This window comes from Oncorhynchus keta, chromosome 13 (assembly GCF_023373465.1).
Source record: "Oncorhynchus keta strain PuntledgeMale-10-30-2019 chromosome 13, Oket_V2, whole genome shotgun sequence".
Taxonomy (NCBI): Eukaryota; Metazoa; Chordata; class Actinopteri; order Salmoniformes; family Salmonidae; genus Oncorhynchus; species Oncorhynchus keta.
Window position 1 is genome coordinate 15016722 of NC_068433.1, and position 72089 is coordinate 15088810.

The following is a 72089-nucleotide window of genomic DNA, read 5'->3' on the forward strand; positions in this document are numbered from 1 at the left end:
TTCAACAGGTAAGGATAATTAATAGACCAACTGTGGAAGAGCAAAAGGGGTTAGAAAGGAAAACAGAGGGTTGATGAGGAAAGAAGAGAAAGAAACAGGGTGATATATAGAAAACAAGGAGGGAGGGTCAGCTATTATGAAGACAGTCCCCAGGTACATATCCAACTGGTTATCTGTTAAAGGTGGTCGGTGGAAGGATGGACTTCCTATATTTCATTTGGATAAGAGATGGGGCCAATCTGTCATCCTCGTTCACACAGCAGGGCTATGGACTTCCTGGATTTAAATTTCAATACTGTATTGTTGGGGGTGCATCTCAATGCTCTGTCAAAGGCTTACCCTGTACTACAGATCAAGACAGTACACTGACAAGTTCAATCCATATTGCAGCTTTATTCATTTCAGAGCATGAGCAGTGTGATATCATTCAATAATTTGTAGTTGTAACCATCTTTTTCCAACAGAACACCCGTGTGTTTACATGGTGTGCTGATCCACAGCGTGGCTTATTAGGAAAAACCACCCCACCTCTTAATATGCACATTACATAATACAGTGTAGCTTCAAAACAAGCAACATTTATTATCTTGTGCGCTGTGACACACAGCCGAACAAAATGAATACAAAGTGCCCGGCGCTTCTCAAGCAAAGTGAAGAACAAATAACTGCCGTTGTGTCGGCCATTTTGTCACAATAATGAAGCATGTAATTGTTCTGAACACATTATGCAGAGGCCAATTGAAATATTTACCCTCACACACTCCTTCTCTGAAGTATTTTGTGTAAACACAACTATTTATTCAGCTTCTCTTATCAGCCGCCTCAAAATAGCAGCTTTTGTAGTTGTTTGTGTGCTGGCATGCACTTCACAGCCCCAAAACACGGCCATGGTATTTGTAGAATTCGTTTGGCTATCAACTAAAAAGATGTTACACATTTTAGGGATGCCAGTAACATAGAACAACTACAGTACTGAGTCATTTAGAATCTTGTACTAAGGAGAAAGTTAAGATATCGTGACAAATTGCAAAAGGAGGCTTGGCATACTTCTCAGTGGAGCTATAACTAGTGCAAAAACACAGTCTTGTGTTTAGAGAATAACTTAACTATAATTGAGTATTTGATCCAAAAATACATTCTGCCATAGATTTAATATGACATTTAAACAGGATCATTTTCTTTGCCATGTGCCATCTTTTTCAGATAATACATGTGGCAAAAGAGTCATTTCACAAGTACAGTAGAATTCTACAAGACAGGCTTTACAAAGCATTTTTCTTCTGTAATGTCTCTGTTCTCAATCTAACAATATGCAGTCTTGGCTTACCATAACTCACTATGATTGAACAATGCTTCTATCTTCTTTAAACATCAGTTGACTATTCCATAGTGAAAGCCATCTTTTGACCAATTTGAAGGAAGGGGTTGATCAGCAGGAAGATACAAGCTCAAGCAACGAGTCATGATGACGACTGCCTAAACATTGTGTATGTTTTATCATTTCGCCTTGATAGATCCATCGAAATGTGCAAGTGATTCTAGATCAAATAAAAATGTAAATGATAAATTCATTCAGAGAATCTTTGAATATGCATCATGCATCATGCAATTGGAGCAATTGGAGCACGCATGATGCACGTTGAAACACTGCCCTCTGCTGTCCATCTTCAGAAAACAGGCCATTTTGACCCTCATAGTATGCCCTCTTTTTGTGTTTCTTCACATGGGGACCGGAAGACACTTTATTTGACCTACGTGGTATTCAGTTTTTCTATGTCAAAGGATAGCCTGGAATGCACACTGAATATCACTCGATTTCACTATTGTTTTGCTTGAACGCAGCAATATTATGTATATACTCCAGGCCAGTGGAGGCTGCTGAGGGGAGAACGACTCATAATAATGTCCGGAACAGAGCAAATAGAATGGCAACAAACACCTGGAAACCGTGTGTTTGATGTGGTCCTTCTGTAGCTCAGTTGGTAGAGCATGGCGCTTGTAACGCCAGGGTAGTGGGTTCGATTCCTGGGACCACCCATACGTAGAATGTATGCACACATGACTGTAAGTCGCTTTGGATAAAAGCGTCTGCTAAATGGCATATATTATTATTATTATTATACCACTCCACTGATTCCGCTCCAGTCATTACCACGAGCCCGTTCTCCCCAATTAATATGGTGCCACCAATCTTCTGTTGTCCAGGCTATCCTTGATAAAGTTTTCACCCTGTACTTCAATGAAAGGGACATCCGGTCTCCATGTGCAGCAACACACCGAAGATTGTCAATTATATTAACAAGATAGTCAAGTGACCTCAAAGATGGAAGGTAGGCGGGAGGTGACGAGATCAGGTCGGATCTTTCTAGCCAGTGAGAGGGCAGATAAACGTATGTGAACAACAGGCCATAGATATAGATAGAAGACTCATCTTTGTATCTGTGCCATTATAGCGTCTGTGACAACATGGGCAGCTTTTTAAAGTAGTGAATTTTGTTCTTCACTGGCCGATTGCTCCTAACTCATAGGAATCCCAGCCCAGTTGACTACTTTAAAATGGTGGAAGCCCTCAATGGCCATGTCCATGCTAAAACAGGTTATAGCCACGATGACACCTCTATCTATCCCTATGACAACAGGCACATCTCCGATATAAAGTCGTCCACTTATATCAATGCATTCATAGCCTCTGTCAAGGCCCCAGCAACCAGATATTCCAGTTCTCAGGGGAAATGGAAAGAGAGCCTGCTTTTGGATGTTAACAAGGCGACAGCAGAGATAGAGAAAAGAGGAGATAGGAATCCCATTGTGAATATAAACGGAGGAAAGTATAACGCCCCACCCAGCAAACTGTCGATCAATCGTGTTCACATTGTCATGCGATTGCTAAAATAATTGTCAGGCAAACCCTTCTCAATGTCAGGGTATGAGTCGAGAAACTTGCCCATTTTCCTCGAATGTACATAATGTCACGATTCCAAAGCTATACGATATTACTAAAAACAAGTTAATTATCTCACATCTCGGAAAAGATTTGTAATGTACTTCTTGTTGACGTTATTCATGCCAATGTTGTTTTTTAGCAAGCACCCATTTGACTCCCATTCACACCTTGAAGAAGAGCCCTCTTTGTCCCAGAATTGCCCAGAATGTACGACATGGCCCATTGACGACACATGGGCAACGTACACAATGGGCACTCATACGATTCCAATGGAGTTTCCCATCTCCTAAAAATAATCTCTGGCGACATTCCATTTTAACTCCTCATTTACTGGATTGGTTGAACAGTGCAGAAGAAACATCCGGACAGCTTTTTTCTTCTCGTCAAGACCAGCATGTAGGGGATCTCGTTTCAGGCGTTTCTTTTACACCTGCTATGTTAGGTTAGTACATTCATAACAACCTAGCCATTCCGAAACTTATTTTCAAATAAAATACGCCTCACGTAGCAAATGAGCCATTTACATTTTTTTGGACCAAATTTGACACGCTCTCATCATTGACTCTCTCAACTATCCGACTTCGTAGGCTTGTTTTCATGGGCAGAGTAAAACCTCACTTCCCCTCTGAGCACACCAAACAACCAGCCCTCCCACCACCAGAGATAGAAGAGGAAGCAAAACACCCCAGTTGCTGTTTTTTGGGGGAGTCAAAGAAAGTTAATGAACTAAATAGACCAGACCCAACTGCTATTGCATTGGTGTCTATGGGAAACGCACCCACTTTTTTCCAACAGTAAAAGGCCTGCGTGAACTATCTTCATTTTATCCACCATCTTTGACCACCACATGGAATCTGAGCGAGGGCTAGGCTAGCCACACACCTTCTTTTGAGTAGCCTTTAGAGTATAGCTTCCTTCCGTCTGTGGCCTGTGGGCATGGAGTGTGATTAAGTGGTGATGCTGTCTAAACTAAACGCACTTTCCTAATATAGAACTACCCCTTTTATGATGATGATATAATTGTGTGTTCATAATTTTCTGATCTTGTAGGAAGTTAATCTAACAAATTGTGATAATCTAAAAAAAAAATGTAAAGAAAACAACAATTTAGCTCTATTTGCCTCAACTTAAAGGCCCTCAGAAAAATGTAGTTGGTCTTGTTTACTTTTTCAGTGGGACTACAAACGGCATAGGTATTAAATATTCACCCAATTATATTTTTGCATGGCATTGGAGTTCAGTTCAATGGTGGTTGTGTTAAAATCATCCCTGGATACAAAATGGAAGCCAGCCAACTATCAAATCAGAAGGAATAACAAAGTTTAGAAGCCTGTCTTTCCCTCAGAAAGCTTGCAAGCACCAGTCAAAGATAAAAAAAATCATAATTTTTACCAAGTTCTCCTAACCTTAATCATCTTCTTAACATTACGCTTTGATGAACAGGGAAATGCACTCTTTATGGATTTGGATTTAAACAAATGTAATCTCGCATAGGGCTCAAGGTTCTCCGCTCCTTCAGATTTCCCTCAAAGAAAAGGAATCAGTTCAAAGGAGAATCACCAGAACAGAGGCAGATCGGAATGCTAAGAGAAAGTCTGTGTCTATTCTTTATTAATGATGAGGATGGCGTCCTCCCTTGAGGAGTGGAGTGCTTTGGACGAGTGGGGATTCGGATTTAATTACATTTTTACTGCTTCGATGCATTAGGCCTACCCATGCTAAAATTATTTGTCAAATATAGTATAAGAAAAATGTACTTTGTTACTTGAAAGTAGGATTTGGGGGGAAATGTAAAACATTTATTTCTAGCATTGAATGATTGTGTATTAAAAGCAAAGTTAAAAGAAAACAGAACAAATACATAAATACTATAGACATATGCACAGATACCTATAGACGTTCACTTCACATGGTAACAGTGAGAGCCTCAAAGACCTCGGTCGGGTTGGAAGAGGGTCATACATCCAGAGGGTACTCCTTTTATGTATCTTCCAAATGGCACCCTATTCCCTATATAGTGCACTACTTTTGACCGAGGCTCGTAAAGGCGCTGGTTAAAAGTAGTGCACTATATAGGGGATATGGTGCCATTTGGGATGGAATAATTGCTTTCTCTGTGTGTTTTGGATGTGAATTGACATTCTATGAGGCGTAAGAGTTTAAGTGCAAAGTCTCAGAGTAGTACTTAGATGCAGAGCCTTCAGAAAGTATTCACACCCATTGACTTTTTCAACATTTGGTTGTGTTATAGCCTGCATTTAAAATGGATTCAATTGAGATGTATCCCTGGCCTACACACAATACTCCATAATGCCAAAGTGGAATGATGTTTTACCATTTTTTTAATACAAATGAATAAAAAACGAAAAGCTGAAAATGTCTCGAGTCGATAAGTATTCAACCACTTTGTTATGGCAAGCCTAAATAAGTTCAGGTGTAAAAATGTGCTTAACAATTCATCATAATTAGTTACATGGACTCACTGTGTGCAAGAATAATGGCTAACATGTTAACATGAAAGACCAGGGAGGTTTCCCAATGCCTTGCAAAGAAGGGCACCTATTGGTAGATGGGTGGGAAGAAGAAGAAAAGCAGACATTGAATATCCCTTTGAGCATAGTGAAGTTATTAATTACATTTCAGACGGTGTATCAATACACCAAATTAGTACAAAAGTACTGGCATCCTTCTGAACTCAAATTGAATTGAGGCTGTAACTCAATAAAATGTGGAGTAAATCAAGGGGTATGAATACTTTCTGAAGGCAAGAGTCATTTAATGATAACGTCTCTAGAAACGTAAAGCCATTGCATTTTGGAGTCAGATTTGCAAAAACTCATTTGCATGTTTAGACCTCACAACTAGAAATAGCCTCAATTCTGAAACAGTTTCCCACCTTTTACATATTGCGTGAGTTGGGGGAGCACTTTCCTCTGTCACGTTAGTATGGTTGTTCCTGACGATTGCTAGCAATAGTGGATCCAACTAGGCTAACATGTTGCAAGTTGTGCAATCATGTAGCCTATTTGAATCGGTATGGAATGCAGACCATACGTCGCAGTTTAAACCTGGAGCACGGTTCACGACGACTGGACCGTTGTCATCAAAGTTCTACGATTAGTGAGGATTATTAGGGTACATTTATAGGACAACTGTTAAACCCCTATTGTACACTTAAGCTTCCAATATTTCACGGTTTGAACAATTGAATATGGCAAATTTCAGGATTAATGAACATATTTAATGCGTAAAGGCTCTCCAAACGGATTTTCCTAATCCTAAATCATATACAAGATCAAAGTGTTTTTAAGAGTATTGGTGCTGACAATGAGAAAGTATTTATGTGAGTATTTATTTGGCTTTCTTTCATTGATACTTAATATTCTGAACTGTTCTCTCCATATATTCTAGTGTGACTGTCGAGAAAAGTAAAAAGGTTCACCAAATTTAAAGGGATGGCTTTGTATTGAATGTTTAATTTAATTTCAGTGTTTAAATTAAATGTATTTAGTGCGCGTAAAGCAACCACGCCTGCAAAGCCCGTTACGCAACTGCATACAAGTACGTTTGAATACCAACTACTGATAAGTGAGTAGGAAAGGTGTACATTTCCTAAATCTGAATCGAGCTCATACGGAGTTGGCTGCAGCATATTATTATATTACAGTCCGTCTAAATGTCTGGCTCAGATACTTAAAGGATTGCTGTAAAGAAAATACATTTTGGGACTATGTCAACAATGGACTAATGAAACAAATACCCCCAAACTATTTTTGGTGTGTAATTTTCCTTTAGGCAGTGTATATGCACTGCAGAACATGCCATTTAGTTACACTGCACTGAATATCTGAGCCAGCCATATACAGTCATCTCCAGAATTATTGGCACCCTTGATAAAGATGAGCGAAAAATACTATTTATTATATAATCACAATAAGTTATGCTAATACATTTGCTCAGAGAAACACATTTTGTTTAACAAGTAATACAAACTGGTACCCCTTATGAATAAAACAAAACGTGATCTGCATTAACATTTCACTGTATTGTGTCTTTCCATGGATTCCGGTTTCACTGGGGTTTAAACATCTGGTAAAACGCATGAAAAATCAGTGTCATTCATCACCAAGGTGAACTGCAAGGAAGTCACAAATGAAGAGACGAATGGTTGTTGACTTTCCCAAAATCAGGCATTGGGTGTAATTAAGCAGGAAGTGGTAAACTTACATTGCAGAGGAGACAATTGCATCTTGTCCCCACGCAGTGAGGAAGATGGTTCGGGAGGATAAGAAAAGTCCAAGGGTCACAGTTGGAGAATTACAGGACTTGGTCACATCTTAGGGTCTCCAAATCTACAATTAGACGCCACCTCCATGCCAATAGTCTATTTAGAAGGGTTGCCATAAACAGCCTTTATTGACAGCAACCAACACATGTAAAGGCCTGGAGTTTGCTAAATGGCATTGGCAATTCAATTGGAACCGGGTGCCATGGTCAGACGACATGAAAATAGTCCTCTTTGGCCTCGAAATAGGCAGATAATAACCCTCATACCTACTGTAAAATATGGTGGTGGATCTTTCATGTTATAGGGCTGTTTTGCTTGCACCGGTCCTGAGGCCCTTGTTACGGTCAACGGCATCATGAACTCTACCAAGTACCAGAACATATTAACCAAGAACCTGGTTGCCTCTGCCAGGAGGCTGAAACTTGGCTGCAAGTGGATCTTCCAGTAAGACAATAACTCCAAGCACAAAAAAATCTAAATCCAAAGAAATGTTGCAATGGCCATCTCAGTCTCCAGACTTGAATCCCAGTGAAAATCTGTGGTTTGAAGAGGGCAGTCCATAAGTGCAGACCGAAGGATTTGAAGGATCTAGAAAGAGTCTGTATGGAGGAATGGTCTAAAATCCCTCCCAATGTGCTAGCCAAGCTCATAAAACATTATAGAGAAAGCTGAAGTGCTGTTATCCTCGCAGAAATATTGAAAACAGCGATGTCAAAAAAAACATTTTTGTTAAAACACTTTTTTTTGTTAAAACACTTTTGTTAGACAAAATATTTTTCTCTGAGCAAAGTATTAGTATGACACAGTAATTTGTCCCATTTTTATCAGTGTACAATACAGCTCAGTATTTGTATTATTTATTATATACGGTATTTTTTGCTCGTCTTTATCAAGGGTGCCAATCATTATGGAGGTGACTGTGACTATCCATCTGAGTGTCTGGGGTTCGCTTTTGTTTCAGGGGAACATGTATTTCTATCTGGTCTGTCTTTACAAAATGGCACTGGGTTAGTCACAACGTAAGCGAGGCGATGTGAGACAAAGCACTGACCATGAAGAACAAAAACCCACCCTCACTCTGATGTGTGTGTGTGTGTAACATATGGGTCAGTGAACTGAGCACAGTGAACACACACACTGCTCCTCACCCCGTGTATCTGAAAAGCATTGGACTTCACAACCGCCACACCATATAAATGTGTACGGTTACACAGAGAACAGGGGAAAGATGAAGACTGCTGATCCTTTCACGTGTCTAACACACTGCACCGCGGAGGAAGCATATAGCCTACAGATAACCTATTTCCCATTTAAATGAATTGTGCAGCTTGATATTCTATAGATGTGTTGTGGAATTAACTAAATCTATTGTGTAGCTTTACTTCAAGAGATGTTCTATAGCTATTCACAGTTAGACAATTTTTGAAAAGTTCCCTGCAAGCCAAAATGTTGAATAAAATTCCATTTCAATTTCCCTAGCCGGTTGTCTGCGTGGTTAGTCCATACGCAGCTGGTAACAAAACATCCACAGTATTATCAAACAGACTTTCCAAACAGGGATCTTCTTTAGGTAACCTTCCTTACAGGTGACAGGTCACTTCTTCTCTGCTCAACACAAAATAAAAGTCCTGCATGTGCACCATATGTGGGCAGCAATCCATGCACACAAGGCTTTTAGGGGAATTTTATTTTTACATGAGGTGTAGAGAGGAAGTGTAGCTACACTTCCTAGGAAATAAATGAAAAAAAAAATATATATATATATATAAATAAATAAATGAATGACTTGGATTAATATATGGATTAATTATTGCTAGCTTTTCATTTGAAAAACCACAAAGGTAAATAACAAAACCACACATCTCAGGGTTGTGTTACATTTTATTTGGTCTCGTTTTCTTTGAGTGTTTCCTTTATGTTTTTCCACAGGTTAAACCCCATTAAAATAATCAAGAACAAAAAAAACAAGTACATACATTCTCACACATACACAAACACGCCTCTGATGCACAACAATAAAATAGTTTTTGATTAGGCCCAGCCCAGTGCGGATTTCACAAACAACTCAACAAATGACGACATCCTCTCAAAGCCCAACAACAAACTCATATGAGCAGAAACCAAGGGCTCTATTCAATTCCTATTGCCAAGCTGAAATTTAAAAGGCAATGTTCCCACGTTGGCAGAGACAGCATTCTAGGTAAATGCTGCATATGTCAGCTCACTCAGAAATTACCTTTAAATTTCTATTCGCAAAATCTGTAACGCTTCAGCGATACAGACTGAATAGAGCCCCAAATCTGGGAAAATGTACTGCTTTGAGGAAATGCAACATAATACTCATCACATAGCCTATGTTTTGAAGAAAGCAAATATATATTCTACAAAGACAGGGAGGAGGTCACAAAATGTCCACTGTTATCAAGACATATTTCAGTCAAACTGAAGACCTCATCCCTACTAGGTTGATAGCAGTCTATCAGTATGGGTGCCTCGAATGGATCTCTGGTTGGGGTCTTGTTCAATGTCAGAAGGATATCTCTCAAAAAATATTTATGCCTAGAGATATTCAATTTGGAAGCAGGAACGTCAGAGTTTTCCCCCACTGAAGCACCCATACTGTTCCATCTTAAATACTCCAGTGAAAACCTAATGTGAAATACAATTAAAAACTATGTCGTCCAAAAATATGAAGCAATCAAGCATCCTAATGTAGACAGTCTCTGGCCCTCTTCAAAATGTTTTAAGTCCAGTGTTTCAAAAAGAAGAAGGGCCATTATAAAAATAGAATATCCTATCACTTGTCACCCTATATAAAACTCCATAGCAAGCTGATGGGAGCTGGTCATGGTAAGGAATACTACAGTGTATTTGGAAAGTATTCAGACCCCTTCCCTTATTTCACATTTTGTTACATTACAGCCTTGTTCTAAAATGGATGAAATACATTTTCCCCCCTCAATCTACACACAATACCCCATAATGACAGAGCGAAAACAGGTTTTCCAAATTGTTGAAAAAAAAAAAGTACATAAAACTATTTACATAACTATTCAGACCCTTTGCTGTGAGACTCGATATTCTCAGATGCATCCTGTTTCCAATGATCATCCTTGAGATGTTCCTACAACTTAGAGTCCACGTGTAGTAAATTCAATTGATTGGACATGATTTGGAAAGGCACACGCCTGTCTATACAAGGTCCCACAGTTGACAGTGCATGTCAGAGCAACAAAAAAACGTGAGGTGAAAGGAATTGTCTGTAGAGCTCCGAGACATGATTGTGTCGAGGCACAGATTTGGGGAAGGGTACAAAACATTCCTGCAGCATTGAAGATCCTGAAAAGAACACAGTGGCCTCCATCATTCTTATATGGAAGTTTGGAACCACCAAGACTCTTCCTAGAGCTGGCCGCCCGGCCAAACTGAGCAATCGGGGGAGAAGGGTCTTGGTCAGGGATGTGACCAAGAACACGATGGTCACTCTGACAGAGCTCCAAAGTTCCTCAGTCTCATAGCAAAGGGTCTGAATTCTTATGTAAATAAGGTATTTGTTTTTTTATTTGTAATAAAGGAGCAAACATTTCTAAAAAAACTGTTTTTGCTTTGTCAATATGGGATATTGTGTGTAGATTGCGGGGGGCAATTTAATCAATTTTAGAATAAGGTTGTAACGTAACAAAATGTCGGAATACTTTCCAAATGCACTGTGTACAGTACTGTGATTATCTGAGTCCGAACATATCCCAGGGAATTGCACCATCCAAACCATCTTTTATAGGTTACTTATTGTTTGACGATTTTGATTAAATTAGTCCATTTAAGAAGGACTTTAGTGAGATGACCTATACCAACAAATACCCCCCACATATCTTGCATCTGAACTGTTTACTCAAATAAACTGAAAGGACGAGAGAGAAATCAGATACTTCATTTATCGGAATCAGTCTAATTCAGGTTGACAGGGTAACCCTCTCTGACAGCTCCATCAGAGATATTCTAATTTGGTTTATTCAATTTGTGTTCCATATGCTTTTGTGTAAGGACTTGCCTAGTTAAATAAAGGTTAAATAAAAAAAATAAAGCAGCTAACCAGAATTCAGTTCAGTTCATAAAATGTGGGAGAACGACGCATGAGCCAATCTGTGGTTATTTAGTTCCAAGGTCTAGATGAGTCTCCTCCGTAGCCAAACTGCTCTTATTATTGTCCTGTTTGACTATTGACCGAGTGTAAGAAAGAAAGCCGTTACCTGTATGAGCAATTAACAAAGATGTGTCAAAAGCACATGCGCGTGGAATTGTTTAGTCTACAGCCAATCGCTCCCTCTAAAGTGTACTATATTTTGAATCATCCCTGTGTCTGTGTGTGTGTGTGTGTGTGTGTGTGTGTGTGTATATATATATATATATGTCAACCTTTATTTATCTAGGCAAGCCAGTTAAGAACAAATTCTTATTTACAATGACAGCCTACCCTGGCCAAACCCGGATGACGTTGGGCCAATGTGTGCCCTGCCTTATGGGCCGGGTGTGATGCAGCCTGGATTCGATCCAGGGACTGTAGTGACGCCTCTTGCACTGAGATGCAGTGCCTTAGACCGCTGAGCCACTCGGGAGCACCAGTGTGGTTGTCTAGTGTGGTTGTCTTGGAAACAAATCTGCCTCATTTATTTGACTTAGGCATCTTAACTGTTATCATTTGAACGAGAGGACAACTGATTGTGACCTTGAAGAGCATTCAGACGAAAACGGATGAGAAATAGGCTGAAGAGCTGGCTTCAGAACTAGACGACACCTGGTATTGGCTTAGCCTCACACATTGTTGGCTCCCTAGAGACTATTTTCCCCCACAGTTGGTAAAGGTAATCTTTAATCATTTTGTTTGACAACATCATGCAGAACAAAAGTACATGACAGGTGTTCACAAAGATACATAATCCCCCTCTGGTAATAATAGCTGGGTACGAGAGGGTGGAAATGGAGTCCATAAATCGGGTTTATTTGAATGAATGTCTAATTCATTCAGTCCAGGTAAGTAGCGAGGATGCTGGGTAAATGAGCCGCGTCCGGCCCTAAATCTCCACTAACGATGAAGGAGAGGGCGAGCATGCCTTGACTGAGGCAGGAAGCAATTACCGTAATAGACCCGTTGCGATTTGTTAAGTGAAAATAAAAGAGCTTCAATAATATGGTTATGTTACTAACTGATACACCTCAAGGCTTGACACAAATGGACAAAGTATGCATGAATGAATCCAGTATTTGTCCTAGAGACCTAACATGGTCTATTGGCTTTACTTTCCTCTCCTCCTCTGCAAAGTTCTGTTTCATTCAGGCCTGTCAGCACGGATGGAGGGGGCACCGATTCGCCATGACAGATGAGGCAATGCCTGAAAGGGCGGTGCGTCACAAACAACTCGTCAGGAGATTCTTATTGGAGCGCCGCCTGTCATCCGCATCAATCAAGGGACCAGCGGCGCGACCCGACAGCGGTCTAGGAGCGCTCAAGGAATCTCGTTTCCTGTCCAAAAACCTGTCATCACCATGACCAGGTTAGAAGACCATGGAGATAATCAAAAGAGAGAAACAAGAGCGGAGGTTTTTTCTTTCAATTGGGTTAAGGCCAGGGAGATAAGGTAGACTTTTGATTCTATCCAGACATCATGAGTGAATTCGAATCGTGTACAACCGAAAGGTCATCCCAAAGTATCGTCTAATGACCTTTGCACCATATGAAACAGCAGGGACTGTGAAGAGACAAACACAGGCACACACACATGGATTTTGTATTGTAGATAAATGGCAGTGGAGAAGGTGCCTGAGGGCACACACTTAATGTGTTGTGAATGTATTGTATCGTTTTAACTGCCTTAATTTGGCTGGACCCTGGGAAGAGTCCATCTAAGGCAGCAGCTAATGGGGATCCATAATAAATACAAATACAGCTAGTTATTTCAAGAAAATAGTAAATGTTCAATCTCATTGCCAGTGTAGTATGACACCCAACATGAAGGGGAGATTCCACTGTATCTGATTGTCTGATGGCTTGCCAAGATCAAAACAGACTCCTCAAACTGATCACTGACTCTTGACCTAAAACGTAGTCAAACTGATCATCTACACAAGATCATCACATAGGTGGATAGTGACTGTGCCCTTAGTAAAGCAAACATACAACTTCACAAAAATGTAGAGAGGCACAAGTTGAGTAAACTCTCTTTGGGGTTATCTGTGCACTACACTACAGCTTCTAAAGGGTTGGACACATCCGACTGGCAGCGTGTGGTCTAAAGGATATCACAGATAAGACCTTGAAGAACTGAGACGGACATGAGGGCTTGGACCGAGACAGACGTACACATGACGAGACAGATGGACATGAGGGCTTGAACCGAGACAGACTGACACATGACGAGACAGACGGACATGAGGGCTTGGACCGAGACAGACACATGACGAGACAGACGGACATGAGGGCTTGGACCGAGACAGATACATGACGAGACAGACGGACATGAGGGCTTGGACCGAGACAGATACATGACGAGACAGACGGACATGAGGGCTTGGACCGAGACAGATACATGACGAGACATGAGGGCTTGGACCGAGACAGACTGACACATGACGAGACAGATGGACATGAGGGCTTGGACCGAGACAGACACATGACGAGACAGACGGACATGAGGGCTTGGACCGAGACAGATACATGACGAGACAGACGGACATGAGGGCTTGGACCGAGACAGAGTGACACATGATGAGACAGACGGACAGGCAGCAATACCGATGCCCTTGCGACAATTTCGACCATCAGTCTCAGTTTCATTCCTATGGGAATTACAGGGGTTGTCTGTTGACTTGTATGTTGAGGCTAAAGTGCAGGGGTCTTGTATGGTCTAGTATAGTAGGCAATAACACACCGGCCACAGCTTTAGATGACTCTGTGATGGGAGAGGGAAAAGCCAGGGGTGCAGAGCGGAGGAGCTGCTCTATATTCAATGGCACCTTATTCCATATATGTACACTAGTGTTTTAGCAGGCATTCACACACACTGTGGGGTGTTGGGTTGGAACACAAGTCAGTACAATAAGGGTTTATTTGAGCATTCAGTGTCACAGGGCACTGCATGGATGGTTTACCAATCTACAAACTAAACCTAGAAAGGACCCTTTTGAAATACCAATTTGTAATACTACGAATGGGAATAAAATTACTTTTTGCAATTGACTTTTATAATCCTAAACATCCTTGGCCATGTCCTTGTCCTTTGGTGATGACTAGACCACTCCTACTCAGAGTTGCACTGGACTGCCCTTATCGACTCAGACATTGACGCCACTAGCTGTTCATTTCCAATAATCACAATTGAAATTCCATAGTACATGTTTCTTCGCCTGGAATGAATGCTCACTTTCTGTTCTTTATCGGATATGAAATGATGACAGACCGATTTAGGGTTGACATATACTGTAGTCTCAGGCCACACCTGCCTCTCAAACTAATCTCAATAAGAACGATGACAAAGATCAAAGATGATATGTCTCTAAGTAGTTATGTGCACATCACATAGGGGGAGAGGTAGAGAGGGGAGGCACCTTATAGGTTGAGATGCAGTCCAGTCAGTAGTCAATGGCGTGAAGCGAAAACGGACCCAATCTCTTTGGATCAAGAGAGGAGCAGTTTGCCTGACCTGAGAAGAAGGGGGATATAAGTGGTGGGTAAGACTAGGAGTCTCTGCTGACCATCTGACCTGACCAGGAACGAAGAACTCTGTGCCCCTGGTCCCACGACCTGACCAGGAACAAAGAACTCTGTGACCCTGGTCCCCCGACCTGACCAGGAACAAAGAACTCTGTGACCCTGGTCCCCGACCTGACCAGGAACGAAGTACTCTGTGACCCTGGTCCCGCGACCTGACCAGGAACGAAGTACTCTGTGACCCTGGTCCCGCGACCTGACCAGGAACAAAGAACTCTGTGACCCTGGTCCCGCGACCTGACAAGGAACAAAGAACTCTGGGCCCCTGGTCATGTCCATTGGTCAGGAAAAACTCCAAGCCCTTATAATGAGGCATTGCTCTAAAGGGGGCAGGCTTCTGTATCATCTGGAATCGCATTAAAGGGGACTCCTGCCGTGGATGCGATATCGAACAGCACTGCTTAAATCCCTTTTAAGAACCCTACTCATTTAGTCTAAACTTTATGTTGGGGGAAATGTATCAATTAGGCAAATATCTCCATGTTAATAAATTAACCCTGTCCTTATCACAATCCTAATTAATATTATCACTCAGTTCGTCAGCACAGTCATTAAGACTAATTACAAAGCTTGCCACTTGGGTAAACTCTCTTCCCCTAGAACGAAACAGCCAGATATCAATTTGTTTGCAGGCTATTATACTGTAGCTTCCCTTCTAACGTGCCAATTTGTCACTAAGAAATGAGTGTAATAGTCAGATATCCTCCTTAAGTTGCTACTTCCAGGATTTCATCCAATCAAGATTTAACAGTATTCCCATGTTGGACTGGACAGAACCAATCCTGGTGGATAATACTGGACACTGGGGAGGGGCTATAGTTATGCGCCCTACCACTCAGCCACACTAAGGGCAAACATGTATAACGCTGTGGGCTGAAGCAGTCACATTCTTTGCCACATGAACGGAATGTGCTTTGTGGCGCCTCTAGTCTCCCCAGGCTTTGTCGCCTGCTGACCTGCCAAATAAATCAGTCGCATTTTGGGAATGTGGTCAGAATGTTGTTGGAATGTTGTCTTTTTCCTGTTTTGAATGCCTGGGTCCTGGGTTTGTTTGGCTTTAATATCCAGAGGATCTCTAAGGAATTATCGATTGGATGATATGGCACCTCTGTAGCCATACTTGGAGTACTCTCTCACATTGACCCATCACACATTATTTATTGCAGAGAGAGACAAACACGCGTGAGAATTTGTTTGTTTGTTTGTCGAGGGTAAGAGCAGAAACATTGTCATATCTTGCACCTAGCTTCACTTAGCTCCTAGTCCTTTGCACCTTTAAGCCAAATCATAGAAAATAGGTTCTGAAGTAGGTTCACCACTCAAGACCAGAAACCTTTTAAAATGCTTTATAAAGCAAATTGCACTCTAAATGTCCAAGGCCCTGAATGCTTTCAGAGCCACAGATAAAGCAAGCTGCTGTTTCCAGCTTCGTATTATCCACACACTTCAAAAAGTAGTGAGAGACACGAGTGGAAGCGATAGAGGGACGTCTGATTGAGTCTGGAGAAGCCCACCGATCGGACTCTCCAAAATAGATGTGAGAGAGAAATCCTCTGGAATGAAATGGGCATCAGACGTTGGTTTGTTGTGCACAGAAATCCACTCCCACAATCCATTGTCACGGAGCTAGATGGCAGGCAGGCTTAGCTTCCTTGTTGGTTTCTAAGGCAACACGAAACCACTCCACTGTTTGGGCACCCCATTTCCCACAATTCCCCTAAAGGGGGGCATGCATGAGTGTCATGTGCATTTTTGTTTTGAATAGGACTCCAAATCCTCCTCATTCCTAACACAGGATATACACAACCTGTACCTGTCCATTTAGGGGGCTGGGCCGCGCATTCCTTAAAAAAATAAAAAAAACGCTTCTATAAACTCTGTGCCATGAGAAAGGCAAGGTCAGGGTTGGAGGTTTAGTTTAGAAGCGATCGTCTCTGGGTTGCGTGGGGGACTTGAAAGGCTTGAGTCCCAGAGTCCTGCCGGGTCGCGTCTTCTCTTTGGTGACCTCCAGGGGCTTGACCCCGACCCCACACACCGCTGCCCAGCCCAGGTCGATAAGCGGCGAGTCGGCCGGGTTCAGAGGCGCCACCCGGAACGTGGGCAGGGTTGGGGACCCGTTGGTGGAGCAGGGCGCCGAGCGAGAGGTGGGGAACGGTGGCGAGAAGGGGTCAAAGGGCGAGGGCGTGTCGGGCGTAATGCCTGACAATGGGTCGGCTCTCAGGGAGAATGGGTCGCAGTCCGGGGAGGGGAAGGGGTCACAGTTCGTGAAGGGGTTGGTGGGCGAGGGCTGGTACCCCAATGGGTGGCTATCTGACCGTCGAGGGCTGCGGGCACCACCGAACACTCCGCCACCGCCCCCAGCAGAGACGAAGCTCCAGGGGTCGATGCGGGGTCGGATGGGGGAGGGGCGCGGGCGGGGGATGACGTTGACCTCCAGGCGACGTGTTTTGGGGCTCCAGAGGCGAGGGTCAGGGAAAAGGGAGAAGGGGACAGCCAAGGGATTGTCTTCTGACTCCAGACTGTCCTGGCACATGGGGAGGTCCAGGCCTGAGAGAGAGAGAGAGAGCAGATTAGATGAGTGGAACACAGAGATGATAATAAATATGTTACGTAACAATTCATTAAAACAGGTCTCGGAAGACTGAAGCATCCAAACCTACCACACGCCCCAAACAGGTTGCTAAGATACAGGAAGGTAAATAAGAACCATTTCACTAACAGCTTAGCTAATATAAACCACATATCACATAAATGGCAATTGACTAAGTGTGCAGACATTTTCTTAGTCATGTATTACAGACTGACAAAAACCTCGGGGGGGGGGGGTATACTCGGTGTATAGGAACTAGGGTGCCATTTGGGACGCATCCTAGAGAAACATAGAAATACAATTACACAGACATACTGAGTGTACTCATGAAAGTATAGTCAAATTGCTGAGCAGTGTTCTGAGATTTTGTATCTTCTTCCTTCTAGTAATTCCATTTCTGTCCAAACAAGTTGCTGGCAAAAACATTATAAGAACTTGTTATTTTCATGTCATTACATCTAATAAAACGTAACATATTAAGGTGTACGGTAATTGCGTTGTTATTTGTTTTATTAGCTTTTGACTCTAAGTGCTCCTTGTGATGAGTTGCTTGACTAGAAGATGCAAGTTATTAGCAGCATTACAAGCAGAGGCAGGCTTGATGAAGGGCTCGAGGCTGTTCCGCGATGGCATCCTTAGAGAGAACACTGTTGTCTGACAGACAAGACTTGATATGAAGTTAACATATAAAATGGCACCGGAGGGCAACTCTTTAAAACAGCCCTTAACTGACTGTGAGAATCTATTACCTTTACTCTTTAGCTTCTGCTCCACCATCATTATAACTGTCAGAGCTGCTATTAAGTAAGCCACACGCAACACATTTCGGGGAGATGTGTGTTTTTGCTTCGTAATGATGAAATAATAAAAATCCCCTGTCTGGAGTCTGAAGGGGGAAGTGGGGTGTGTGTGTTGCGTGCATGTGTCTGTATCTGTGCATATACACTCACCTAGTTGAGAGGCAGAGAGCAGGCCTTGGCTGGACCTCCTCCTCCTGTCTGACCCCTGGCCCCAGGCGTCACAGCCTGCCTCCCCATTGTTGTGGTGGTGGGACGGGGCCCAGTCTGCTGGGCTAGCCTGCCTCTGGACCTGGTAATGGGGGCTCCGGGGGCTCTGAGGGGTCTGGGCGTGCCTGTGGCAGTCCCTCTCCCGGCGGTGAGGCGGAGGTGGAGTAAGGGGCAGGGGATTCACCCCGGGGGCGTGCAGGGCGCAGGGGAAGTCAAAGAGGGGCCGGGGGAGGTGCTCCAAGTTGGAGAAGGAGATAAGGTCATCCACCGCTGGGGGGTCCGAGGAGGAGGGGATTTTGAGGGCCGTGATGGGGACCTCCTGCAGAAGGTGGTGGTGGTCCAGGGGCGGGGGATTAGTCCGGGGGGGAACCCTGGGAGGGATGTGAGGCACATCCAGGTGTCGTCCCAGGGCCACAGAGGCCAGGAGGGAGCCGCCGCCCAGTAGGGCCCGGTGGGTGCTCCTCAGCAAGCCTCCCAGGGAGCGGTGCTCAGGCCTGGGGGAGCCGGCCGGGGAGACCCCCTCCTCGATGCCAGAGTCCCCCTGAGGTAGAGTAGGCCTTGGGGGCTCTTTCACCAAGGAGCCTGGAGAGGGAGAGAGAGGGAGAGAGAGGGAGAGAGAGGGAGAGATTGGTTGGTTGGTTGGTCGGTCAACTCATGCATACAGAATACTAATTTAGCACAATTTATAATCAGCTATGACCCAATTAGTTAGGATAGAGGTGGATTTTGTGTGAATATGGTAAAGTAACTCTGATAGTGGTGAAGAGCATACCGTTTTGGACAGGGGTGGAGGGTCTGTACTCCTCAAAGTCATCCTTGGATTCTCCGTTCTCATTGCTGTCCATGTCCAGAAGCTTGGCTCTCATTGAAAGACTGGAACATACATAATTGCTTTAAAACAAAATATTTCTGATTCAGCCAATACAGTCCACATCGGATTCATATCTGGCCCTGTGTGTATGGAGGGGTGGATTTTATTTGATCAATTTAACCTTTATTTAACTAGGCAAGTCACTTAAGTACAAATTCTTATTTACAATGACTTCCTACCAAAAGGCCTCCTGCGGGGACAGGGATAAAAAAAAAAAATTATAACGAGACAACACAAGAGAGACCTAAGACAACATAGCAAGGCATCAACACATAACACAGTATGGTATTGACACAACATGACAACAACATGGTAGCAACACAACATGGTAGCAGCACAAAACATGGTACAAACATTATTGGGCACAGACAACAGCACAAAGAGCAAGAAGATCGAGACAGTCATAAATCACGCAAAGCAGCCACAACGGTCAGTAAGAGTTTCCATGATGGAGTCTTTGAATGAAGAGATTGAGGTCAAACTGTCCAATTTGAGTGTTTGTTGCCGCTCGTTCCAGTCTCTAGCTGCAGCAAACTGAAAAGAGGAGCGACCCAGGGATGTGTGTGCTTTGGGGACCTTTAACAGAATGTGACTGGCAGAACGGGTGTTGTATTTGGAGGATGAAGGCTGCAGTAGATATCTCAGATAGGGGGGAGGCGGGAGTGAGGTCTAAGAGTTTTATAAATAAGCATCAACCAGTGGGTCTTGCGACGGGTATACAGAGATTATCAGTTTACAGAGGAGTAGAGTTCATTGATGTGATATGTCCTATAAGGAGCATTGGTGGCAAATCTGATAGCCGAATGCTAAAGACAATCTAGCCGCTTGAGAGCACCCTTACCTGCTGATCTATAAATGACGTCTACGTAATCTAGCATGGGTAGGATGGTAATCTGAAATCAGGGTTAGTTTTAAAGCTGAGGTGAAAGAGGAGCGCTTACTATAGAGGAAACCAAGTCTAGATTTAACTTAAGCCTGCAGCTTTGATATGTGCTGAGAGAAGGACAGTGCAACGTCTAGCCATACTCCCAAGTACTTGTATGAGGTGACTACCTCAAGCTCTAAACCCTCAGAGGTAGTAATCACACCTGTGAGGAGAGGGGCATTCTTCTTACCAAACCACATTACCTTTGTTTTGGAGGTGTTTAGAAAAAGGTTACAGGTAGAGAGAGCTTGTTGGACACTAGGAAAGCTTGTCGGAGAGCATTTAACACAAAATCCGGGAAGGGACCAGCTGAGTATAAGACTATCATCTGAATTTAAATGGATGAGAGTTTCCTACTGCCTGAGCTATGTTGATGTAAATTGAGAAGAGTGTGGGGCCTAGGATTGAGCTTTGTGGTATTCCATTGGTGATAGTCGGTGGCTGAAGATTTTCTGACTTTATACACTACACTCTGGGGTAGTTAGCAAACCAGGCCAAAGACCCCATAGACACCAAAACTCCTTAGCCGGCCCACAAGAATAGAATGTCTACCGTATAAAAAGCTTTGGCCAAGTCAATAAAAATAGCAGCACAACATTGCTTAGAGTCACGGGCAATGGTGACATCATTGAGGACCTTTTTAAGGTTGAGTTGACACAACCATAATCTGAATGGAAACCAGATTGCATACCAGAGAGAATACTATAGACATCAAGAAAGCCAGTCAGTTGATTATTAACAAGTTTTTCCAACATTTTTGATAAACAGGAAATAGAAATAGGCCTTGAACAGTTAGGATCAGCTTGATCTCCCCCTTTAAATAAAGTATGAACCGTGGCTGCCTTCCAAGCAATGGGAACCTCCCCAGAAAGGAGAGACAGGTTAAAAAGGTTGGAGATTGGCGATGATAGGGACAGCAACCTTAAAGAAGAAAGGGTCTAAACCATCTGACCCAGATGTTTTTTTGGGGGTCAAGTTTCAGGTGATCCTTTAGCACCTCGGACTCAGTGACTTCCTGTAAGGAGAAACTTTGTAGCGGGGCAGGGGAAAAAGAGGGAGGAGCATCAGGGATAGTTGCATTAGAAAGGTTGGGAGATGAGGAAATATTGGACGGGCAAGGAGGCATGGCAGAGTCAAATAGGAATCCTGACTTAATGAAGTGGTGATTACAGAGCTCAGCCATGTGCTTGTTGTCAGTGTAAGGGAGGGGGTTACTACCTGCTCTCCTGTGGGCTGAGGCGCAGGACTTTGGGGCTCTTAGGGCTCTGGGGCCTCCAGTGGGGCCCCAGCCGGTCCCCGTTGGCCTGCTTGTTGTGTGGAGGGGCCTCTAGGGGCCACATGGAGCTCAGACCAAACGCCCTGCTGTTCTCACTAGGGCTGACTGGAAAGAGAGAGAAAGAGAGAGAAAGAGAAGTTTGGGAATAGAGGGGAGAGGCATGGAGTGACAGAGAATGGGGGAATCAAAGCGGGCAATAATAGAAGTGAGATTCCACCTGGTGCTGCACACTTAGACTTTCTCATCCCCTCAGGGCTAGCGATGCTAACTCAGCTACGCTAATGTTAAACAAACACTGACTGCATGACTCAGCAGCTCTCGCAGCGCTGTCACACAACAGGCATCCCGTCCTAAAGGGGGTTCTGACTCCGAGATGCAAACTGCTGTCACGTTAGTCATTCACGACGTCGCTGCAATCTCTATGGGCTGATACAGTGCAAAGATGCTAAGACGCTAAAGCGCTAACATAATGCTAACAAAATTCTAACCATATGGCCCCCGAGTTCAGTAAGTCATTGTCTGCCGTGACACAGCTAGCACAGATGTTTGCTAAATAAGGAAATACATTTTAATGACAACCGCACACTGAGCCCTAAAAAGTACCATTAAGCCTACAAATGATTACAGACGCACGAATCCAACCCACATTTTAAAACGCATAAATGAATCAAACAGATGTTTTCGAAAACCACTAATCCAATAAAATATTTAATATAAATTAAATTGCAATCTTTATTGTGCTGTTAAACTCAACCATTGTGGATAGACCTATTTCATGGGCATTTTAGGAAAACCCCTTCCAGTCTGTTGGGACACAGAAAATTCCTGTAGGTGTGGTGTAGGACATTATCTATGGGGAGAATTCTCCCACTAAGGGGAAACTATAATGGAATTAGTCTTTAGCACTGAACTCCAGAAGAGTGCTGTTAATCAAATGCCCCTCCACTCCTACTTAGCACTGTAACACACAGACCAATGAATTTAGCTGGTTTCTTATTCAGTAAAAAGAGACATTGTGTAACAGCACACGCATGTAAAAATACAGAGATGATTTCTGTCATTGTAGCACATGGAGCAAAGACTCCCCTAGCTGGTAGAAAGAGGACATTGCAGATATAGAGAACTAAAGGCTAAAGCAAATACACTGTTGATCCATTGTTAAAAGGAAGGAAGAGAGGATATTTGGATTGGAACAGCTATTGTTGCGAAAGGATGTGTAAGAGGGAGAGAGGAAGTCTGTAGGGAAAGAGGCAGAGAATGTAAGGGCATGGTGAGGTGAGCATGTAGAGGTGAAAAAAAGGATGATGTGTGTTTGGTGGAGGGGTGTGTGTCTGTATGAACTGAGTGTGTGCTGGATGAAGACCACACTCACGTTGGATTGCTCGGAAGCGTGGGCCGAAAGAGGGAGAGGTGCCGGTGCCCAGATCGGGAGAGTTGCGTCTCTTCTCCAGCCCCGGAGACGCCTGGACAGTGATCTTATGGATAAAGTCTGGAAGAGACATACAGCAGATGTGAGACCAGACTACACAGACAGAAAATAAATTATAAATTAAAGAGGTTGGGCCCTGTTCAGTAGGGAGGAAACGTTTTGAAAGAGTAAAATGGGGAGGTACTACCTTCGCTTCATCCAATAAGAACACGTTGATTTTACAGGTAAAAAGTGCTTTGCTACAGTGTGGCCCACTGAATTCGACCCAGGTTCAAACAAAGACAAAGAAACTTGCTTGTCTTCAACAAGATTGTTTACCTTAGAAATACATTTATATTTTATGTGGTGGCATGGGTGTCTGAATTTCCTTTTCATGCCATGAGAATATGGTAATGTGAGAATATGGTCATTTGTGAGAGAATATGATCATTTGTGAGGCCAAAGTAAACGAAAACATGAGAGGCCTGAAGGATATCTGTCCTTGGCTAGCTTGTCGTAGTAAGATACATTGGTTGTGGAAGTACTGGGAGAGAAGAAGAGAGAGGCAAGAAGGAAAGGGAGAGCTGGGAGAAAAATGAAGAAACAGCTGGGAGAGAGAGACAGGGAGTGAGAGAAAGCTGGGAACGAGATATAGCTGGAAGGGAGAAAGAAGTTAGAGTTGGAGGAGAGAGAGATAGAGCTAGAGAGCGAGTGGCCAGCCAGGAGTGACAGGAAGCCCAGAGGCGTGGTTGGGTTAGCTCCATGTCCCTTTCATCAACCCACCACCAAATCACTACCCTGCTGCTGGGAATGGCCTGACCACAGCCTCCACACACACACACACACACACACACACACACAGTAAGTCTGTGTGCATTTGGAAAGAGAGAGAGCATCTGTATGAGAAACTGAGTGCCTCTGTGTCAGGCATGATGAGTGTACAGCATTGTTTGTTTCTATGGTGAGTTTCTTATCAGTAGACAATAGGAGTGGTCTACAAGAGAAAGTGAGTCTACAGCAGATAACGGGTATATGATTCTTCTGCACACTCAGTTGACACAGTAGTGAAGGAGTGTGAGGTGAGCTGAGGTGAATGACATGTACTATAGACTAACTGACTCTTTTTCTGTCTATGTGACTGCCCGACTCACAGACCGACCAACCATTCAACCATCTGACCAATATACATTCGCCTATGTATTTATTTTTATGTATCTATTTTATTATACATGTATTTTAAATTGGCTCTATATTCCAGATTTTTTCAAATTGAAAATTACATGTTTGAGGTGACAGTACAGAATGTGACCTTTTATTTGAGGGCATCTTCATTACATATCTGTCTAGTCCCCCCATTTCAGGGTGTCATAAGTATTTGGATAAATTCACTTACAGTATGGGAGGGACTATAAAGTGCTTTAATTTCTAAACGGTAAAACAGACATTTATGAAAAAAACTGAAATCAAAAGGTGACATTCTGTACTGTCACCTCAAACATTTCATCTTCAATGCAAAATGCTGAAGTACATACTGTAAGAAAAAAAAAGCTATCTATAACTTAAAGGGGTTCTTCGGCTGTGCCAATTGGAAAACCCTTTGAAGAACCCTTTCTGGCTCCAGGTAGAACCCTTTTGGGTAAAGGGGTTCTAACTGAAACCAAAAATGGTTATCCTATGGGGACAGCCGAAGAACCTTTTTGGAACGTGTGTAGAGAGACATTTCAAGACATCCCAAGCAAGTTTCATCGCCGTCCCCTCACCTTGAGGCATGCTGATCTTCTCTCCGTTCTTACTGCCCTTCAACTTGTGCTTCTTGAAGGTTCCCTTCCTCTTCTTGACGTTGGGCTTCTCCTGGTTGTTCATGTGCAGGATGAGGAGACTGAGCTCCCTCTCAAACACATCCTGTTCCCACTGGGCCAGCTGCTGCTCCCTCTGCCTCAGGAACTCCTCGTGAGACTTCTGCTCCACCGCCGCGCGCTTCAGCTCCTCCTCGCGACAACGCAGCTCCTGGAGTTATTACTGGTTATTATTGTTTTACTACACACATGCACGCACACACACACACTTACACCATTACAAAATGTTCTGTGCACATGCATAAACATGCACTCATTGTCCTACATACATATCCATCACAAACGCACCCCCCGGACACACAAAATAATCATCATTCAATCCTACTCTCCCAGCCTCTCTTTAATAGAAAAGACAGCTGGCTCTGTCTCCCTCACCTTCTCCTTGGCTCGGAGCTCATCAAACATGTCCTGGATCTCCAGTTTCCAGTCCTCCTGTAGGGAATGAAAGGAGTCCTGAGGCATCTCCTCCACCACCTGCCTCTCAAGAGCAGTTAGCTGAACCAAGATGGAGGCAAAGTTGGGCCTAAGGTGTGGGTCCTGATCCCAGCACTCTGTCAAGGCAGAAACACTTAGTTAAGATACATCATAAAAACATGCAAATGACAGATGCTCCACTACCAAAGTATAATCATGGGACTTGTATCTATAAGTGCCTGATTGCATTCAGGTCATGACACAATTCAAGCACAAACAACTCTCCAACTATTTCGTTGCATTTTAGATTAATTTTGGCCAGGCATTGTCAAGGCTGATATCATTACAATAATTGGGAGTGACTTTTGTGCTTTTATCAAACGGAACCGCCACCAACAACTGGCACAGCAAATCAACAACTACCACAAACCAACAACATCCTTCAGAAGATATGAACGGCAGCCAAAATACATTACACAACATAACCAGCTGATCAGCGTGTTCTTCCTAGATGTGACCAAAATGTAACATTATACGGAACATTTCATATTTCTCCTCCAGGTTTGAGGAAATGGAGAAAGAGAGCATTATGGTAACACCAAATTCATCACACACAAGTATGCGCACGATCACATACAGGACTCTTACCTGCCATGAGCTGGGCAAAGGGTTCTGGGCAGGTGGAGGGGATGGGGAGGGTGAGTTTGTTAACGGCCACCCCGTAGGCCACTGCCAGACCATCTATCCCTCTGTAGGGAACCTCCCCTGTCAGCAACTCCCACAATAGAACACCATAGCTGGGGAGGAGAGAGGGAGAGCAAGGAGGATTCAATGAAAAGTTAGGGCAGTTTATCAAGCCAGTCCCTGGTCCTTCTAGTATTAGCAAAGATGATGGATAAATGAAGATAGTTCCTTCAGGCTGTTAGCCATTGAAAAAACGTGAGTGGGTCTCCCATAGACACCAATGCAATAGCAGCTGGATTCTACAAACCTCTCATCTGGGACCACCAGACAGTTCACAATTTTGTTGTAGCCCTGAACTAACTCAACTGATTCACCTATTCAAGGGCTTGATTATTAGTTCACATTTTCAATCAGGTGTGCTAGCTGTGGAATAGTTCAAATACATGGAACGGACGGGGGTCCCCGAGGAGAGGTTTGAGAACCCCTGACTTAGTTCATTGACTTTAATTGAATCAGAAAAAAACACGTGTGTGGGATATCTCCCTTCGTCCGCCGTCTCCGGTATTAGCACACCTGATTCAATTAGTCAACTAATCATGAAGCCATTGATTGACAAGTTGAATCAGATGTGCCAGTGTTGGAACAAATACGTGGAATGGCTGGGGCACCTCAAGGAGGGGTTTGTTTTATGTATGTATAGCATCACACACTGTACAGAGCATGCAAATAATATCAACAGCTGAAGTAGAGGGAAGGTAACTACGCAATATATTATTATTTATTTATTTGTAAAAAATATGGCGCTCATGGAAGTGCACTATGAATCTATAAAGCATAAAGACAAATAGGGTAGAAAGACACACTTTTTTTAAAATAACAACAAAAATATGATAGAGCCGTTTCTATATATACAGTGGGGCAAAAAAGTATTTAGTCAGCCACCAATTGTGCAAGTTCTCCCACTTAAAAAGATGAGAGAAGCCTGTAATTTTCATCACAGGTACACTTCAACTATGACAGACAAAATGAGGGGGAAAAAATCCAGAAAATCACATTGTAGGATTTTTTATGAATTTATTTGCAAATTATGGTGGAAAATAAGTATTTGGTCACCTACAAACAAGCAAGATTTCTGGATCTCACAGACCTGTAACTTCTTCTTTAAGAGGCTCCTCTGTCCTCCACTCGTTACCTGTATTAATGGCACCTGTTTGAACTTGTTATCAGTATAAAAGACACCTGTCCACAACCTCAAACAGTCACACTGCTAACTCCACTATGGCCAAGACCAAAGAGCTGTCAAAGGACACCAGAAACAAAATTGTAGACCTGCACCAGGCTGGGAAGACTGAATCTGCAATAGGTAAGCAGCTTGGTTTGAAGAAATCAACTATGGGAGCAATTATTAGGAAATGGAAGACATACAAGACCACTGATAATCTCCCTCGATCTGGGGCTCCATGCAAGATCTCACCCCGTGGGGTCAAAATGATCACAAGAACAGTGAGCAAAAATCCCAGAACCACACGGGGGGACCTAGTGAATGACCTGCACAGAGCTGGGACCAAAGTAACAAAGCCTACCATCAGTAACACACTACACCGCCAGGGACTCAAAATCCTGCAGTGCCAGACGTGTCCCACTGCTTAAGCCAGTACATGTCCAGGCCCGTCTGAAGTTTGCTAGAGAGCATTTGGATGATCCAGAAGAAGATTGGGAGAATGTCATATGGTCAGATGAAACCAAAATATAACTTTTTGGTAAAAACTCAACTCATCGTGTTTGGAGGACAAAGAATGCTGAGTTGCATCCAAATAACACCATACCTACTGTGAAGCATGGGGGTGGAAACATCATGCTTTAGGGCTGTGTTTCTGCAAAGGGACCAGGACGACTGATCCGTGTAAAGGAAAGAATGAATGGGGCCATGTATCGTGAGATTTTGCGTGAAAAACTCTTTCCATCAGCAAGGGCATTGAAGATGAAACGTGGCTGAGTCTTTCAGCATGACAATGATCCCAAACACACTGCCCGGGCAATGAAGGAGTGGCTTTGTAAGAAGCATTTCAAGGTCCTGGAGTGGCCTAGCCAGTCTCCAGATCTCAACCCCATAGAAAATCTTTGGAGGGAGTTGAAAGTCCATGTTGCCCAGCAACATCCCCAAAACATCACTGCTCTAGAGGAGATCTGCATGGAGGAATGGGCCAAAATACCAGCAAGTGTGTGAAAACCTTGAAGACTTACAGAAAACGTTTGACCTCTGTCATTGCCAACAAAGGGTATATAACAAAATATTGAGATAAACTTTTGTTATTGACCAAATACTTATTTTCCACCATAATTGGCAAATAAATTCATTAAAAATCCTACAATGTGATTTTCTGGATTTTTTTCCCCTCATTTTGTCTGTCATAGTTGAAGTGTAACTATGATGAAAATTACATCTTTTTAAGTGGGAGAACTTGCACAATTGGTGGCTGACTAAACACTTTTTTGCCCCACTGACACACACACACACGGGACGTTACAGAGTGGCAAAGTGCTTGAATCTCCCACACTGTCAATTACATCCATTCAATCAACACACAAACTCCTCTAAAAGGCCTGTAGGCAGCTTGCAAGTGGGGCGTGTAGCCTTCAGCGTTTTAATATAGTCCTTTAATAACACCATCCAACAGAGACTGTGCCACTCCACTCCTCTGTTTTTACCTCATCATCTGAGATCTACAGCTTTATGATGAAGTAGTAACAGGAAGCGTCTCAAATGGCACCCTATAATCCCTAAATAGTGCACTACTTTGGACCAGAGCCCTGTGTGGAATAGGGAGCCAATTGGGATGCAGCCAGGGAGATGGATGATAAAGAATAGGGGGGGGGGTCAAGATTACCCCTTAATTTTCATAGCAGGTTCCACAACCCTCTCATTAAGATATGCAAAGTATCTGTTATGAAGGTAAAATGGAAGAAGCTTGTTTGGGAATAGTGACATGTCCAAGGAGAGTGTGAGAGAGATATTTGTGTGTGTTGATGTGCTATTTTGAATGTACATCCTGTGCTTGGCCACACACACACAGACACACCCTTCACAGATAAAAGGGCTGCGGTCAGGTCTGCAGCGTGGCCTTCCACCCTCCTCTCTCGCTCTCTCCGTACTTGTGGCCAATAGGACAGTGTGCACGACACGTCTCACAAAGCAGGCTATGAAGTGCTGCTGCTACTGCTATCACGTGGCTGTGTCCCTCCTGCAACATATCCCTCTATTCTATCACTGCCGCTATCACGTGGCTGTGTCCCTACTGCAACATATCCTTCTATTCTATCACGTGGCTGCACCCTCCTGCAACATATCCCTCTATTCCATCACAGTCAGTGAAGGATAGGTTCCCACACACACACACACACACACACACACACACACACACACACACACACACACACACACACACACACACACACACACACACACACACACACACACACACACACACACACACCAGTAATGGCCCTTAAATATACTCGTCATTTATCTGTATTGTAATGTAACCCTTATTGTAGCAGGGAAGATCTCATCTCTCGTCATCATACACACTGTTTTGTAACGGTAGAGGTATGTAGCTATTTACTGCTGGATATTGCTTCTGCACTGCTCTACCACACACACACACACAATCTTACCTCCAGACGTCACTGCCCTTGGAAAAGGTTGAGGACTTGATGACCTCCGGAGCCATCCAGGCGTAGGTGCCCGCTGTGCTCATCTTGGTGGTCTTGTGCCACTCCCGTGCCAGGCCAAAGTCTGTGATCTTCAGAGTTATCCCTTCCATACAATCATTCTCCATAGGCTGGGCCAGGAGGACTGGGAGAGAGAAAGGAAAGAAAGATACATTTTTAACCTCCTTTACATTTTAGACATGTAACAGATGATCTTTGCCAGAGCGACTCAAGAGGAAAGGTCAGTTGTCCAACTGAATGTATTCAACTGAAATGGGTCTTCTGCATTTAACCCAACCCCTCTGAATCAGAGAGGTGTGGGGGGTGGGCTGCCTTAATCAACATCCACGTCATCGGTGCCTGGGGAACAGTGGGTTAACTGCCTTGCTCAGGAGCAGAAGGACAGATTTTGACCTTGTCAGCTCGGGGACTCGATCCAGCCTTCTGGTTACTGGCCCAACGGTCTAACCACGATCCAGCCTTCCGCCCCTTACAGTTAGAGAATTCAAGTTAAGGTAGGATCAACAACCACATATCAGTCATAGTGAAGTAAAAACATTCCTCAATAAAGTAGCTATCAGGAAAGTGACAGTAAGAAAAGAGAAGTGAAACCTGAATCATATTTACACAAGGACAATCCCCGACAAAAAAAATATTTGTCAACCGAAAGTCGTCTGTTCTGTCGACAAATTGATTGGTAAAAAAAAGTGTTTTTTTCAATATATAGACACAGTATGTTTTTGAATAACATCAACTATACGGTTTGATGAAATAAGACAAATGCCTCAAGAGGGTGCCAGAGATCTAGATAACCAGAAGAAAAAACCTGACCAAACTATTCTCCTCCCGCTCCTGCTGGCTTTCCAGATTCTGTCATTCCTCTCCTGAATTTGCCGGTAACAGGCTACACGAGGAGAAAGCAACCTTTCTCATAATGAATGCCAATCTACCGATCTACATGCCAGTTACGGTTTTCATATGCACATTTTCGCAAAACAGTTTAATTTTATTTATAATATCTCATATCTCAAAATCATTGTCATTTGGTTAATCAACATTCTATCCAAATCTAAATGAAAATGATACAAACCTAAAAAGTTACTTCTATTGCCATTGCCAACTATGACAAATAGCCTACATAAAGCCAACAAATAAAAACATTGCAGCCTGCAGGTAGAAAATATGCTGATAAAAATAAATATCCTATCAATCATATTGGCTACACATGGCCTGTCTGCAAAAAAATTCAAACATTGTATCAACTTTTAACTTGGGTCTGGCCCGAAGCTTGCCTAGTGAACTTGCAACATTGTATAAAATATTCTGGGCCCTCAGAGTTTCCAGTGCCAGTGAGCAAATGACAAACACAGCTGTAGGCTATTTGCACAATGGATAAGAAGCAGTGCTCGACTTGGGCAGGAGCTTTCCGGAGCTGAGTACCTGCACCTCACATTTTCAACTGCTTGAGCTCCTGTTCCTCTTATAGAATATTAGCTCAAAAATATTGTGGAGATCCTGCACCTAAATATAAGCAGTACCAGCACCCAAAATGAGTTTTACTTTATGATGTTTCCACTGGATCAGAGCATGACATTATTCCCTTTTACGTGGAGTGGTTATGGAAAGGGAGAGAGCTGGAAAGATTGTTAAAATACATTGAGGAACTATTGTTATTCTCAATGGATGTAAAACAGACTGTTTGCTTGATGTTTGAGGTGAAGAAAACCTTACTTTGAGAAGCTCCACAGGTCATTAGTGGTGGTGTGTTAAGCCAATCAGAAATACTATCAGATCCCTAGGTAGCCTATTGGCCTACTTCTATGCATGAGCATCCTTAATCAACATTGACAGGAGTGCTCCAAACAAATTACAATAACTAAATTGACAAAACTCGTAAATGGAATGAAATAAACCAAAACTTGTTTCTCACAAGTGTAGCATAGGTTGTGCACTCTGCAAACAACGTGTCCATTCCGACAAAGTGAACAGGAAGACTGGAATAATAACATTGAATGCATTAAAATAAATTACCGTAACCAAAGTAGCAAACATTGTAGATTAGAATGTAAATGTACTACAAGTGATATACTGTACAGTGCATTCGGAATGTATTCAGACCCCTTGACTTTTTCCACATTTTGTTATGTTAAAGCCTTATTCTAAAATGTATTAAATAAACAAAAATCCTCAAATCTACACACAATACCCATAATGACAAAGCAAAAAGTTTAGAAATGTTTGCAAATGTAATAAAAAATAAAAAGCAGAAATCCCTTATTTACATAAGAATTCAGACCCTCTGCTATGAGTCTTGAAATTTAGCTCAGGTGCATCCTGCTTCCATTGATCATCCTTGAGATGTTTCTACAACTTGATTGGAGTCCACCTGGGGTAAATTCAATTGACTGGATATGATTTGGGAAGGCACACATCTGTCTATACATTGACAGTGCATGTCAGCACAAAAAACAATCCACGAGGTCGAAGGAATTGTCCTTGGAGCTCAGAGGCAGGATTATGTTGAGGCACAGATCTGGGGAAGTTATCAGCGGCAGGGACTGTGAGTAGTCAGAATCGAGGGAATGATGAATGGAGCAAAGTACAGAGAGATCCTTGGTGAAGTCCTGAATGCTCTGGAGCAGGTTCTCAAATTGGGGAGAAGGTTCACCTTCCAAAAGGACAATGACCCTAAGCACACAACCAAGACAACACAGGAGTGGCTTCAGGACAAATCTTTAAATGTCCTTGAGTGGCCCAGCCAGAGCCCGGACTTGAGCCCGAGCAAACATCTTTGGAGAGACCTGAAAATAGCTGTGCAGCACCACTCCCCATCCATCCTGACATAGCTTGAGAGGATCTGCAGAGGAGAATGGGAGAAAACTCCCTAAATACAGGTGTGCCAAGCTTGTAGTGTCATACCAAAGAAGGCTCGAGGCTGTAATCGCTGCCAAAGGTTCTTCAACAAAGTACTGAGTAAAGGGTCTGAATTCTCCTGCAAATATGATTTTTATTTATTTATAAAAACCTGTTTTTGCTTTGTCATTTTTGGACATTGTGTGTAGATTGAGGGAAAACTTTTAAAAATCAATTTTAGAATAATGCTGTAATGTAACATAATGTGGAAAAAGTCAAAGGGGTTTGAATACTTTCCGAATGCATGGTATGTAATGGGGAATTGATATACAGTGCCTTGCGAAAGTATTCGGCCCCCTTGAACTTTGCGACCTTTTGCCACATTTCAGGCTTCAAACATAAAGATATAAAACTTTACTGTTTTTTTGTGAAGAATCAACAACAAGTGGGAGACAATCATGAAGTGGAATGACATTTATTGGATATTTCAAACTTTTTTAATAAATCAAAAACTGAAAAATTGGGCGTGCAAAATTAGTCAGCCCCTTTACTTTCAGTGCAGCAAACTCTCTCCAGAAGTTCAGTGAGGATCTCTGAATGATCCAATGTTGACCTAAATGACTAATGATGACAAATACAATCCACCTGTGAGTAATCAAGTCTCCGTATTAATGCACCTGCACTGTGATAGTCTCAGAGGTCCGTTAAAAGCGCAGAGAGCATCATGAAGAACAAGGAACACACCAGGCAGGTCCGAGATACTGTTGTGAAGAAGTTTAAAGCCGGATTTGGATACAAAAAGATTTCCCAAGTTTAAACATCCCAAGGAGCACTGTGCAAGCGATAATATTGAAATGGAAGGAGTATCAGACCACTGCAAATCTACCAAGACCTGGCCGTCCCTCTAAACTTTCAGCTAATACAAGGAGAAGACTGATCAGAGATGCAGCCAAGAGGCCCATGATCACTCTGGATGAACTGCAGAGATCTACAGCTGAGGTGGGAGACTCTGTCCATAGGACAACAATCAGTCATATATTGCACAAATCTGGCCTTTATGGAAGAGTGGCAAGAAAGCCATTTCTTAAAGATATCCATAAAAAGCGTCGTTTAAAGTTTGTTGTCAAGGAAGTGAGTTTGTTTATACAGGATGTCAATGCGGAGCTATACAGAGCCCTCTGCATTGTCACAACATTTGGGAGGCACATGGCGATGCGATACAGAGCTCGATTTGGCCTCTGGAGGCGACGACCACATTTTCGGATCAAGCATAAATGGGCTTTTAGTCGAGGCCTCCATCATGGATGAGTTCGCCGAGATGGGCGCAAATACTGTACATATATTTATTACTGCTCAACTAAAACAATCTCGGTCGACCAAACAATCGTCCAGTCAACTATTTGGGGTCAGCCCTAATTTACACTGGTACTGGCTTCAAAGGAAAGTGGGAATGAAGAAAGATTTCCTCAACACTCTTATTAAACTATTAAATGCATTAAGTAATTATAATCCAATTAAATGCATCATTGCAAAAGGGGATTCAGCACTTTTCCTGCATAATTGAGAAACTTCCATGCAAGACAAGTCTTAAGCCACACACACACGCACTCTTCCCCTTTACTCTTAGATCAGGGAGGTCACACTTATAATACAAAGAACAAACCAACATTGTAGTTTTAGACGGCTAAGATATTTTATTATTTTACCCCCTTTTTTTTCACCCCAATTTCGATCTTGTCTCATTGATGCAACTCCCCAGCAGGCTCGGGAGAGGCGAAAGTCGAGTCATGAGTCCTCCGAAACATGACCCGCCAAACCGCGTTCCTTAACACCCGCCCACTTAACCCGGAAGCCAGCTGCACCAATGTATCGGAGGAAACACCGTACAACTGATGACTGAAGTCAGCCTGCAGGCGCCCAGCTCGCTAGAGTGCGATGAGCCAAGAAAAGCCCCCCCGACCAAACCCTCCCCTAACGTAGCTGGGCCAATTGTGCACCACCCTATGGTTACGACCAGTTGTGACACGGCCTGGGATCGAACCCAGGTCTGGAATGATGAACTCAAGCACTGCGATGCAGTGCCTTAGACCGCTGTGCCACTCGGGGGGCCCCATGGGCTCTATTTTAACAATCCAACATTGTAGTTTTACACTGATAATATATTATGTGTCATGACTGGCCTGTTTGGGTCAGGTTACCATGGATCACAGGGGGGTTATGACCCCTCTCAATGTTCATCTCAATGTGGAGGGTTGGAATGTATGGTGGGCCTATGGATAATCTACCTCAGAATGGTAACATGTAAAAAATTGACTTTGGGACAATATATTTCATCAGCCGAAATGGTGGTAACAACGATAGAAGAAACAACATTCATTTTCATATTCCAAAAGTTAAATGAGGACGTTATAACAAAAACAGTGTAACTTGAAGAGTTTTCATAATATGTATATGATGTTTACATACTGAGCGTTGTGCAGAAAATGTCCAGATCATAGACAATGCCTCGTAACTAGATACATCCCAGAGAAAGTATAATAGTCATAAAGACTGAAACGCCCCTTTCTACCCTGGGGTATAAAACATGAGTTCATTTACACAGACTAAAATGGACCACAGCTGCAGCGTGATCTAAGATAAGTCGCAAGTCGCAACCCCACAAACGCAACGCGAGGAAGAGGGCAAAGGAACCTCTAAACAATCAAGGCTACGGTTAATTACTGTATCTAAAAAAGGGGAATTCAAGAAGAACCAGCCAGTTATTCTTTTCAAATCATTGGTTGTCTACACGTCCCTCCTACCCAAGCTGGGAGCGTCGACACGGCTGATTAGCCTCCTCAGAAGTCCACTCTCACAAAAACGAGTGCGAGGGAACAGACCACTAAGAGAAAGGACACTGACATCGTGTGGACAATCAGACTTACACCCGGTAACGAAGAAGGTGCCGCCACCGGAGAAGGTTGTCGGCTAAACCTCCTAAGAGGAACTCGGTCCACGAAGAGATACCCAATGGATACCTTCAACAAGTAATTAAAATCATTATAATGCTGACCCATTAGAGAGGCAGTTCGGGGCAAGGTGTTAGAGCTAAACTAAGGATAGTTTACAAATGTTTCCAAGTGTGCTTTTCTCTCGGGCGCTCTCCCTCTCTTTCTAAATCCCCATCTTGTGTAACGTGTCATTATGTTGGCCCGCTAGAGACCTGTTTCATTGTACTAAGTTCTAATCAATAGCCTAGACTGTGTGTTGTGTATATTATCATTTAGCTTGTTAAGAAATAAATAATCAACTCAATTGGTGTGGTACGGAATGATTTAGTGAGAGCCGGGTTTGTGTTACGAATTATGTGACGTTCAGGATGAGACTGTAAAGGAAATTAATTGATTAGCGACTGCTGTAAAAATCTATATTCTGATAGTCTGAGTTAATTTGGGAAATGGAAACTCATTTAACAAACGTTTCCCATGGTGCCCCAGGTTACTGAGTTAATGATCACCTGATTAATTGAATCATGTAATTACAAACTAAGTTAATTATTCGACAAACAGACGTCACATTAATGATACAACGTTACGACATATGGCTCTATTTTAACAAACATAATACAATGGCACATTTAGGCGCAGGAGGAAACACTACAGATTCAGGGGTGTGTCAGAAATATTTAGCTATTTTCACTATCACTACCCCCTTCTCGTGGTATCCAATTGTTAGTAGTTACTATCTTGTCTCATCGCTACAACTCCCGTACGGGCTCAGGAGAGACAAAGGTCGAAAGCCATGCGTCCTCCGAAACACAACCCACCCAAACCGCACTGCTTCTTAACACAGCGCGCATTCCAACCCGGAAGCCAGCCACACCAATGTGTCGGAGGAAACACTGTGCACCTGGCGACCTGGCTAGCGTGCACTGCGCCCGGCCCGCCACAGGAGTCGCTAGTGCGCGATGAGACACGGATATCCCTACCGGCCAAACCCTCCCTAAACAGGACGACGACGCTAGGCCAATTGTGTGTCGCCCCACGGACCTCCTGGTCGCGGCCGGCTTCGACAGAGTCTGGGCGCGAACCCAGAGTCTATGGCACAGCTAGAACCCAGAGTCTCTGGTGGCACAGCTGGCACTGTGATGCAGTGAAAGGGCTGTGTTTTTAAGTATAAACAAGTTATGGGTGTGCCGAGGTTTGTCTCCTCAACGGCCAATCAAAACATCCTCCATGGCAAAATATAGGTGGTTGCCTCAGATTGTGTATTTACGGTATTTTATGTATTGCCTTGGAATCAACTCTAATTCCAATGTTAGTCTGTTATAGTTTGTTAAATAGCTTACAGGAACTAAATAAAAATGTAGACTTTATATGTTAACTTGAGCCCATATTGTTCTAAAAGAATTGTATGGCTTCAATACCATTCACACTAATATAGGGGCAAGGCCTACTGTAAATATCATTATGGCTGAGCGAGGACATGACGAACATTGTCAATAAGCAAGATTAAATTAATTATTGATAAGGCCTAAAAAAAAAAGAACAAATAATTCTAATCAAATTCTAAACAAAACAAACCAACAACTTGTTTTAAATAGACTACGTCACACTTACAGGCACCATCATTTCTCCCGTGGGAATATAATATTAAAACAATGCAGACTATGATGGGTTTTATGCACATCCAATATGCTCTCTCTGGTGTGGATATGCTCTCTCTGGTGTGGATATGCTCTCTCTGGTGTGGATATGCTCTCTCTGGTGTGGATATGCTCTCTCTGGTGTGGATATGCTCTCTCTGGTGTGGATATGCTCTCTCTGGTGTGGATATGCTCTCTCTGGTGTGAATATGCTCTCTCTGGTGTGGATATGCTCCCTCTGGTGTGGATATGCTCTCTCGTGTGAGATGAAGAGGTTGAAGCTCTGGAAATAAGCCAAACATGCGGTAGGATTTGACCAACCCCATGCCCTCCTTCTTCACTGCCCAAATGGGCATCTTCAGGGTGAATGACAGGCATCCAAAGTCCAGACAGAGAGAGTCAGCATTATGGAAGAATTTAAAGTGTTACAGGGAAGTAAGCCTTGTGCTATTTTCAGACACTTTCAGTTTATTTCAGAGTATAAGTGCATGTTTTCTTTCTGTGTCTCTCTTGCGTTCTCTCTGTTTCACCCACAAACACACTCTGGATGCCTCCCTCTGTAGACATCTGCCTGGCAGCCCAGCGGGCGTGCCATGTTTGACGTCACAAAGGAATGCATCACAAGAGTCTGGGGTGAGGGCGGGGGGGGTGTATCGTGAAAAGGCTCAGCTCTCACAATGAACAGTAACCTCTGCACCCTCACACAGTGAGGTCTGGTGCGCGCACCTACACACACACACACTTCAACTACTAGAAAGATGGAGAGAACAGCGGAACACACAGGCGTATGCACATGGGAACAACACACGCAGTGTCACACACAGCGTCAAATAAACATGCATATTGTAAACACAGAGATGCCTTAGGAGGACTATCTAAAAACTGAGCATAGACACAGTTGAGAGCTGATTGCATTAAATTGTGTGATGAGAACCAGACAAATGCCCTCCGTCCCGCTTGGCCTCTATTTTGTCTTTCCAAGAATCATACTGTTTTTCTCATTTATGTGCGTCAGACTTCCTCTCATTCAGAGGATTTACAGTAAAACCATTGTCTTAGAATCCTAGGTTATCAGGTAACTACAGAAAAACAAACCAAATGGGGTACATATGAGACCTTAGACAGGAGAATTTTCCTTGTCAATGTTGTTAGCTGCATGATGAGTCCTCGTCTTGGAAAGGCCTTGTAAGCGAAACGTAAACAACAATAAAACGAGTCTCCATTCCATCCATCAAATGTCGCTATTTTATGATATTTTTTTATTTAACCTTTATTTAACTAGGCAAGTCAGGTGGTACCTGCCCAGCTCCAAACAATCAACCCCCTGACACAGGCAGGGCAACCAAACAGACGCCCGAAAGACGGCTGCTCCATCCCCATGGCAACAGGACTCTGTTTGGTATAGTTTGTTGTTCAGAAAACAGAGTAGGTAGTCACTTACTGAAATGACTCTCTCAGGAGCAGAGAAATGTATTTACTGGCCCTGTATGCAATAGATCCCTATATGGGAAACAAGATATTTTGCTCTGTTGCATTGCATTGTGGGAAGAAAGGTTTCCTAATGCCTTATCTTATCTAAGGGAACTCAAGCTATTTAACGTGTTACAGGGTAGTAAGCGTTGTGCTATTTCCCATGGTTCACCTCAGCCACGCTCAAGGTACTAAACGATATCATAACCGCCATCGATAAAAGATTTAAGACTGCTGCACAGTACATCGACCTGGCCAATGCTTTCGACACTGTCAATCACCATATTTTTATTGGCAGACTCAACAGCCTTAGTTTTTCAAATGACTGCCTCGCCTGGTTCACCAACTACTTCTCAGACAGAGTTCAGTGTATCAAATCGGAGGGCCTGTTGTCCAGACCTCTGGCAGTCTCTATGGGAGTACCACAGGGTTCAATTCTCGGGCCGACTCTTTTCTCTGTATATATCAACAATGTTGCTCTTGCTGCGGGTGATTCCCTGATCCACCTCAAAGCAAACGACACCATTCTATATACATCTGGCCCTTCTTTGGACACTGCGTTAAATCAAATCAAATTTTATTTGCCACATACACATGGTTAGCAGATGTTAATGCGAGTGTAGCAAAATGCTTGTGCTTCTAGTTCCGACAATGCAGTAATAACCAACGAGTAATCTAACCTAACAATGCCACAACTACTACCTTATACACACAAGTGTAAAGGGATAAAGAATATGTACATAAAGATATATGAATGAGTGATGGTACAGGACAGCATAGGCAAGATGCAGTAGATAGTATAGAGTACAATATATACATATGAGATGAGTAATGTAAACATTATATTAAGTGGTATTGTTTAAAGTGGCTAGTGATACATGTATTACATCAATTTCCATTATTAAAGTGAGCTGGAGTTGAGTCAGTATGTTGGCAGCAGCCACTCAATGTTAGTGGTGGCTGTTTAACAGTCTGATGGCCTTGAGATAGAAGCTGTTTTTCAGTCTCTTGGGCCCTGCTTTGATGCACCTGTACTGACCTCGCCTTCTGGATGATAGTGGGGTGAACAGTCAGTGGCTCGGGTGGTTGTTGTCCTTGATGATCTTTATGGCCTTCCTGTGACATCGGGTGGTGTAGATGTCCTGGAGGGCAGGTAGTTTGCCCCCGGTGATGCGTTGTGCAGACCTCACTACCCTCTGGAGAGCCTTACAGTTGTGGGCGGAGCAGTTGCCGTATACAGCCCAACAGGATGCTCTCGATTGTGCATCTGTAGAAGTTTGAGTGCTTTTGGTGACAAGCAGAATTTCTTCAGCCTCCTGAGGTTGAAGAGGCGCTGCTGTGCCTTCTTCACAATGCTGTCTGTGTGGGTGGACCAATTCAGTTTGTCCGTGATGTGTACGCCGAGGAACTTAAAACTTACTACCCTCTCTACTACTGTCCCGTCGATGTGGATAAGGGGGGTGCTCCCTCTGCTGCTTCCTGAAGTCCACAATCATCTCCTTTGTTTTGTTGACGTTGAGTGTGAGGTTATTTTCCTGACACCACACTCCGAGGGCCCTTACCTCATCCCTGTAAGCCGTCTCGTCATTGTTGGTAATCAAGCCTACCACTGTAGTGTCGTCTGCAAACTTGATTGAGTTGGAGGCGTGCATGGCCACGCAGTCGTGGGTGAACAGGGAGTACAGGAGAGGGCTCAGAACGCACCCTTGTGGGGCCCCAGTGTTGAGGATCAGCGGGGTGGAGATGTTACCTACCCTCACCACCTGGGGGGTGGCTCATCAGGAAGTCCAGTACCCAGTTGCACATGGCGGGGTCGAGACCCAGGGTCTCGAGCTTGATGACGAGTTCCTCTTGTCCAGATGGGTTAGGGCAGTGTGCAGTGTGGTTGCGATTGCGTCGTCTGTGGACCTATTGGGGCGATAAGTAATCCTTCTCACCCCCCCCCCCTTTAAGATTTAGATGCACTATTGTAAAGTGACTATTCTACTGGATGTCATAAGGTGTATGCACCAATTTGTAAGTCGCTCTGGATAAGAGCGTCTGTTAAATTACTTAAATGTTAATGTTAATGTTAATGTAAGCAAATTGGAGTGGGTCTAGTGTGTCAGGTCGGGTGGAGGTGATATGGTCCTTGACTAGTCTCTCAAAGCACTACATGATGACAGAAGTGAGTGCTACGTAGCGGTAGTCGTTTAGCTCAGTTAGCTTTCTTGGGAACAGGAACAATGGTGGCAATGGTAACAAACCTCCAAACAAGCTTCAATGACATACAACACTCCTTCCGTGGCCTCCCACTGCTGTTAAACGCAAGTAAAACTAAATGCATGCTTTTAAACCGTTCGCTACCCGCACCCGCCCGCCCGACTAGCATCACTACTCTGGACGGTTCTGAATTAGAATATGTGGACAACTACAAATACCTAAGTGTCTGGCTAGACTGTAAACTCTCCTTCCAGACTCATACTAAACATCTCCAATCCAAAAATAAATCTAGAATCGGCTTTCTATTTCACAACCAAGCCTCCTTCACTCACACCGCCAAACATACCCTAGTAAAACTGACCATCCTACTGATCCTCGACATCAGCGATGTCATTTACAAAATAGCCTCCAACACTCTACTCAGCAAACTGGATGCAGTCTATCACAGTGCCATCCGTTTTGTCACCAAAGCCCCATATACCACCCATCACTGTGACCTGTATGCTCTAATCGGCTGGCTCTCGCTACATATCCGTTGCCAGACCCACTGGCTCCAGGTCATCTATAAGTCTTTGCTAGGTAAAGCTCCGCCTCATCTCAGCTCACTGGTCACGATAACAACACCCACCTGTAGCACGCGCTCCAGTAGGTATATCTCACTATTCATCCCCAAAGCAAACACCCCTTTGGCCGCCTTTCCTTCCAGCTCTCTGCTGCCAATGACTGGAACGAATTGCAAAAATAGCTGAAGCTGGAGACTTGTATTTCCCTCACTAACTTTAAAACATCAGCTATCTAAATGTAGCTTGTACTTACACAGATATTGGTTGTTCTTTTTGCAACGTTACGGAATAAGGCCTCACCTGCGTTGACAACTAAATTCATTAGTAGCATGACACTGATCAGTAACTCATAAAGTGGTCATCTGTCTCTACTGTTAATCTCTCTCCATATCTTCCTCTCTCTCTCTCTCTCTGCCCTCCCCTCCTGTGGGTTTGGGCCGGATCTGCTCTCTGTCCGTAGGCGAGGGAGAATTCCGGCAGGGGTGGGGGGCTTTCCCCGGGAAGAACGAGAGCTTTGTCCCGAGGGACGGAGCCATGGGCTGACAGACAGTCTGGCAACCTCAAACTCTGAGGGAAAGGGAGGGAGACAGATACAGAAAATAGAGACACAGAAACAGAGACTGAGGCAGAAGATACATGTCCAAATCACAGTGATGCTAACATCAACACTAACATCAACGCTGTCTGAGAGAGAGTTGATGATCTCTGCATCATGTAATGCACCAAGGGCCTGAGATAACTCACCTATTAACCAACGCTAGCAAACACAAACTACTGGAGCCAAAACGGCTGCCAGTTGTTGAAGTTTAACCTCCATTCGCTGAGTATCCTCTATATATTGACGAGATATTGGACTGCCTGCTCTAACAAAATGAAAAAATTCCCGCAAAGGCGGAAGGCAGGAAGGGAGTAGTCGGAAACATTCTGGAAATGAGAGGGCAGACACGTATGTGAACAACAAGCACAACTCCTATATAAAATATTCCCCACTTGGTCTTTTCAAAGCTTTATGCTCGCACAGACCAATTTGGGGGCGGAGTCAACCCTATCACTTCACCTCTTCCTCTCTGGTATTCTGGGAAATCCAGAATGTGGGGGTCACCAAAAGGGGTCAATCAGGGGTCGAGGTCAGGAGGTTGTGTCAGACGTAGCTGGTGGTAAGTGGGCAGTCACTTCCTTTTTAACTACCCCTTTTTAAAACATGGTACAATGCATTGGTCCCATGTCGTGCGTTGACCTACCTAGCTAATCAAGGTTTGGCTGACTAAACACTCTCCAATGTTTGCACAGTCGTGTAGAACAGCACTGCAACAGATAAATCAGTTTCAACTGACTGAGAGCCAAACGGAAATGTAGAAGTATGATAAGTATCCCTCAACTCTAATACAACAACTGCATATACACATGCTCAGGTACAGAGATGGAAACATAATACAGGAAAATGTGTCAAATGTTTCTAGCCAAATATCAGACTGATCCTTTTAGAATTTTACAAGACAGTGGTGAGAATTCTCTATCTACATGACAACTGCCTTCGGATCACTGTAGAAAAGATTCCAAACCAAGCTAGTGAGAGAAACCAAATGTTAGCCTAAACCTGGATAAAAATTCAACAATTTCCTGGGTTTTGGAATCCTCTCACATCCTGTTTGGTGTGACCTTACAGTGCCTCGTTGTCCCCTCTCGTCCCCTGGAGTTCTGTTGTTCGGGCCGTCATCCTAAAGCTCCCTGTTCTATACTATATTATTATTCTGGAACATTAGTCAAGTGTGTGTGTAGGGGGATTGTGTGTGTGTAGGGAGGTTGTGTGTGTGTGTGTGTGTGTGTCTGTGTATATGCGTGTGTATCAATGCATGTGTGACTCCAAGCCAGAGGTACCCAATGGGGCCTGCAGTGCGTGAAAGGGAATCCCGTGCCAACTCCTACCTGCTCCACCATCCCCTTCACCATCCTGCCCCCCCCCAACCCAATCAGAACCTGGGATCTCCGGATGCAGCCTGCCAGCATTTCCAAAATAAAGAGAGGGGGGGCCTGGGCCTAGTGAACTCTTATCACAGCCAGTCAGACACTGTGCCAAGGGAAACACACCGGAGCCTTGCCCTGGTTGAACTCCTCCACAGAGCCTTGCCCTGGTTGAACTCCTCCACAGAGCCTTGCCCTGGTTGAACTCCTCCACAGAGCCTTGCCCTGGTTGAACTCCTCCACAGAGCCTTGCCCTGGTTGAACTCCTCCACAGAGCCTTGCCCTGGTTGAACTCCTCCACAGAGCCTTGCCCTGGTTGAACTCCTCCACAGAGCCTTGCCCTGGTTGAACTCCTCCACAGAGCCTTGCCCTGGTTGAACTCCTCCACTCCTCCACAGAGCCTTGCCCTGGTTGAACTCCTCCACAGAGCCTTGCCCTGGTTGAACTCCTCCACAGAGCCTTGCCCTGGTTGAACTCCTCCACAGAGCCTTGCCCTGGTTGAACTCCTCCACAGAGCCTTGCCCTGGTTGAACTCCTCCACAGAGCCTGGTACCGCCACCCCATCACAGGTGATGCCTGTCTTGCAGCAACATGCTGGCATTGAGGATATGCCAATGTCAGCAAAAGGATAAGTACAGGTTTGTTCCAATCAAGACTGAGGGAGTTTTTCCTTGCCACCCTCTGTGTCGGCTGTGCTATAGTTGGGGTTTTTGAACTTTGTTGTCTCAACATGGACAGACAGTAAGCGAAACTATGCACTTTGTGACAAAGGTATTTGTAGAAAAAAACCTTGATTGGTTGGAGAATTAATATAGAAGATTGGAATTAACTAATAGCAAGGTAATTTATTCAATTGATTTGTGGTTACATTTAGCATTTCAACCAGTTTCCATCTACAAGACCAGGATTTCTTCCTAGTTGTATTTCAAGCCACAAATAGAGAATAGCTTGTTTGCAATTTTAAAATGCAGAGTAGTTATTGATTTGAATTTACGAGTACCGTCTCTTTCTACTCATCCCATGACCTACTTAACAAACCACTTTATTTCAAATGACTAAATCGGCCATAACTGTGATGCCCTCTCTCTAACCATCACAGTGCTTTCAGAAAGTATTCATACCCCTAGACTTATTCCACATTTTTTGTTCTACAGGCTGAATTCAAAATGGATTTTAAAAATGTAACTATTACAAAGTGAAAACATATTTTTTAGAAATGTTTGACGATTTATTAACTATGAAATACAGAAATAACTCCTGCACATAAGTATTTACACCCCTGAGTCAATACGTGTTAGTCACCTTTGGCAGCGATTACAGCTGTCTTTCTGGTTGTCTCTAAGAGAAAGTATTTCCACACCTGGATCGTACAATATTTGCACATTATTCTTTAAGCTCTGTCAAGTTGGTTGTTGATCATTGCTAGACAGCAATTTTCAAGTCTTGCCATAGTTTTTCAAGCCAAATTCAGTCAGAACTGTAACTAAGCCACTCAGGAACCTTCAATGTTGTCCTGGTATGCAATTCCAGTGTATATTTGGCCTTGTGTTATAGGTTATTGTCCTCCTGAAAGGTGAATTCGTCTCCCAGTGTCTGTTGGACAGCAGACTGAACCAAATTTTCCTCTAGGATTTTGCCTGCGCTTAGCTCTATTCAGTTTATTTGTATCCCCCCCAAAAAACTCCCTAGTCCTTGCCAATGACAAGCAAACCCATAACATGATGCATCCACCACCATGCTTGAAAATATGAAAAGTGGTACTCAGTGATGTGTTGTGTTTGCCCCAAACAGAATGTTTTGTATTCAGGACATAAATGTAATTTCTTTGCCATTTTATTTGGCAGTTTTACTTTAGTGCCTTATTGCAAACAGAATGCATGTTTTTGAATATTTTTATTCTGTACAGGCTTCCTTCTTTTTACTCTGTCATTTAGTTTAGTATTGTGGAGTAACTACAATGTTGTTGATCCATCCTATTTTCTCCTATCACAGCCATTAAAAACTCTGTAATTGTTTTAAAATCACCATGGAACTCATCGTGAAATCCCTGAGCGGTTTCCTACCTCACCAGCAACTGAGTTAGGAAGGACACCTGTATCTTTATAGTGACTAGGTGAATTGATACACCATCCAAAGTGTAACTAATAACTTCACCATGCTCAAAGGGATATTCAATGTCTGCTTTTTTTTTACCCATCTATCCGAGGTATTGGAAAACCTCCCTGGTCTTTGTGGTTGAATCTGTGTCTGAAATTCACTCTTCGACTGATGGACCTTACAGATAATTTTATGTGTGGGGTACAGAGATTCTGTAGTCATTCAAAAATCATGTTAAAAACACTTATTGCCCACAGAGTCTATGCAACTTATTAAGCACAGTTTTACTCCTGAACTTAGGCTTGCCATAACTTCAAGGGTTAAATACATATTGACTCAAGGCATTTCAGCTTTTTTACTTTTTAAACATTTCTAAAAACATAATTCCACTTTGACAATAGGGAAAATTGTGTAGGCCAGTGACAAAATCTAAATTTTAAATGTGGAAAAATTAAAAGGGTTGTGAATACTTTCAGAAGGCACTGTACTTCTATTTACATAAAATTCCTCTAGGATTCTCTTTCTAATGTCCATATCAGGGCTCGTCTTCTTACAGCGTCTCAGAGTTAGATCACAATGAGTAAGATGACATGGACAAACAGGACTTGATCCAAGATCAGCACTCTTTAGCCTAGTATTGGTTGACTCTGTAGTCTCCACCTACATACCTGTGACTGGCAAAGCAAGTCTATTGACGCAGCAACCCCTGTTACAGATAGAAGTCACTATGCATTTTAGGAGTTTATCAAGTTCAATATGTCTATTTCCTGGACTGAATACCTTACATGCCACCACTGTGGGCTAAATGTCCAAATTGCCCTCATAATTCCCCTCAGTGAGCTTGGGAATGTTGCTGTGTGTGAGTAGCGAGAGACTGCAAGTGTCTGTGAGGGCAGAATAACACAGGGGATGTTTTGCGTTGGGGCACTAGGGGCCCGGAGTGAAAACATGCTGGTGGTGCACAGCTGTGTCAGATGCTTGTCCACTCAGGGGAAAAAAAAAGTGTTGATCCAAGATTTATTTAAACATTTTCTAGCATGAGAGCTCCTTTAAATAGGCACATTCTTCTCCTTTGCGGCTGTTCTCGGGTCCTTAGTGCAGTAAGTTCTGTCAATATACCTGGTAGAATGATGGTTGATGAACAACTAAGGGAGCCCTATACATTAATTATTTTGAAAACGGTTTTAAATTCTCTCAAATTATGTTGTTTTCTAAGTTGTATTTTTGCTGGTTTAAAAAAAATAATTGTTCTTCACTCTCAAAATTACAATTGTTTATAGAGAAACAATGAAATAAATTGGATGTTCTGAGTCCATGTCAATGCTTAAACCACATCTGAATATCATAATTTTTTGGGGTCTGGAAGAAAATGAACAAATGTGATTTATTTATTTTTTGTGGGGGGGTAATTCCCCTTTAATTCCCATTCGGTCCCTTTAACTGTGAATCTAGCGAGTGAGGAATGTGGTCTAATGTGCCGGTCTAGCGATGGTTCTGTACTGCTGCTGATCATTTCATGGCAAAGTTTGCAAATAACTAATAATAGATTTACTTCTGCCAGGTAAGTCTACTTTGCAGATAACATTTAAGGTTTTGGGGAAAGTATTTCTGTCAACCCACAAGACGGTTATCACATCAACTGGCTACACACAGAGTGATTGACAAACGCACGCACCACACAGACAGACTCAATATTCCTGGAAATTAATTGGTAGCTATCAACCGGTTTTTAAACTGTTGTTATTCTTGAAAAGACAATTAAGTTTAGTTTGACTCCACCAATGATTTAGTGTGGCATTTTCCATGTGATTTCCAACTATAGTTGGCCAAGCTCCAGAGTGCACGCGCGCACACACACACACACACACACACACACACACACACACTCTTTGTTTCATGTGTGTTTCTTCCTGCTGTTAGTCTGGCCTTGTATTGATCTCGTTCTACAAATGTAGAGCGACTTTGGGTCATTGAAAAGTGGCATACAAGTCCCATGTACTATTATTATAAGTGGAGGTCGGCCGATTAATCGGAATGGCCGATTAATTAGGGCCGATTTCAAGATAACAAATCGTAAATCGGTGTTTTTGGGCGCCGATTTTGCAGATTAAAAAAATGTATTTACTTGTTATTTTTGTAAAAAATAAAAAATAAAACTTTATTTAACTAGGCAAGTCAGTTAAGAACACGTTTGTATTTTCAATGACGGCCTAGGAACGTTCTGCCTCGTTCAGAGGCAGAACGACAGATTTTTACCTTGTCAGCTCGGGGGATCCAGGCTTGCAACCTTACAGTTAACTAGTCCAACGCTCTAACCACCTGATTACATTGCACTCCACGAGGAGCCTGCCTGTTACGCGAATGCAGTAAGCCAAGGTAAGTTGCTAGCTAGCATTAAACTTATCTTATAAAAAACAATCAGCGACTGTCGTTGCTCCAATGTGTACTTAACCATAAACATCAATGCCTTTCTTAAAATCAATACACAAGTATATATTTTTAAACTTGACTTTATTTATGCATTATATTAAGTTAAAATAAGTGTTCATTGTTCATTCAGTATTGTTGCAATTGTAATTATTACAAAAATGTGTGTGTGTATATACAGTGGGGAAAACAAGTATTTGATAACCTGCAAAAATCGGTAGTGTTTCCTACTTACAAAGCATGTAGAGGTTTGTAATTTTTTATCATAGGTACACTTCAACTGTGAGAGACAGAATCTAAAACGAAAATCCAGAAAATCACATTGTATGATTTAAATTATTTATTTTAATTTTAATTTTACCCCTTTTTCTCCCCAATTTCGTGGTATCCAATTGTTGTAGTGGCTACTATCTTGTCTCATTGCTACACCTCCCGTACGGGCTCGGGAGAAACGAAAGGTTGAAAGTCAAGCATCCTCCGATACACAACCCAACCAAGCCGCACTGCTTCTTAACACAGTGCGCATCCAACCCGGAAGCCAGCCGCACCAATGCGCCGGAGGAAACACTGTGCACCTGGCCACCTTGGCTAGCGCACACTGCGCCCAGCCCGCCACAGGAGTCGCTGGTGCGCGATGAGACAAGGACACCCCTACCGACCAAGCCCTCCTTAACCCGGGCGACGCTAGGCCAATTGTGCGTCGCCCCACGGACCTCCCGGTCGCGGCCGGTTACGACAGAGCCTGGGTGCAAACCCAGGGACTCTGATGGCACAGCTGGCGCTGCAGTACAGCGCCCTTAACCACTGCGCCACCCGGGAGGCCCCTCATTGTATGAAGTAATTAATTAGCATTTTATTCGGTATCTGCTTTTTTTGTCCTCCAATAATCGATATCGGCGTTGAAAGATCATAATCAGTCGACCTCTAATTATAAGTGTGTATTCATAGTGTATGTGTGACAATGTGTTTACGACCGATTGTGTGCACCTGAAGGCCAATGTGTCAATGACTGACTGATGTGGGGGTGTGTGTGTGTGTGTGTGTGTGTGTGTGTGTGTGTGTGTGTGTGTGTAGGATTAATACAGGGGCTTACCGGGTGAAGCCCCTGGGCCCAGGCCCGTGAGGGGCCCAAGAGGCAGCAAAAAATTATTATATATCTCTACATTTTTTATTGTATTTAAGACAATTATATACAGTACCAGTCAAAATTTTGGACACACCTACTCATTCAAGGGGTTCTTTATTTTTACAATTTTCTACATTGTAGAAAAATAGTGAAGACATCGAAATTATGAAATTACAGATGGAATCATGTTGTAACTAAAAAAAAAAAAAGTCTTATTTTATACATTTATATTTGAGATTCTTCAAAGTAGCCACCCTTCGCCTGGATGCCAGCTTTGCACACTCTTGGCATTCTCTCAACCAACTTCAACCAATCACCTGGAATGCATTTCAATTAACAGGTGTGCCTTGCTCAAATTTAATTTGTGGAAATTCTTTCCTTCTTAATGCATTTGAGCGAATCAGTTGTCTTGTGACAAGGTAGGAATTGAAAGTTTCTTCAAGTGCAGTCGCAGAAACCATCATGAAACTGGCTCTCATGAGGAACGCTTACAGGAAAGGAATACCCAGAGTTACCTCGGCAGCAGAGGATAAGTTCATTAGAATTACAAGCCTCAGAAATTGCAGCCTAAATAAATGCTTTATAGAGTTCAAGTAACAGACATATCTCAACATCAACTGTTCAGGGGAAACTGCGTGAATCAGGCCTTCGTGGTCAAATTGCTGCAAAGAAACCACTACTAAAGGACATCAATAAGAGGAAGAGACTTGCTTGGGCCAAGAAACATGAGCAATGGACATTAGACAGGTGGAAATCTGTCCTTTATCTGATGAGTCCAAATTTGAGATTTTTGGTTCCAACTGCCGTGTCTTTGTGAGACGCATAGTAGGTGAACGGATGATCTCCACGTGCATGGTTCCCACCGTGAAGCATGGAGGAGGAGGTGTGATGGTGTGGGGTGCTTTGCTGGTGACCATTATCTGGTTTGCGCTTAGTCCCACTATAATTTGTTTTTCAACAGGACAATGACCCAACACACCTCAAGGCTGTATAAGGGCTATTTGACCGTGAAGGAGAGCGATGGAGTGCTGCATCAGATTACCTGGCCTCCACAATCAGCCAACAAGTGCTCAGCATATGTGGGAACTCCTTCAAGACTGTTTGAAAAGCATTCCAGGTGAAGCTGGTTGAGAGAATTCCAAGACTGTGCAAAGCTGTCATCAAGGCAAAGGGTGGCTACTTTGAAGAATCTCAAATATAAAACAGATTTTGATTTGTTGAACACTTTTTTGGTTACTACATGATTCCATATGTGTAATGTCATAGTTTTGATGTCTTCACTATTGCAACTATTACTTCACTTCTGCAATGTAGAAAATAGTTTTTTAAAAACCTGGAATGTGTTGGTGTGTCCAAAATTGACAGGTACTATATATATATATATATATATTTTTTTTTTTACAATATTAAGGAAATATATACTGTAAAAATAACTGTGAATTAAGTTATCACAAGCACATACAAGTATCTGCCAAAATAAGGAAACACCAACATAAAAGGTCTTAAAAGGTGTTGTGCCACAACGAGCTGCCAGAACAGCTTCAATGCACCTTGGCATAGATTCTACAAGTGGCCCTAATCCATGCCAGGAAAATGCACCCCACACCATAACATATAATTTTGTATTCCTTATTTACTAAAGTGTCCCTTGTTTACGCCTTTATTTTGGCAGTTACCGGTATGCCTACAGTCCAGTGAGGCTGCAGTATTGACAGCATGTGAGCCAAATATAGGCTACAGTTTGTTGCATTGTGGCCATAGACATGCAATCTATAGATGGGTTTTGTAACCTCTGACCCTGGCAATCTGACTGCTAAACTCATGGGTACACTAGCATTGGATGCCATTCCTGACTTGAATGAGAACTGCCATCTATAGAATATATTTCTATAGTTGCTGCAGCTATCAGTATGGCTTCATCTTCAACATTAGGTGAGTCAGTGTGCCACTGGAAATTGTATTTAGTAGCCAGATTGAGCTCTGTTTCTCAGTGTCAGAGTAGCCAATCATTTAGGTCATTTGTGTGGTATTAAAAAAAAGATTCAGCTAATGTCTTTTACCATGTAAACGAGGTAGAATTGCATGAAATGCGTTTTTAAAATCCCCGGGGCTCATGATTTCTTAATCCAGCCCTGTGTATACGTGTACACGCTCACTCTTGTGTGTGTGTGTCTCTCTGCATCTACTTTCCAGTGATGGCCTCTGGCCTGCATTCTAGGCTGTCTTCTGTGTGCACTTTCTTCAATGGTCCTGTTCAATCAGTACGCTTCACTGATGTGTAACTACAGCACAACGCTCCAGGCTCTTCTTTCAAATCTCTACAGCTATAAATAGTGTCTTGTCACCCTAAACACAGCTCTATTGTTGCAACAGTGCACTAAAAAAAACTATTTTAATTCACTTTAAAAGTCTTCAAATGACACCCACCATCTCAGATTGTTCTGAAATCATTTCTGTCGTTAGAAACATGTCAAATGAGCATTCCGGCAAAATTATTTTGTTGAAATAGATTTTGATCTTTGAGAAATTCAACTAAATTGATTTAAAATGACCAATTTGGGCACAATCATTTGTAGGATTCATATTATATTCAATAATTATATTACCTAACATCAGATTTGAACCAAACTTTTTTTCTAACAATGAATAAGACATAAGGAATCCAAAGAAATTGTCAAAAGCAGCCCACAGACACCCAACGCCCATCCCGACAGAATATAGTATCAGGTTTATATGTATGACAAGTAGTATTGAGATGCGGCTCAGAGTATTGATTCTTCATCCTATGTAATGTATTCTCAGTGAATTTGGTGATGATTCTTTCCCCCTGTTCAGAGAAATTAGTCATTGAAGTTGTTAGGTTTATGTCCCATCCTACATCCAGGTATTACCAGGTTCTGTTCCTGCTAATAGGGGTCTTCGTCGGCTATCACTATTGAACACTAGAAATAAAAAATTGGACACCTTTGCACCAGAACCTTCTGCATTCTTCTGAATATCTGCCCTTAAGACCACATCTCTACGCTACCTATTTCACAGTTCACCTAATAGCAGGAACTTCGTTGTGGATCAATGGTTTGTGATTTTTAGAAGCTCGAACACCTCAATGTTCCTTCAATGGCCACCAACTTGTGCGCCTCTCTACCTTTCCTTGAACCCTGAAAGCATTTCGCTAAACCCGTAACAACATCTGATAAATATGTGTATGGGATGTGACCAATATAATTGGATTTGATTAAAGGGGTGGTTCTCCTGTACACTTTGAAATGATCGGTGAAACACTGAAGAAACCATGCCCTTGTTCTCTCGCTCTCTCTACAGGAACAGACCGTGTCTTTTGTAACCCATCGGGAGCGAACACAGACGTCCCTTTCCCCAAACAACTGTATATTGCTCACTGCCCCAACAGAGAGACAAGTATAGGCAGGTCTGGGACAAAGCTTCAGAGAAGAAGCAAACAAACAACAAGAGGCAGGAGGTAGTGCAGAGATAACATCTTTACATCACAAAGAGGGACTGTGTTGGTTGTGTTGCTCCATATAGCCTACAAACCCTACATTAAAACATATATATATTTGCGCAACAGGGATGTTTTCCAGTCCAGTGGATTCGTTGATGTCAGTTCAGAACAGTGGAGAATGAGAGTGGAGGGGAGTATGTGGGAACAAGTTAAGATTGACTTGATTTGTCAATTGTACACAATGTCCAACTAAAATGTGACTTCTGCTTTATCCCAACCCCTCCAATAGGCAAACATACAGGTTGGAGAGGTTGAGGCAGGGAGCTGCCATACTGGGCGCTCGTGGAGCAGTTGCTGTGGGGGGTTAAGTGCCTTGCTAAAGGGCACAACGTCAGACAAGGCAATGGCATCCAGAATTTTATACCAGTTACCCTCCGGTTGCCAGCTCACTCTCAAACAGATTATTTTCCCGTCAGACCCGGGATTCTCCCAGCTGCTGGCTTGCCTCTTAATGAGGAAGATTTAGGTGATGGACTGAAACAGTGATACTTTGGCCTACTTAGTATTTGGTGTGACCGAAAACCTTGAAATTGGGTGTAGAACTAAGACGACAGACCTACCATGGTCCATATTCTCCGAAGTGGTGTCGGTCTCGTCTAACAAAAACACTACCTCGATCTTTTTCTGTTTGCCTAACGTAAGACGGCTGCACAGAGAGATTATCCAAGATGGAAGTGGGTCTGTGGTGATCTGAACGAATGGAAAAGGAGGGGATGTGGAACAAAAACAAACTGAACCATTACAGATATTGCCAAGCCACTGACAGGGATTATCGGACTTGTCAAAATTATGATAATAATGGTTTTGCCTTTGTGTGAATTCAGGTGGCATTGTGTTTTGACAATCAAGGCTACTATCAAGCCTCTCAGCCTGACAGTTCCGAGAAGCGTTTGGTTTGAGAGGGTTGAATTCTCTCTGCATCACCTTCATTGCATCGATTTGATGTGGTTTAATGACAAGGTCCATGGAAGGGCCTATATGGCCAAAGCTAGAGCCCAAAACACCTACATAAGCCTACATCACGGCCATTCTCGCAATGAACGTCATCAAAGTTCAAAGAGTGACTTCTGACGGTCTTTAAAATTCACCCACTAGAATTCTTGACCTTTGCTTGTGAAGCGGCTGGTCTCATTATCGAGAAATGCTCGCTAGACGTTTCACAATCTCCTCAGACTGAGAGCTCTCTTCATTCTGTTATATGTATACAGGCTACAGTCACATGACATGAAGCAATAACGTAGCGCAACAGAGAGAGAGAGATGCTCTGTCCAAATAATCATCTCGTTTCCCACGCTCCCTGTGAGATCAAGCCAAGAGCAAACACAACAAAACCTGTGACAAAATTGAAATCCCTTTTGGACTGCAGCCAAAGTGAATTAATAGTGTCCCATTTTGCCATTTGAAGGGACAATAATAATAAAATGTGTATGTTTGTGCTTGTAATTTGTGAGCTATTAGAGCCGGTATTGTAGTGGAGAGGGGAGAAAAGTGAGCTTCGCCAAAGAATGTGTGTGGTGAGGTGTAGCCTCTGGCAATGCAACAATATAACCTATAGTACAATGTCCTGAGGCCTGTAGGTCAAGCTCCCCAGCAAATAGAAAGACTAACCATTTCACTCAGAGAAAATTGAACAGGTGAAACTGAATTTGACAGTTTGTCATGGAACTAAGGAAATGTGGTAATTCACAGTAGTTGACACCCGTTTGGCCTTTTAGCTCTCTATAGTGTTGTCTATAACAATGTTCTCACCTCTGTGCATCGTTAAAACCAGCCTACTGTGGATGTGACCAGTTTGGTGACTTACTGTTGTTAGACTTGAGGTCACGATGGATGACAGGAACGATGGCCTCTGTGTGCAGGTAGAGCATCCCTCTAGCAATCTGTACTGCCCAGTTGACCAAGACGTGCGGCGGGATGCGGCGCCCAGCCAGCGCTCGGCTCAGCGGGCCACCGGATGCGTACTCCATGATGAGGCACAAGTTAGGTTCCTGTAAGCAAACCCCTTTGAGGGCGATGATGTTGGGGTGAGTGAGCATGGCAAACAGCCGGGCCTCCTGACGCACGTTCTGCGCCGTCACGCTGATGTCCTCGTCTGGGTCCTGGCGGGCCGCCTTCACGGCCACCTCCAGCCCACCTCTCCACGTACCGCGATACACCTTGCCGAAGCCGCCGACCCCAATGACCTCCTCGAGGCTCAGTTCCCTGAAATCCACAGCCTCGGGTTCGAACTCCCCCACCCCCACTACGGCTGGCCCAAGCTCCCCTACCACGCCGACTCCATTGCCCTGCAGTTTCCCATATGAAGGAGGCTTGAAGGAGACATAGTTCGAGGGAAAGATTCCCACTTTGTTGTTGACCTTGCCCGCCCACCAGCCCTCGTCACCGGATATCTCAGAGTCCAGCGACAGGACTTCCACCAGGTCACCTTTGTGGAGGGTGAGCTCGTCTTTACCAGACGCCTCATAGTCAAATAAAGCCGTCCACACGGGATTGGTGAAGGTCCCTTTTTGTGATTGTTCCAGACCTTTCCAGTTCGACAGTGGGCCGCGGGTAAAAATGTTCTTCAGCGGCTCCATGGAGCCACAACGAGCAGATGTTCACACACTGGGTTTGATTCTGTATGGTTTTGAAAAGAAAGTACAATAATGTACTTTATTGTGCCTCTCTCCTGTTTGTCTGTGTCTAGTTGGCTCATCAGGGACCAATGAAATCTGTTCAAAGGCCTGGCCAACAGGAACACAACCGTGTTCAAAGACAACAGGATAAAAAATGTCTCTCATGCAACCTGACATGGACTGCATATGTTTCCATGAGAGCTGGCAACAATCAAACAGAGGCCATGGATGTGACCAGTCCTGCCAAGTGTGCCAATGTGTAAAAAGGCAGAATTGTCTCCATAAAACAAATTTCTACTCAACTGTTGTGGTGTGGTTTCTCAATGCATGGTTTGAGCACATAGCTCACTTAATTACTCTATTACTATAGCACAAATTGTCACATATTGACCAATGATGTAGGTGCTGCATCTTGAGATATGAAATAAAGGTGAACTTATTCAACTATAGCAAAACCACGACCGTGTAGAACACAGGATGGATCACATTTCAAAATGAGCATCAGGTGGTTGTAGAATATCCAGATCATTGGACAATAATAACCCAACGGGAGAGTTCAACTCCGTTTAGCTGTCCATTTTGAGTTCTGCATTTTTAGCCATGAAGTGCGGTGGCCACCATAAGCAGGAAGCGCTGAGAAGAGGAGAAGAATAGCAGGAAAGGCGCATTTAGTCCTGAGAACCCCGTGCTTTACGACAAGTTTCAACGCTTACCAACTCGCCCTAAACCATGAGCACGAATAACGGTGTCTGGCCAAAACTTCTATGCGTTCTGTCAACAAATCCCGCACCTGTTTGCGCAACTGTATCCATATTTGCTGTCTTACCCGGTGGTGACATACAATGTCTCAATTGTACACGTATGTATTTTCAATAAGAACTTGATATCCACCTAGTTCGCAACAGGAAGAGTTGTACAAACCTGCTTAGGAGTCTACGTTTTCTAAAAGAGAAACGCACACCAAAAACAAATCCTGTATTGTGCGTAACGATACTTTAGTGCCAAGCCCTGGCAAGCTCGTCGTTATTATCAATGTCATAATTAATGCATTAATATTTGTTATCATGTCCCCTCTTCCTTAAGCAGTCTTCCCTCGTCCCGTTCTCGAACCACTCTACGTCTGTGCTTACAATCAAAGAAGAGGGTGGGGTTTAGAAACTTTTTCCCAACAGGAAAAGAATCAGGGGTGTATTCATTACTTCTTGCAACGGAAACAGTTTACCGTTTAAGAACCAAACGGAAGCAAACAGACCAAACGGAACAAATCGGGGAGGGACCTACCTGAATGTGTCCAATAGAAGCTCTCGTTTTCGTTGTAAAACTTTTCCCGTTTGGAGTAAACGGTTTTGTTGCAACAGACGAAACGTTTTGCAACAAAATCGGCGAATATACCCCTGCGCCCAGATTAGAGAAACAACGCAACAACTCGCTAGCACAGTTGGTAGAGCATGGCGCTTGTAACGCCAGGGTAGTGGGTTCGATTCCCGGGACCACCCATACGTAGAATGTATGCACACATGACTGTAAGTCGCTTTGGATAAAAGCGTCTGCTAAATGGCATATATTATTATTATATTAGGATGGAGTAGGCAGTAATATGCGGACTCATTTCTAATACCCGTGTTCTGCATTTGAGGTTTTCTTGAATATCTGAGTGCCAAATAAATACGCATGTCGCACAAGGGAGCCTTATTGTCATTGGGCCGCTAATTGTTATGGGCCAAGTGTCACAATTGGATGAGGTTATACACTGAGTGTACATAACATAAAGAGACACCTGCTCTTTCCGTGACAGAGACTGACCAGGTGAATCCAGGTAAAATAAGGATTTTTAAGCCTTGAGACAATTGAGACATGACTTGTGTATGTGTGCCAGTCAGAGGGTGAATGGGCAATACGAAATATGTAAGTGTTTGTTGGTAGGTGCCAGGAGCACCGGTTTGAGTGTGACAAGAACTGCAACGCTGCTGGGTTTTTCACACTCAACAGTTTCCCGCGTGTATCAAGAACTGTCCACCATCCAAAGGACATCCAGCAAACTTGACACAACTGTGGGAAGCTTTGGAGTCAACATGGGCCAACATCCCTGTGGAACACTTTCAACACCTTGTATAGTCCCTGACCCAACGAATCGAGGCTGTTCTTTACCTTGGGGCAAATTAGTGGTCCGGTCCAATGTGCAAATGTTGGCATATAAACATTGTCATTGAGTTCATGAGGCCTATAATGGGTTACATAGTCTCAAATAATATTGTGGTTGATCATACAGTCATATGAAACGGGGATAATTGTCCTTGTCATTACTGTAGTGTAGATGGGGGAGGGGGCACCTTTGCTGTGTGCTGCTATGTGGAAACAGTGTTGGTCTTTAATAGCTTCCCTGCCCCGTGGTAGGTGCTTGTTGCTCCGCTGCTTCCTAAAGTCAACTCCCCCACCAAACACCACCCATGCATCTCCCACCACATGTATCCCCCATCGAGGCGACAGGTAGCCTTGCGGTTAGAGCGTTGGGCCAGTAACTGAAAAGTTGCTGGATCGAATCCCAGAGCTGACAAGGTACAAATCTGTCATTCTGCCCCTGAACAAGGCAGTTAACCCACTGTTCCCCAGTTGGCCATCATTGTAAATAACAATAATCTAGTTAAATTTTAAAAATGTATCCCCCACCCCATGCTACCCAGCACCGACTCATTGCTTGTGCAGGAAGGATGCAGTTGTTTTTGTGGCCTGGTGGCTAAGACAGGCCTAAGGCTACATTTATAATATGAAAGCAAACTCAGAAGATAAGGAGGGAGAAGGGGAGTAAACAGTGCACAGAGTGACAATAGAAAGAGTATTTCCTCTCTCAGTGTCTAATCAAATAAACCTCTCGCACAGATCAGACCTGTGCTGGCCTGCACTTCAATCACCTTGCCTACTCTGTTGATGACATGGCCTTGACAGGCAAAAACACACATCGGCTATGGTGACAAACGGCCATTGTTTAAAAGTGTATACACGTCATAGGAGTACTGACAACGAATGCATGGTCGGCTTGGCCATTTCTTTTATCCATGCCTGAGAGTCTGGCACACCCCTCAGGAAGTCTTTGGAGACATGAAGGCTGTTTAGAGAAATATAGATTTTCCATATAGGAATGTGAAGCCAAGAGAATGTGGGTAGCAGGGTGGGGTTGAACACAAAGGACATTCTACACTACGGTGAAGCTGTGTGCAACGTTTTGCTTATGTGCCAAGGGAATTCAGTTCATTGCCAGTTTCAATGGCCTCAATAGCAAATAGCTTACGGCATCATGGCTTGTAATGTCACCGAATTGTTTGGTAAAACATCTCATGCAGTTATGTAAAACAAAATTAAAACAATTGAAAAAGTTAGCAGTGTTTTATTGAAATCTGAACTTTATTTCACCCATACAAAATAAAAAGAATGTTAAAGTTTACATACAGCGTCAAGTTTAACTGCCTACCTTTCAACATGTCATATCAAGACAGACACGGACATTAAAACAATCTAAAAAGAGAGAAAGAACACCACGTAATACAAAGGCTAATTTTATTCCAAGTGGGCGGGGGGAGGAGGGTACGATACCTTCCTGAAAACAAATTATAGGTGAGAAGGAGTAGGGGTTTAACAACTTTAAAAACAAAGTTATGCTTCAGGAGCGTCACAGTATCTTTCAGATAAGAATAGCCAGCACAGACACTTTTGTCTTCAAGAGATTTTTTTTGGGGGGTGGGGGGTACAAAACAACATATTTCATGTCATACCTCCAAAGTAGTGACTTGTCACCCAAACTTCAAATGAACAAACAAGAACATCCAATTGGAGTTGTAAACATTAGCATAATTACATTTGAATATGGTTGAAGTAAGCAAACGGTCAAGGTCTTCATGAGGATAAATTGTCATAAAAAGTTTAATTAAAAAGGGAAAAAAATGCATTGACAAGAATTCATAACCTTTCGTAAAATACATCTCCTTACCCATTTGTTGAGGGCCTATGTAGCCTAACAATCAAACTAGTTGGAGAGGATGACCTGCCACTCTGCCAAATTCATGATAATCCTCACAGACAATAAACCTCATCTCCTTTTCCTATAGGTAAGTGCTGATCACTTTTAAAATATGACTTACTGCTGCTCTGAAATCATCAAGTAGGTGTCTGTGTGTACAGTATTCTATGAGGCTGTTAGGCTGCGCAGGGGTTCGGTTGAGATCCACAAACTAACTTGAGCAGACATTGAAAGCGGAAATGGAGTGATATGTTCTTTGAACACCAATGTCGCAAACAGAAAACACAGAGAGAGAATAACCAAAGTGCAAACTACAATGGGACTTAATAATCAAACCTGTCCTTGGGCTAGGCCAGAGCCTTTGACGCAACTGTTTTTTTTGTGTGTGTAGTCCAAATAGAACGACCACCTGTCTTAAAAAAACAACCTGGTTCAAATTCTCTCCACAATAAAAATAAGAAAAAAATTATAATTAAAACAGAATATACAACCGATTACTCTCATCTTCAGCGGTGGCAGCTGTCATGTCTACGAGCCTTACTGACAGTTGTAGACTTTTCCTGAACAATGAGCTGCATGTGAGCGTTTCCCCAGACCCAACTCTTTGTCAATGCAGCCAAACAAGAGAACAACTTATGAGAAAATGAAAGGTAAAAAGAGCGGGGGGAGCTAAGAGTCATAGTCTTCATCGTCGTCGTCATCGTCTTTGTGCGGCATGGATGGGGGAGGCGGGGGTGCGGTGCCCATCAGCGAGGGGTGGGGGGCAAAGGAGCCTAGGGACATGGCCAGGCCCCCCTGTGCGGTGCCCATGTGGAGGTACTGAGGTGGTATGGTGTCTGGGCTGTGTCACACAACAGAGAGAAGAGTCATGTTCTGGACGTGGAAAACATTGTTGAAACGTTTTGTAATTGAGAAGTAATCATTGAACTTGTCCAAGTATCAACAGATTTTTACTCTACTGGACACCACCCAGAAAAGCGAATATCTGCTTCATTTCAGTGTGTGCGTGCGTGTATTTCAAGTTTTTATTGTCGCGTGCACCAGTACAGTGAAATGCCTTTCTTGCTTGCTCTTTCCCAACAACACAGTAATCAATATCAGTAGCACAAAGAGTAGAACAAAAACACAAGTGAAATAGAAATAATAACAACAGGAGAAAGTAAGTAAGCTATATACAGGGTCAATCCCAAAACCAGATTTACAATTTACAGGGATACTGGAGTGGCAGGCAGTGTGTGTTTACCTGTGGAAACGGGATTGCGGCTGCAGGTTTGTGCTTGACTGAGAACCGTCCTCCTCATCCCCATCTGTCTCGCTATCCTCAGAGTCATCCTGTTGCCATGTCAACAAAAAGCTAAATAAGCCACACTCTTCCCTCTCAAAACTCTTCCCCATCACACCTGATATAACTTAACCTGTTACTCCTACCCCCTACTTTTTCGAACATTCTGTTAAAAATCGCGCAACATTTCAGCGCCCTGCTTCTCATGCCAAGAATATAGTATATGCATATGATTAGTATGTGTGGATAGAAAACACTCAGATGTTTATAAAACTGGTTAAATCACGGCTGTGACTATAACAGAACGTGCGTTTCATCGAAAAGCGCAGGAAAATCTGATCACTGAAAATTGGAAAATATATCAATGCGCCACTTGCATGTATTGTCTATGGGAAAGCAAATTACCTAGAGCTGAGATTGCAATTCCTACAGCTTCCACACGATGTCAACAGTCTTGTCATTTGCCTTGGCTTTGTTTCTTGGTCAAACGAAGAAGAGACAGCCCATTTCTTCAGGTCTCCGACCGGATATTTTGGTTGAGATTTACCCGGACATTATTTCCAGACGTACAGCTATAGAATACACATCGCCTCGTGATCAATTTGGTCGCTTATTAACGTTTACTAATACCTAAAGTTGCATTACAAAAGTATTTCGAAGTGTTTTGTGAAAGTTTATCGTCGACTTTTTGAATTTTAAAAAATGACGTTACGTTATAAGACGCTATTTTTTTCCGTTGATCACACAGTCTTCATAGATCGATATCTAGGCTATATATGGACCGATTTAATCGAAAAAAAGACCCAATAGTGATTATGGGACATCTAGGAGTGCCAACAAAGAAGATGGTCAAAGGTAATGAATGTTTTATATTTTATTTGTGCGGTTTGTGTAGCGCCGACTATGCTAATTATTTTGTTTACGTCCCCTGCGGGTCTTTTGGGGTGTTACATGCTATCAGATAATAGCTTCTCATGCTTTCGTCGAAAAGCATTTTAAAAATCTGACTTGTTGCCTGGATTCACAACGAGTGTAGCTTTAATTCAATACCCTGCATGTGTATTTTAATGAACGTTTGAGTTTTAACGAGTGCTATTAGCATTTAGCGCAGCGCATTTGCATTTCCAGATGTCTAGATGGGACGCCTGCGTGCCAGGTAGGAGCAAGAGGTTAAATTGGCCACCTAGCCAAACTAACTAACATTTCCCCCAATACAAGGTTACTATTACAGAAGGTAAGGTTGTGTTTAGTGACTGCCAAATGAAAGGTCAACACCGACCTCTTGCTCCGACTCTGTGTCTGATAGCTTTTTGTCTTTTCCCTTGGAGCGGGCTCCTCCGTTCTTGCGGCCTGACCCCGGCTTTCGACCTCTGCAGGACACCAAGTAAGAACACAAAGTTAAGATTTCATAATTCACATTTTCCATTGACCAAAACTTTAGGGGGCAATCAGTCGTATCCTATCCAAGTCAACAGTGGGTATCATTCAGTGTCCGTTACCTGCGTGCACCTTTTTCCCCCCCCTCTGCGTGGTTCTCCTCTCCCTCGCCCTGCATGTCTGGCACTGCTGCTACCAGGTCCTTCAGGAAGTCAAACTGCTGCTCCAGCTCAATGCACTGTTTTCTGCACACAGACACACATTGTTTAAAACATTACTTTCCCAGAGATCCAAAAGCACTGAAAGGCAAGAATGCTGACCATTACGATCTGTAGTCCTACTAACTTTTGTGACCAACACGGATAACTGAATAAATTACTTACAAGTGTGACGTTGTCATTGTTTTTGCGTTCCGGGACTGGGTGACTTGACAGGCTTTCGTCAGGAGAGACTCCAGGAACAGCTCCAAAGCTCGTGCTGGTGGTTGAATTAAGAAAAGGGAAAAGTAGCCACCAGCCGACAGGCCCAGGCAGCCATGTTTTCTTGTCTTCAATTACAGTTAGATATTTCACAACTACTCAAGAGTGAACACTAGACTGTTACTAGGCCAACAAACCCTCAAAACAGTGGGTCAAATGAATTTCATTCAACTGCACAACACAATCACAAACAATTACCCTATAAACTAAATCTCCATATTGTCATTGGCAAATAAACACATTTTTGAAATGCAGTTACTTGAAACATGCAATGAAATACAGCCAGGTGAAGCTCTCGGGCCTGATAAGGATACATATGATGACAGGAACTGCGGCAGCCACTTTGCCTATCTCTTCATCAGTCTGCATGATCTTCTTAATCCTGGCCTGTAATAGGAATGGGAAAACGTCAGTGAAAGAGCGCTTTAAAGATTATACCGCTATTAAGCATTTGCATGACTGTACTAATTGATCAATCAATCAACCACACATGAACAGCACATTGACAGTGTTTAGATGACAAGGAAACTAGGCTACAGACAGCAATGGCTGAATGTGCAACGCATAGGCCTAAACTTACCCTAGTAAAACTGACTATCCTACCGATCCTCGACTTCGGCGATGTCATCTACAAAATAGCTTCCAATACTCTACTCAGCAAACTGGATGCAGTTTATCACAGTGCCATCCGTTTTATTACTAAAGCACCTTATACCACCCACCACTGTGACCTGTATGCTCTAATCAGCTGGCCCTCGCTACATATTCGTCGCCAGACCCACTGGCTCCAGGTCATCTACAAGTCCATGCTAGGTAAAGCTCCGCATTATCTCAGTTCACTGGTCACGATGGCAACACCCACCCGCAGCACGCACTCCAGCAGGTGTATCTCACTGATCATCCCTAAAGCCAACACCTCATTTTAAATCCCTGAAGTTGGAGACTTTTATCTCCCTCACCAACTTCAAACATCTGCTATCTGAGCAGCTAACCGATCGCTGCAGCTGTACATAGTCTATCGGTAAATAGCCCACCCAATTTACCTACCTCATCCCCATACTGTTTATATTTATTTACTTTTCTGCTATTTTGCACACCAGTATCTCTACCTGTACATGACCATCTGATCATTTATCACTCCAGTGTTAATCTGCAAAATTGTAATTATTCACCTACCTCCTCATGCCTTTTGCACACAATGTATATAGACTCTTTTTTTCTACTGTGTTATTGACTTGTTAATTGTTTACTCCATGTGTAACTCTGTGTTGTCTGTTCACACTGCTATGCTTTATCTTGGCCAGGTCGCAGTTGTAAATAGGAACTTGTTCTCAACTAGCCTACCTGGTTAAATAAAGGTGAAAAAATAAATACAAATAATAATAATAAAACCCAGGGTTTCCCAAACTTTGTGCACGTTTTGTTTTTTTGCCCTGGCACTACACAGCCAATTCAAATAATCATCAAGCTTTGATCATTTGAATCAGCTGTGTAGAGTTGGGGCAAAACCCAAAACATGCATCCCTTGAGGTCCCAAGGACAGAGTTTGTGAAATGCTGGCCCATCTGTTTGCAACACCTGAGGATTTAGGTAATGAGCAGAAGTCATGCAGAGCGTAACATGGTGACAATCTTGATAGGTAGCTAATAATACCACACTAGAACTGGGAGCTATTTGTTTGTTATGGTGACGATTATATCATCTACAGGCCTATTTCTTTTGAAGCTGTACCTGTTATTCTCCGACCAAGTTCACCTAGCTGGAGACCCCCATGCACCTACTTGGTTTCAGCCCAGTCTGTTTTGGCTCATCTCAAGACAGGGAGGTCATCTACAAAGCCATCTAGCTACCTCACTCCTTCTACTGCACCTGCTGTCTCGACCTCTGAATGCTGAGCTATGAAAATGCCAACTGGCATTTACTCATGAGGTGCTGACCTGGGATTATTATTTGACCCTGTTGGTCATCTATGAGAACAATCTGGTATTAGTGGCCATTTACTTTTATCATCTCTACCTTCTGGGGTGGCCAGAAGAGGACTGGCCACCCCCCAGAGTCTGGTTTCTCTCTAGGTTCCAGCCTTTCCAGTGTTTCCTAGCCACCTTGATTCTAAAACTGCATTGCTTGCCCTCTGGGGTTTTAGGCTCGGTTTCTGTATAAGCACTTTGTGACAACTGCTGATGTAAAATGGGCTTTATTAATAAATGTTCATTGATTGACTGAGTGAGTAGCGGCAGCAGGTATCATGACATTCATAGGAGGACTGGTTTGCTGACGAGCTAGCAACATCCTCTTATTTTCCATACAAGATGTGTCACTTATTTTGATGCAAATCCCAACCTAACATGGTAATACTGATTTTGGTCAATAATTAATCCAGGTCTCTCAACACAGATGGCAAGCTTGCAAATAACAATGACCACGCTAGACAGCAATGCATTTTTAATGGCCACCCTCACCTAAATAGTGGCTGGCTAACTCGTTACCACATTAGCTAGATAACATGTCGAACGATACAGCTCTTGCTGGCTAACTACTAAGTAACTAGTTAGTTTTGTCTTCTTGTATTGCAAACTAGCTAGCAACCAAGCCCAAATCCCATTCATGGGTGCACTGTTTTAGCAAACATTAGCAAGCTACTTAGCAAACGCGTTGGCAGTCCCAGCTCATATTTAGCTAGATCATTACCGTTAGCGAACTGATTAGCAAACAAAGTATCAACTTACCGGAGGGAATCTGGCGTTATATTTCTTCTTTTTGCTGGGCATTATTGAGTAACCGTGCTAGTTAACTTAAAACAATCTTCAATGGTGTGTTATTATATGTCCCTCCAACACGCACCTAAGTGGGTACCTATCGTTGGCTCCTAGCTAGCCTAGCACGTAGCAAAGTCGTCTTCTCGAGATGTTCCGCAGGGTCTCCCGGTCCGTAGGTCTCTCGCCTAAGTCTGCACACTGTCTGGTCTGGTCAAATAGACAGCACGCGGGTTTGACATAATAAACAAACACAGATTGATTATTATCAAATGACTGCCGTGTTGAGGTAAAATGCAACATGGCAAGCTATACGTGACAAAAAGCTAAAAGTGCATGATACAATTGTAATGTGGCACTATATTGGATCACTCCGTCCGTGCGGAAGGATACACCCCGAGTAAGAATTTCAGATTAGTCTGGTGTACCGGGTAGTGCTGCGGCTGACACCCTTAAATAACTGTCGGCGCACTACTTCCATCTCTTCATTTTCTCGTCTCATTCCAGCGAGGATTCGTTTGGTAAGAGCTCTATGTTAGTGTATAAGCGCATAAGTAATACCCGCAGCTAGCTAGCCTCTCCATCATGGTACGCTGCTGTCCCCCCCACTCGGTTTAGTTTGTGCTATCGCGTTTGGTTTTCGTCCTTGTTTTTATTACTAACCTGGGCGATACTTTATTTGGTATATCCCAGTATTGTGGTGCTGAAGGTTTGTCTTAGTTGTCTGTCCACCAGAACCCCCCTGGTCATAGCTCTCGGGTTCGGGGACCGCGCCTACCCCACAAGATCCGGAGACGGTATGTTTAATTTCGGCGGGCTTGCAGTTCTCCCTGAGAATGAACTATGTGTTACAAGGCGCAGTTGTCTTGACTCATGTGTGTGTTATGTAGCACTATATTGGATCACTCCAGTGTGGTATTATTTCGGGCGGCAGGATACAGTCCGAGTAAGATGTTTCAGTCCAAACACAAAAGACACCAACTGGCTGCATTCCGAACACAACACACACCTTCCCCCGTCTAAGTGGACACATGATAACATGAGGCATGATGAGTTGGCACTTGCAGGGCAAGGTTCGCTGGCAGAGGGAATTAATTTTAAATGGTCGACCTTGGCTTAAAGTTAGTTCCACGGATGTTTTCGTTCATCATGGAACCACCAGCAGCTGTGTGCTTTTATATGCGCTCAGTCAATTTTGATTGTATTTCATGTCATGGCTAGATGACAAACCATCCGCAGACATCGAATACTAGCCATCCGACGATATCGGGTAAATCGAAAATTACAATGTGTGTTGTCAGGGAAAGTTGTATGTGCTAGCCAGCATTTCCAAAAGCTAAACAAACGTCATTACGTGTTTGTGCATTAGTAGCACAATCTTGAACTTTAGATTCGTTTTTACTTACAATTGTATGGTGACTTAATCTTCAAATTGAATTATGGAACGTTTTAGGCCCTGAAGTGAACAGAATCGTACACTCTTATCACAAACGAGGCCTGAGGGGCCAACTTCCCTTGCTGTGCTAATTGTTTGGACCAGTGGAAAAGATTACAGCGAGGATTCCCACAAGGGTAAGTGGAGGGTTTGTCTTTTACGCAATTAAAATGCAGCCAGAATTTCAGATTAGTACCAGGTAGTACTGCGGCTGACCCTCTTCCTTTTGTCTCATTCCAGAGGATTTGCATGGTAAGATCTCTGTTAGTGTGGAAGTATACCTGCAAGATCAGTATCTTGGACCAGCTAGCTAACTATCCTCTCCATCAGGGTGCTCTGCTGTCCCCCCACAGAATGGCTTGTGCCATCTAGTTTGGGTTTTATCCTTGTTTTTTTTTTTACTTGAGACGGTGTACTGACCTGTGCGATACTCTGTTTTGTCTACCAGTATTGCAGCGCTGAGGGTTCGTCTTAGCTGTCTGTGACTTGTCTGTCCCCGGAACCCTCCCGGTAATAGCTTTCTGCTTCGGGGACCGTGTTTACCCCACAAGATCGGGAGACTGTTTCACTCTGGCGGGCTTGCAGTTTTCCCCTGCGTGAACTATGTGATGCGAGATGCACCGTTTCATCCTTCACAGGGCGCAGCCATGTTGCCTAGACTCTTGTGTGTTCCACGGTGAACAAGCTATGCAAAGTAGCTAGCTTAACGAGAGGTGACCATTGTAGGACTAAGCACAGTTATAAACACACTTTCCTGAAGTCCTGCCAACCAGAACCCCCACGTATAAAGCAAGAAATAAGCTATAAACGTGTGAGGTAGAATGCAATAAGATAATGAGACTAAGTATGATACTGTAGGTCCCATTCTATACTATCGTAACATGTTTACTATAGACACAGTAATAATACTTTTGGCTTCATTTTCCAGTATTGGGCTGAATTTGTTAGCCTGGCCATGGTGAGATTACACTGGTGTTTTTTATTTATTTTTTATACGTAATTGCTGGGTTGTGTTAGTTTCTGTTTTACAGTAATCTATTACACTTAAGGGTTTCAGTGTGTAGCTGTTTTTACTATAGTTCTGTTGCACTAATTTACAGTACACTGTAAATACCCCTTAATTGAAACATAACTATCTGAGTTTTTCTACAGTGTGTAGCTGGGTTTACTATAGTTTTTCTGTTGAACTACTTACAGTAGGTTACAGAGTAACTATGCTAGTTTACAGTGACTATCCTAGTTTCCCTTGGAAACTCACTTTTTAGCTATAACACTGCCTTGTTGCAGTGTGTAGCTAGGGTTATTAGTTTACCATGTTTACTTAAGTATTCAGACCCTTTGCTATGAGACTTGAAATTTAGCTCAGGCGCGTCCTGTTTCCATTGATCATCCTTGATGTTTCTACAACTTGATTGAAGTCCATTCAATTCAAAGAACGATATTTGCATACTTTAAGGGGTCTTTTTTACTGCTGTGTGCAGAAGCAAGAGTACATCTGGCGAGAATGTGGTCTGCACAACAGCCAGACTGAATTAATTCAATTGATTGGACATGATTTGGAAAGGCACACACCTGTCTATAAAGATCCCACAGTTGACAGTGCATGTCAAAGCAAAAACCAAGCCATGAGGTCGAAGGAATTGTCCGTAGAGCTCTGAGACAGGATTGTGTCAGCACAGATCTGGAGAAGGATACCAACATCTCTGCAGCATTGAAGGTCCCTAAGAACACAGGGGCCTCCATCATTCTTAAATGGAAGAAGTTTGGAACCACCAAGACACTTCCTAGAGCTGGCCTGCCCGGCCAAACTGAGCAATCTGGGGAGAATGGCCTTGGTCAGAGAGGTGACCAAGAATACGATGGTCACTCTGTTAGAGCTCGAGAGTTCCTCTGTGGAGATGGGAGAAACTTCCAGAATTACAACTATCGCTGCAGCACTCCACCAATCAGGCCTTTATGGTAGAGTGGCCAGATGGAAGCCACTCTTCAGTAAAAGGCACATGACAGCCCACTTGGAGTTCACCAAAAGGCACCTTAAGCTTCCCAGACCATGAGAAATAAGATTCTCTGGTCTGATGAAACCAAGATCGAACTCTTCGGCATGAATGCCAAGTATCACATCTGGAGGAAACTTGGCACCATCCCTACGGTGAAGCATGGTGGTGGCAGAATCATGTTGTGGGGTTGTTTTTTTTCAGAGGCAGTGACTGGGAGACTAGTCGGGATCGAGGGAAGGATTAACAAAGTACAGAGATCCTTGTTGAAAACCTGCTCCAGAACGCTCAGGACATCAGACTGGGGTGAAGGTTCACCTTCCAACAGGACAACAACCCTAAGCACACAGCCAAGACAAAGCAGGAGTGGCTTCGGGTCTCTGAATGTCCTTGAGTGGCCCAGCCAAAGCCCGGACTTGAACCCGATCAAACATCTCTGGAGAGATCTGATCGGACGACTGTTTATTTTTTTTACCTTTTTTTTACCTTTTTTTACCTTTATTTAACTAGGCAAGTCAGTTAAGAACAAATTCTTATTTTCATTGACAGCCTAGGAACAGTGGGTTAACTGCCTGTTCAGCGGCAGAACGACAGATTTGTTCCTTGTCAGCTCGGGGGTATGAACTTGCAACCTTCCGGTTACTAGGCCGACGCTCTAACCACTAGGCTACCCTGCCGCCCCACGCTCTCCGTAGCCAACGTGAGTAACACCTTTAAACAGGTCAACATACACAAGGCTGTGGGGCCAGACTGATTACCAGGACGTGTGCTCCGGGCATGTGCTTGACCAACTGGCAGGGATCTTCACTGACGAGTTGCGGTTTTGTCTTACCAGGGGTGGTGGACAGATTTGCGTTTATTGTCGAAGGAATGAGCGTTACACCAAGGCCTGTACTCTGGAGAGGGATCGATTTGGAAGTGGGGGGGGTCTGTCATGGTCTGGGGCGGTGTGTCACAGCATCATCAGACTGAGCTTGTTGTCATTGCAGGCAATCGCTGTGCGTTACAGGGAAGATATCCTCCTCTCATGTGGTACCCTTCCTGCAGGCTCATCCTGACATGACCCTCCAGCATGACAATGCCACCTGCCATACTACTCGTTCTGTGTGTGATTTCCTACGAGACAGGAATGTCAGTGTTCTGCCATGGCCAGCGAGGAGCCCGGATCTCAATCCCATTGAGCACGTCTGGGACCTGTTGGATCGGAGGGTGAGGGCTAGGGCCATTTTCCCCCCTTGTAGGTGCCTTGGTGGAAGAGTGGGGTAACATCTCACAGCAAGAACTGGCAAATCTGGTGCAGTCCATGAGGAGATGCACTGCAGTACTTCATGCAGCTGGTGGCCACCAGATACTGACTGACTTTTGATTTTGCCCCCCCTTTGTTCAAGGACACATCATACCATTTCTGTTCGTCACGTCTGTGAAATTTGTTCAGTTTGTCGTAGTTGTTGAAACTTGTGATGTTCATACAAATATTTACACATGTTAATAAGTTTATTGAAAATAAATGCAGTTGACAGTGAGGACTTTTTTTGTTTTTGCTTGGGTACCGTTTGAGGCTGCATGCTATTTTGTATACAGCGTGTTTCAAAGTTTTGCTAGCGACATTGAAATCATGGAGACTTGAGCAGTCTTAAACATTGCTAGCTGGTCAGCTACCTTAGTACAGAAACATTTCATTACTCTACTGTAAGTTGCTCTGTTCATGCAAGTAAAATGTAAATACAGAGTTCTAAACATTTATCCATGCTAACGAACTAGCTATCTGTTTAACAAAGCTACTCCAAAACAGCTTCCATCTTTGGTTGTACGATATCATTATGGGCTTTCCATGCTCTGTTGTATGCTTGTTTGGGATGAGTGCAAAGGCAGTGTTCTCATGAACAAGGTTTTATAACTTTTCATACTCAAACTAACATCCATGCTTATCTACAGGAGAATTGTGCACCCATTTGACCATTGCTGAGAACCCATCCCAGGAACCCCTTATTGAGATTCCACCATGGAGGATGTTCAGGTGGAGGAAGATGTCCCAAAGGAGGGGGCAGAGGTGGAGAACCCAGAGCCATTATCTGCAGAGAGCTATGCAGCAGAGTCCATGGCTGCAGACATGGACCCCTGGATCATATTTGACTCTCGCAAAACGCCTGCAGCTGAGTTTGACGGCTGGCTGGAGACCAACAGGCCATCACAGGTGGGGCGCTTTGGGGACGAGGAGGGGGGTAAGGGACCTGTGGGGTGGATTGCTGTGTTGGGCCCGGACCACTGCCCTACCACAGGGGACATCACTGGACTCCAGGCGAGCTGGGAGAGACTGCTGACCAGCGGAAGAACCATCACCTTCCAGACGGTGAAGGAACTGGCACTGAATCACGGGGTGCTCACCGGCAAGTGGCTGATGCACCTGGACTCAGGCTTCAAGGTGGACCATGCCTGGGAGTGTGTGGCCAGAGCAGCCCTGGAAGGGAAGATCTTCCAGACCAAGGTGAGCCCGCGCGACCCCAAGTCTGACCGTAAGCACGTCATCTGTTCCTATAACAAGGACTTCACAGACGAGAACGAGGTGATGAGGCTGGATGCAGTCATCCGGGCCACGGGGGTCAAGTGCTCGCTGTCCTTCAAGCCGGATGTTTACACTTACCTGGGTATTTATCGCAACAACCGCTGGAATCTCTGCCCCACAATCTACGAGAGCAAGTACGACCTGGAGTGTGTGCCCCGACGTTCCCACATCGTCAACAAAGTCACCAATCTGGAGGTCACCTAGGAAAGGAGTGTGGGAGGATAGTTTGCTATTGCTAAACAAGCACTTAGCCTGACTCATGGCATGTGTCCAACACTATGTTGTACAGTACTGTACTTCTGACTTGGGTTCAGTTAATTCCCTGAAGTATGGGGTTTAATATTTGAGTCCTTCCTATACATCTCGAAGCAGACTTGTTCATCGTGCTGAAATATATTTCAGATAATTTCTTGCCATAGTTCATTACAGTGTGCTTCAAGATTCAGATTATATTGTCTACATACAAGCAAAAATGTTTTAATCGATTTATTTGGTAGTGCGGCTGCCATCCACAACTCTAAACTAGAGCTTGTCACTGGTCATGCAGTGACTGAATACATGCATGTTTCATTGTGATTCTGTACATTTAACATTTACAAAGATGTCAAGGTATCTGTAATAAAAATGTCTTACCACTTTCATTGTTTGGCTTCTATGTTTTGTACTCAATGTTATCAATTACAATAATTGCCAAATAAATGTATTTTAAACATTCTGTTGTATTGTCAGTTATCCTCTACAGGATCGGTGGGTTCCCCGTGGACCGGTTGAGCTAACGTATGCTAATGAGAATTTCCCAGGGCATAGACATATCTGATATTGGCAGAAAGCTTAGATTAACAAGAATTTAACTGCACTGTCCAATTTACAATAGCTATTACAGTGAAAGAATACCATGCTATTGTTTGAGGAGAGTGCACAGTTATGAACTTAATGTTAATAATAAACCAATTAGACACATTTGGGCAGTCTTGATACAAAATTTAACAGAAATGC

The 72089-nt window shown here is 43.4% G+C and overlaps 4 protein-coding genes across 10 annotated transcripts in view; 1 reads left to right on the top strand and 3 right to left on the bottom strand.

Annotated features, from left to right (window-relative positions):
- Nucleotides 1-14317: 14317 nt before the first annotated feature.
- On the bottom strand, nt 14318-56317 carry LOC118391901 (mitogen-activated protein kinase kinase kinase 11). Of its 3 annotated transcripts, none has more exons than XR_008062630.1 (11): nt 54388-56317; nt 29704-29884; nt 25993-26141; nt 25306-25481; nt 24835-25081; nt 23039-23155; nt 21609-21771; nt 19367-19467; nt 18538-19176; nt 15153-17544; nt 14318-15030 (listed from the first exon to the last, which is right to left on the bottom strand). XR_008062630.1 is itself a non-coding variant. In XM_035783392.2 (10 exons), the coding sequence occupies exons 1-10, from the start codon at nt 55157-55159 to the stop codon at nt 16916-16918; spliced, it is 3174 nt and encodes a 1057-aa protein (XP_035639285.1). In that variant the 5' UTR covers nt 55160-56317; the 3' UTR covers nt 14318-16915. The 3 variants fall into 3 exon arrangements, 1 of the variants encoding a protein (XP_035639285.1); XR_008062629.1 differs by having other exon boundaries at nt 14318-15071; nt 15112-17544; XM_035783392.2 differs by having other exon boundaries at nt 14318-17544.
- Nucleotides 56318-58560: 2243 nt separating this feature from the next.
- LOC118391904 (dr1-associated corepressor-like) lies at nt 58561-65511 on the bottom strand. Its single transcript, XM_035783398.1, has 7 exons — nt 65075-65511; nt 62663-62735; nt 62253-62346; nt 61992-62114; nt 61772-61862; nt 60454-60542; nt 58561-60051 (listed from the first exon to the last, which is right to left on the bottom strand). The coding sequence occupies exons 1-7, from the start codon at nt 65114-65116 to the stop codon at nt 59880-59882; spliced, it is 684 nt and encodes a 227-aa protein (XP_035639291.1). The 5' UTR covers nt 65117-65511; the 3' UTR covers nt 58561-59879.
- A 40-nt stretch (nt 65512-65551) lies between these two features.
- c13h11orf68 (chromosome 13 C11orf68 homolog) lies at nt 65552-71805 on the top strand. Of its 4 annotated transcripts, none has more exons than XM_035783394.2 (3): nt 65552-65622; nt 66555-66673; nt 70466-71805. In XM_035783394.2, exon 3 carries the CDS (start codon nt 70533-70535, stop codon nt 71295-71297), a length of 765 nt encoding a protein of 254 aa, XP_035639287.1. In that variant the 5' UTR covers nt 65552-65622; nt 66555-66673; nt 70466-70532; the 3' UTR covers nt 71298-71805. The 4 variants fall into 4 exon arrangements, with proteins under 4 accessions (XP_035639287.1, XP_035639290.1, XP_035639288.1 ...); XM_035783395.1 differs by lacking the exon at nt 65552-65622 and adding an exon at nt 65629-65898; XM_035783396.2 differs by lacking the exon at nt 65552-65622 and adding an exon at nt 65939-66371.
- The window catches only part of LOC118391902 (putative transcription factor p65 homolog), a 15403-nt gene continuing 14878 nt past the window's right edge, over nt 71565-72089 (bottom strand). For both annotated transcript variants that reach the window (XM_052459423.1, XM_035783393.2), the window contains one exon: nt 71565-72089. This exon is cut by the window's right edge and continues 3526 nt beyond it. The gene's annotated coding sequence lies outside the window, so the exon portion shown is untranslated.

Bases quoted from the DNA above. Each gene is read 5' to 3' on its own strand.
- LOC118391904 (XM_035783398.1), bottom strand. From the start codon at position 65,116: ATGCCCAGCAAAAAGAAGAAATATAACGCCAGATTCCCTCCG. The intron at 62,115-62,252 runs GTAAGTAATTTA...GTCTGTGTGCAG, and splicing joins ACAATGACAACGTCACACTT to AAAACAGTGCATTGAGCTGG. The intron at 61,863-61,991 runs GTAACGGACACT...GGTGTCCTGCAG, and splicing joins GGGGAAAAAGGTGCACGCAG to AGGTCGAAAGCCGGGGTCAG.
- c13h11orf68 (XM_035783394.2), top strand. From the start codon at position 70,533: ATGGAGGATGTTCAGGTGGAGGAAGATGTCCCAAAGGAGGGGGCAGAG.
- LOC118391901 (XM_035783392.2), bottom strand. From the start codon at position 55,159: ATGGAGCCGCTGAAGAACATTTTTACCCGCGGCCCACTGTCGAACTGG. The intron at 21,772-23,038 runs GTGAGTGTGGTC...CTCTCTTTCCAG, and splicing joins ACGCTTCCGAGCAATCCAAC to TCAGCCCTAGTGAGAACAGC. The intron at 17,545-18,537 runs GTGAGTGTATAT...TCTCTCTCTCAG, and splicing joins GCTCTCTGCCTCTCAACTAG to GCCTGGACCTCCCCATGTGC.